Source organism: Anolis carolinensis, chromosome 4 (assembly GCF_035594765.1).
Source record: "Anolis carolinensis isolate JA03-04 chromosome 4, rAnoCar3.1.pri, whole genome shotgun sequence".
Lineage (NCBI taxonomy): Eukaryota > Metazoa > Chordata > Lepidosauria > Squamata > Dactyloidae > Anolis > Anolis carolinensis.
The window spans coordinates 241351543-241423631 of record NC_085844.1 but is presented as its reverse complement, the minus strand read 5'-3'; the positions used below and the strand labels follow the sequence as shown (position 1 = coordinate 241423631).

The window sequence follows — 72089 nt, the reverse complement described above, 5'->3', positions numbered from 1 at the left end:
ATTTATTTATTTATCTATTTATTTACAGTATTTTTACCTCACCTTTCTCAACCCTGGAGTGGACTCAAGGCGGCTTCAATTAGTCTGCAGTGCCGTTCATATTCCTTGATTTGTGATTGGGCACTGCGTTTGGACCACCAAACGTTCAATGCTAATCAAGGTGGCCAGACAAGAGTTCTTTCTCCCACTCTGGACTTTCCACAGATATATAAACCCCACTTGCCTAGTTTCCAACACCTCACAACCACTGAGGATGCCTGACATCAATGTGGGTGAAACGTCAGGAGAGAATGCTTCTGGAACATGGCCATACAGCCCGGAAAACTCACAGCAACTCAGTAGAACAGTTTCCAAAGAATCTGAAAAAGTGGAACAACAAAAGACTTCTAGACTAGGCTGGCTGGAGGGGATTGCGGTCAATAGAATATGACCATTATGTATTATCCAAAAAAATAAAACTCAACATGCATAGCAGAAGATCTACCTGAGTTAATCAGAGCTGTCCCTGCCAAATCAGGACAGTTGGAGGATAAGAAAATGCAATATATTTGCTCAAGTATGCACCTGAGAGAAGCGGATGATTGGATCTCATCTTTTTCAATAACACAGAGAATCATTTTGAAAAGCACTTGATTGTTGATGCAGCAAGGTGTACTTTCTTCCTACTTAAGAGGGGCTCCTTATCAAGTACTTGCTTCTTACAAAAGCCCTTCAATAACGAGTGCCTTATTTAGAAAGCAGGCAAAGCAAACTGACGGGGAGAAGGTACTTCCTTTTTGCAGTCACATTTGCTCTTTGCCCATAGTACAAAGCTTATCCCTGTCACCAGAGCTCTCACGGCAATGCTCAGGACATGGCAAGAATGACAACATGCCAGCTGGAGAATTCCTGGAATTGCACTGTAAATAATTAATTTTTCTAGCTAGAGTAGAGATGGAGTGAATATGCAAAAACATTTGGGAAATGGTTAAAAAGATGTTTTGGGGTGTTGAGAAATCTTGACAAGAAGATTTCTGGATTGACAAGAATCTTTGCAGTTCAGGACCTATTTATTCTATGCAAAATCTACACGTGATTGTTTCATGCAGAAAACAGAATTTTCCACAGGAAAAAAAAAATGTAAATTCATGCTCTGATGGGGAACTTATTCTGTGCCAAATACATGCATGGCTGAGTTCAATTTAAAACAGCATTCATTGTACAGGAAACTATTTTCAGTACAAAAATAGATTTTTCTGAAGAAATATTAATTTTATTGAACAGAAAATGCCATTTCTTGTGCAAAATAACTCTATGCAAGTTTTGTGCAGAATAAGTCCTGAATTGCAAATAGCCTTCAAAAACTGGGTTTTGAAGACTTTTTCACAGTAGGAACATAATTGCAAAAAATTACTCATTGCTTCCATTGAGAATGGCATTCCTTGTCCAAGGCTGACTTCTGTGTCTAGGATGTTGTGATGTCTCATGGGCCATGTAGTCCTGTTCCTAGTACTATTGTGGCAGATGAGGAGGAAAACATGGGATTTCCACCGGTTCAGCTTGAATCGGAGCCTCTCCACCTGGAGGATGTTTGTCCTCAGGAAGTTAACCAAACAAGCCTTGGGCAGAATTCTCCCCCGTTTTCCCGAAAGGACAATTATAATAGAGATAGAGGAGTCAGGGAGGCTAATCGCCGGAGTCTCAGAATCGCTGCCAGACAATTAGCTGATTAGGTCTGCTTCCCTTGGGAAATTCTAAGGAGTTGTACATCTGGACAGAGTTGGGTTTCGCTTCTTGTTCTCCAGGGAAAGTGTTCTGTTGGCGGGAAAACAAGACCCTATATAGGAGTTTTGCCGCAAGGGGAACCTTGTGGAGTCAATTGTTCAGCTTGAGGAGAGAGATCGTGTGTAGACTTCGTACCCCAGTTCCCTGTTTCCCGGATCAAGTTTTCAGCCTTGCCTTGTTTCACGGATCAAGTTTCCAGCCTTGCCTTGTTTCACGGACTTCTCTGGACTCAGTTCATGTTTCATGTTTGCCTCGTTTCAAGTTTTGATCTAGCCAAGATTCAAGTCTATTTTCCAGCCTTGTTGCCAAGCTACTTTGGACTTTAAGGACCCTGTCATTCCCCACACCATTGCTTGGCAAGGTGTGTGTTTCGGTCAAGTGGATTATAACTTTGGACTTTAATATCTTATATTGGGCAATACATTTCTGGACTATATTTGACCTCTTCTGAAAGGTCTACTTCTGAACTATATTCTTCACTTGTTTTTACTGACTTTATATATTTCTTTAATAAAGATATTAGATAGAATCTGGTCTCTGCGCATGGTTATTGGTGCTCTGCAGCCTGGGTCCTGACAGATGTGTGGGAATCTACAATTTCTAAATACAATTGCTAGTTTGTACTAGTGATTGCTAGACTCAGCTACCATAGACTCGTTGATTCAATTGCTGACTAGTTAGAGTAACATTGATCTTGGATGCTAAGATGGGTCAGTCCTAGTAAGTACTTGGATGAGAGACCAACAATGAATCCCAGGTGCTGCCCAGATCCGTGTATTAGTCTCCTGTTTTTAACATTTTATGCTGTATGTGGATTTTTATGACTGTTTTATTGATGCTGATGTTTTATTGTTGGGATATTTGTTTTATTGTCTTGCTGTTGTTATTATACTGTTGTGTCAGGCAAGGCCCCATGTAAGCCGCCCTGAGTCCCTTCGGGGAGTTGGGGTCGGGGTATAAAATAAAGTTATTATTATTATTATTATTATTATTATTATTATTATTATTATTATTACTGTAAGCTATATTTCAGTGGAAAAAACTGGCAAAACCATATCTGAATATTCCTTGCCCAAGAAGGAATCATCATAGGATCAACATATGTTGAAGGCACATACACATACATAAGTCAAGGCTCATATAGAACTGAATAATGGAGTGGGTTTCCTGTAGTTTTGGGGCTTGCAACTGAAATGTATGTCCTGATGTACAAAATGGAGATACTGAGAGGAAGGTGCACTGTTTCCCCTGCCTTCCTAATTTCCTCAGTAAACTACAGTAGATCTGTCATGAGACCAGCATATTGCAATGTACCAATCAGACACATACACCGGTTGACATTGACACAGCTTCCCAAAGCATTCAAATGATTTACATACATATGTGTTGGGTGAGAGGAAAAGAGTATGCACAACAATAGCCTATAGCACAAAGGATTTTTTTTAAAATTCTAAAATGAACATAACTGTAATAATAAATTCACAAAACTCAGATAATTTTGTCTTTCAGGGAGAAAACTTTTGAAAATATTGATTCTTGCAGGCAAGGATGAAATATGTCAAGCTTTACTCCCCTAGTATAACAGTATAGTGTAATTAATGAAAAAGGAAGCAATTGCTTCTGACCTTCCTGTGAGTGTGCTACAAATGAGGAATCTGTCATCACAATAAATGTCACAATAATCCATGCATCAGATGTATTTGGTCAAATGAGTTTCAGCCAATTAAAACATCTCTTTATTTAAAGGATCATGAAATATTTGTTTTTTACAACAAAACATGCTTTGTCATGACATCCAGATGTGTTCCAGAAGGGTTGTCCTCTTTAACCTATTGGATCTTTCCTAGCTAATCTGAATGATGGTGGGATGTTTTTGGATGATAGGCTTGAAAAAGCAAGGAAAAAGGAATGGTGGCAAGGCATTAGATGATAGTCATATGGGAGAGAAAAGTATATTGCTTTTGGTGTATGTAAGAAGTTAGTCAGAATGTGACATCAGGAAAAGCTATGAATGGTTAAGAAGGAAGGGGTCTGACAACTGGGGAAAGAAGCAGAGCAGAAAACATGAAAGGAATCCATAAAGAAATGTAGAAGCTCAAGCTAGATAATGCAGCTCATTTTCTGGTCATGATGCAAGAACATTTTATATATTTATATGCTTTATATTTATCCCACCTATAGGAACTTAAATCATTTTTCTATATATAGTTTTTGCAATAAACCTGTGCCTTCCCCAAATAGTTATCACTATTTGGAGCTGCCCTGTGCAAACCAGCATTGAAACAATGGCATGATCTTGCATATCTTGAAATGCTGCGGGACAGTCTTACAGTTATTGGCCTTGGAATCACAGAGTTGGAAGAGACCACAAGGGATGTAAGTCTAGCCTTATTCTGCCATGCAAGACCAATAACCAAGGCACCCCCAACACATAGCCATCCAGGCCTTGCTTAAAAGCCTCCAGAGAAGGAGCCTTGACCACATTCCACGGCAGTGTAGTCCACAGTTGAACAGCTCTTATCAGTATGTTCTTTCTAATGTTTAAGTGAAATGTCTTCCCCTGTGTTGTGGTTCAGTCTGATGATGAAAGGGGATTTGTGGAACGCAGTTTGTCCCAGGAAATGTTGAAGATTCAGAAATGCAGATGGATTCAGGGAATGTTGATGGCATAGAAAAGCAGGCTGAACAGGGGAATGTGGAAAGCTCTGAGTTTAGCAGAAACACTGAAGTTAGTGATAAGGGTGATCTTTCACAGGACACTGAGGATTGTCAATATCAACAAAGTCCAAATGGCAGCGAGGGAGAAGAATTCTGTTTAGACAGCTGGAAAGTGTCCAGAGGAGGGCAACTAAAATGATCAAGGATCTGGAGAACAAGACCTATGAGGAGTGGCTTAAAGAGCTGGGCATGTTTAGCCTACAGAAGAGAAAGCTGAGAGGAGACATGATAGCCATATATAAATATGTGAGGGGAAGTCATAGGGAGGAGGGAGCAGGCTTGTTTTCTGCTGCCCTGCAGATTAGGACGCAGAACAATGGCTTCAAACTAAAGGAGATTCCACCTGAACATTAGGAAGAACTTCCTCACTGTGCAAGCTGTTTAGCAGTGGAACTCTCTGCCCCGGAGTGTGGTGGAGGCTCCTTCTTTGGAGGCTTTTAAGCAGAGGCTGGATGGCCATCTGTCAGGGGTGCTTTGAATGCGATTTCCTGCTTCTTGGCAGGGGGTTGGACTGGATGGCCCGTGAGGTTTCTTCCAACTCTATTATTCTATTCTATGATTCTATGATTCTATGACCTTCAAGAATGACTACTTTAAAAGCAACCTTGAAATCAAATTTGCAGGAAGCCACACCAGATACAACCTGGGCATCAAATTTGGTCTCTAAAACCATTTTGATTGCTTCCAGCCCATATTCAGTAAAATGCCTCAACAGTATTACACAAATGGTATAGAAACACCCCTCCAAAATTAAAAGTGCAGGATCAAGACTTTGTTGGAAAGGCTGTGATTCTAGGAAACTCACTGGCGTATGTGGTGGGACTGCCCAATTGATAGTTCCTCCCGGGACTGAATTATTCATGAACTTTCCTCTATACTGAAGGTGACGGTTGTAAAAGATCCTATGCTATGCCTACAAGGTCTTTTTGAAGGAGATAATAACAGTCTTTTATATGAAGACCTTGCAATATTTTGCATTGTGGCAGCTCAAGGATGGAAAGATAGTCATAATTATTTAATCTCTGTACAATATAAAAAGATATGGTTCATAGCTATTACGGAAAAATTGACTCATTATATCCCCTTGCATAAAGGAAAAGTTAAACCAGATGCATTTATTTGAACTGACTCGTATTTAATCAATATGTTAATAATGAAAACACATACAAGTGTTCCAAATAAATACAAGATAGAATAGCAATTTGAAATGAGAGGACTTGGATAATTTAGACTGCTCTATCTTGTTACAGACTCTGTTTCTATAATTTTATATTTTACATGACAGTGGGAGGTCTGTTCAGGAATTACATTTACATCATTATTATATTGCACTTTTGGTTGTTGTGGAATTTATTGCTATTGGGGATGGATAAAAAGGAGGTAAGGTTATTATCATAAAGAAAACATATTTTTAAAATCCTAAAATAAACAAATAAATAGGCTGAACATTACAAAAATAACATAGTTTCATTTTTAGCTGGTAAAATGGCATGGAGTCTCATCTTCCACAGGGGCAAAATTAATCCCATAGCCTTCTCAATTGGCTAGACTTTCATTAATGATATATGAGAACCATTATTCAAAAGAAAATGGAAGGAAAATGCTAAACTTTTCAAGCAAGGGTAAGCATTTTCAACATGAAAATCAAAACAATGGATATCCGCCTACCCATCCTGTTTCTTTGCAATAGATGGTAAAACTCTCAAAGTCAGTTTTATTGTGTTTCTCCACCCATATTTCCTTTAGAGTTGTCAGGTAAGAACTGATTCAGACTGAGATTTCAGGGCCAAAATTAAGACCATATGATGATTGTGATCTCATAAAGGATGGGCCCAGATGGTGTTACAAGGATGATATTACAGGGCATCAATCCAATTTGTATAAAGTTTGCCATTCAAATAAAAAAATAAACCAAAAAATCTAATAAAATCATCATCATCATTGTGTTTATTTATACCTCATTTTTCTCTCCACAAGAAGACTCATTACAGTCACATACACACACTTTTTAAGACCGTACCCTCACATTGAGATTCCTCCTCCATTCCTCAGAACTGGAGAAGAGAGGCAAAGTCCTAAGATCTGGGTGTTGGAAATAGCAACCTCCTTCAATCCTCCGCTAGTTATTTGTTATGTATATAATTCAGATTGCTTACTATATTGTATATGTATATATTGGTATGCAGTTGTGGGAGGGGCTGCAGGCCATGTGATCAGATCTGGGCTTGTTCAGGACTCAGACTCCATTTTAGAAACAGTATGCTTAGAGACCAGTAGAAACAGATGTGTGCTTTTAGAAGTCAGTAGGGGCATAATGCTGTGCAGAAGCAATTAGATTTTCCATGTAGAGACTTCAGTAGAAACAGTACAGTTTAGAAGTTAGTTGAAACAGACTACAGAGACTCTATTAGACTCTCAGACCAGAAAGATGTTTTAGACTGTGGACTGTTAATATTATAAGAAAGATGCCCTGTGTTATCTGCCCAGAGAAACTACTTCAAATCCTATCTGTAACTGGATTGATATGCAAAGTACCTGTATGGTGAATACATAAAGTTTGTGAGTAAACCAACTATGTTATTTTAGAGAAGTCTGCTTATTTTTGTCTCTTGAGAGCATGATTTAAACCAAGATGTTTTAAGGGAGAGTAGATGTTTTTTGGCCAACTGAAACAACATTTCTGAAACTCTGCTGTGTGTGTGTTTGTGCTTTGGGATATCTTTGTCCCTAACAGTTCAAAGAGATATCTAGGTACATCATTTTAACAGCTGAGAAACCTAACTGCCTTACATGAATGCCATTTTCCCAAAAGGTTATGGATTCATTTTCAAAGAGATTATGACTTCTAACAAGATCATCCCTTTCCAAAGATCATAAAATCTCCAAAAGATTTTGGAGATTTCCATTTTCCAAAACTGGGAAACCTATTTTTTTTATAATTCTTTGTACACATTTGTAAGACTTGGGTGTATTTTCTTCCCACAATGAAATTCTTATACGTTTTCCACAGGCATTTCCCCCTGTATTTTCCCTATTGACTGAACTGTGCCTGTGCACATTTTCCCAACTGAATGCATCTTTAGCTGTTCACATTTTTAAAATGATGCTCCACAAATGTGTACACTATCAAGGGAATGAAAGTTTGGTCTTGCACCAAGGGGAATGGAAAATAAACACTTTTGTCAAGAAGCTGGATGCCAATGCATTTTCTGTCATTCTTGCCTCTAGGCTTGCAGATCATCTGCAAATGAGATGATTGTACAATCACTGTGAATATGAAGAACAGCTAAAAAGAAAAAGAAATACTGAGTGGCAGATGAAAACATAAAGGAACTTCACAGTGTATGAGGGAACAGTGCAATATTTAACAGCCAAAGAATATGTGAGTTTGCAGCTTCATGCAAAAGAGCAGTTTCTATAATCCTCCCTCTCTCACTTTAATTTATATTAAATAAATGTATATTCCCCCAGCCTCCTGCTGTGAGACCAAAGGTGGCTCACAATACACACTAAAAAGGACATTGCTAAAAGACCATCTTTATTTTAAAAGCAATTAAATAAACTTATTTAAAACAGTACCTATCTTATTCATGAAGGCCATTCACCCCTAATATGAAAGTGGATGGTACATACAGTATTTATAAATTATTTTTACTTCATTTTTCGACCACATAGATTTTCAAGATAGCTGAGAAATTACTTTAAAAAAACAAGACAGACTAGCTGTTAAACTAACAATCCAAAAAACATGACACTCGTGGTAAAGGGCATGAGAAGAAGGGGATAAATACAAACCCGGGATGCCTTTTAAAGCTATATTTCTAATAGCAATCAGTTACAATGAAATAATTCCAGCACCCTCTTCCAATCGCTACTGTTCTGTAACAATTGATGGAGACAAAGGCAATTGATATCTATTCCTATCAGTAACTGATACATTTTCTGCTGCTCTGGAGAAAGTTATATTTGTCTAACTCTCCAAAAAGAAGATTAATTGATGACATTGTGGCTAGGCAGCACAAAGTAGAATAATGTTATCCTTTTCAACTCCTCTTCTCTGAGGAATTTGCAGTGCCGATGGTGATTGGAATATTGCCTCTGTGTCGGCTGAACTGTAGATACAATCCCATACAGTTATAAGATTATTTGTCTTCCTATCAGTGTTTCAAAAAGCTTTGGATGAAAAGAGAAAGAAAACAAAAGAAAAAAAAGATGTGTATAAATATCAGTGTCACCCCTCCACTTTCACAGGGGCTAGTGGTGGAGGACCCCTGTGAAAATAGGAAACCCGTGAATTTAAAAAATGCTATTTATTTTACCTGAGATAACATTTCTCTAGGAATCTTTAGGTCCTCCAGCACAAATTTGAGGTCACCATCTACCAGCTGGAGGACCTAGAAACTACTAGATGAAATATATTAATCAGATTTGTGAATAATCAAATCTCCAAAAGTTAAACCCTCAAATTTGGAGATTTAAATATAACTTAGATGGATGCCTTTCTACTGTGTCAACAAAATCAAGCCATAGTCTACTATCCAGTTTTCTAGCCCGTATTGTGGAGGCGATCAATAGTCTGTCCTAGGTGATATCTGGTCCTGCCAATGATGCTAGGCATACTCTGGATTTTGTTGTTTTCTATGCTGGGTAGGACACACAACTTTGATCACCTTGTATGATGACCAGGATATCTGTCCCTTTGTGTTTTGCTGAAGTCATCTCAGTAGTTTTTGATACCTTGTGGTCCGTCTTTCATGGATGAGACTTGGGGCCCTTCCACACAGCCATATAACCCAGAATATCATGGCAGAAAATCCCACAGTATCTGTTTTTAAGTGGGTTATGCACTCATGCTGGCCACATGACCTTGGAGGTGTCTACGGACACCCCCGGTTCTTTGGCTTAGAAATGGAGATGAGCACCAACCCCCAGAGTCAGACACGACTGGACTTAACGTCAGGGGAAACCTTTACCTTTACCTTTACTATCTGAGTCCACACTGCCATATATTTATTTATTTATTTTATTACAGCATTTGTATCCCACCCTTCTCACCCAAGAGGGGACTCAGGGCGGCTTACAATAAAACCACATATATAAAAATAATACAATACATTGCAATTCAATTATTAGACATTCATAAAAATACACTTATTAATATGCAGATTTGCACGTTCAGAGTCTAAAAAACTGGGTCTGTCATTGAGTTCCAACATACACAGTAATAACTAATGCTGTTGTTATTGTTCGAATGCCTTGTCCCACAACCAGGTCTTAACTTTTCTATAGAAAGATAAGAGGGAGGGAGCCTGCCTGATTTCACTTGGGAGAGCATTCCATAGGCGGGGAGCCACTACTGAAAAGGCCCTGTCTCTCGTCCCCACCAGCTGCACCTGTGAGGCTGGCGGGACAGCCAGCAGGGTCTCACCTGAAGATCTTAGATTTTGAGGTGGGTTGTAGTGGAAGACATGTTCGGACGAGTAAGCTGGGCCGGAACCATTTAGAGCATTATAGGCCAAAGCCAGCACCTTGAATATATTCCAGTTCAAAGTAGAAAATATGGGATTTTATTCAGCTGTGTGGAAGGGACCTTGGAAACAATGTTTCACAGTGACATTGTTCCTTCCTGGAGGGTCAAACCCAAAAGGTGGTGCTGGGAGACACCTGTTCCACCCCTTGGCAACACTGGAGGAGGCAAAGCCTGTGCTCCCATCAGAACCAGTTGTGAGTTGCCTTAGGATCTCATCACATGGAGGTGCTTGATCCGGGCAACAGCAGGGAAATCTGTAGAACAGTGGGACAAATCATAAGGCAGCAGCGTGAGTCTGTCACCCACACCACCCGCTTGCCCATCACACACTGGAAAGTGTACCTTTCTGGCATGCTCCAACACTGTCCCCATGAACACGCGTAGTCTTCCATGTTTAGATTTCCACCTCTTAGAAGTAAATGTGCATCATGTGATGAGATCTGCTGACTCCATGCTGTCTGTGAGGGCAAAATGCTCTACAGTGGGGAATTTTCCCCATTCAATGAGGTCCTTAGTGGGCAAACAGTCACAGTTAGCTCAGGGGCACATGGCTCCACCCCACTGGCAGGTGGACAGTGAACTACACAGCGGTTTCTGTCTATGTGAAACCCCATGTCTGTCATTTCACTTATGAGTATAAATAAGCAAGGGAGCTGTGGTTAGTGAAGGTGAAATTTATGTTTATTCTTATTCCATGTCCTTTGTTTTAATGAAGATTCATCCATTTCCCTCCAGGGAAAGGTTCATGCTCAATGGACTTTCACTTCTGTCTATGTGCCTTCAAGTAGCCTGTTTGTTGGGAATCACCCTGGACTACTCAAGTCTAAATGTAGTCAGATAGATCATAGAGTTAGATTGAGGGAATCCTTTCCCTGTTTCCAAAGCATGCCTAGATAGGCTTTACTGTGTTTCACTCTATCCTGTTTACATCACAACCCTTACTTTGAAGTTAGTAGAAATGTGAATCTTTAGGGACACTAACTTCTCATTGGTCAGAATGTCTTTTATGGCCCCAATAAACTGGACCATGAGGTTGGAATCATTTTGGTTCACTCGTCTCTCTTTGTTCTTCTAACTAACAAGCAGCATCTTGCTGTTTCTCCTGGCAAGATGTAAATATTTACATGTCTGTTATTTTTCCTTTCTTATTTTTCCTTAGAAACCAGTCTAGAGTAGACTAGACAGCTCCCAATCCTTTCTATCTACAATGGAGTTCTTTTTACCTGAATAAATACTTTCTGAACTTTTACTGAGACACTGCAGTCCATTGTAATCCTAAATTGACAAAGGCTTCTCTTTGCCCCATGTAAGTAACTGTTGCATTTGAAAGCTTTTGCTTTTGCTACTCTGCTGCATTTTGGTGGAATCTCCCCCAGAGAGGGTTAAACTGAGTCTAACCGCTCAGAGACTACCACAATACTGTTGATGTAAGGTGACTCCATTTCATACAGTTTGCTTAGGCAAAAAAGACTCAGGGGTGGCTTATCTCTGCATTCCTCTAAAATATAGTCTACAGCACCTAAAGTTCATTGTAATCTCCCATCCAGGAAAAAGCCAGGGCTTATCCTGCTTAGCATTCAAAATCAGATAGGACCTGGAACCTTACCTTCACATCTATTGTTACTCAATTGTATGGATTGTGTATTTTATATATTGATTATTGATTGTTTGGTATTTTTGTTGTGACCTTTTAGTATTTCTTATTACATATACATTTATTAATATATTTATGTATCTATTTCGTGATTATGTTTGTTCATTTTTGATAGCATCAACAGAATCTGGGATACAGGCCCACACTGGGCCCAAACCTCTTATCTATGAATAATAAAGTTGAGGCCTCTTCATGCCAAGAAATACTGCCTGTGTTCATTATTGCTAAATGGAGTCCTATAATTGTAACTAATTATTTTTTCAAAAAAGTAATTTTCTAAGCTCTGCGAAGAACCAAGTTTCAGCAGCATAATGCAGACTCTAAAGAAACACAGACCTGTTCCATTTGCCATTCTGCTGCACTAGCAAAAAGAAATATGCCATTCCCCGAGCATCAAATTTTGGCAGGATTTATGTCAACTTAATGTTTTTCCCCTATGGTTTGTCACAAAGCCAAAATCAAAAGCCATTTGCATCTTCCCAATTTACTCTATGCTTGCCTTGCTTACATCCATCCAAAACAACCTAGGTAGGAAGTCGACAGCAGGTAGCGGAGATGGTGTGATATGAAAAGTCCATATCTCAACCAGTCCCATATAGATAATATTTTTTGAATGCAGAAGGGAGCAATTAAAATAACACATGGATAGGTTACATATCAGTTAATCAGAAGCTACAGGCAATTGTGTCAAATAGAAGGTGCATCAATTTGGAGTTGGTGGGTTGGAAATCATCATCCATTTTAAAATATAGTGAGGAGGAACCATTCCGCATCATCTCTAATCTATGCACAAGAGTCGTCTCGATTAATAAACTGGGGGTGAATGGCTGTATATGGGGCTCTAAAGGAGAATGACACCATCTGGACTGAATGCATTTCCCTTTGTTTCTGTCTTCTTTCGTAACTTAACCATAATGTATTATTTTGCATCATATAGACCAGAAGTGCTTAATCTTTTATGTCAAAGCAGGGAGAGCTGTGAAAGCAGAAAAGCCTAATTGCAATGAACCTTTATTGGAGCTGAAAGAAATAGCACAGGGCCCACAATGGAATTTCAATTAATACAAACAGAGCAGCCTAGAAGTGATGTGTGTTTGTGTGTGTGTGTGTGTGTGTGTGTGTTCTGTAACCCTGCAAGCATCTAACTTTCTAAGAAGGTTGTTTGTATTTATTTTTATTTTAGAAAATTTGTGGTTGTCTTGATAGGTTCATTATTTTCTTGGTTTGTATACCATTTTCCCTTTACCAGGCCAATGTGGTCAATTTCAGATGAGGGTATACCCAGGGTATGTGAACACAGCATATGGAAGAGTGCAGGATTTTCAGAGTCTGACTTTTTCAAAGCTTGGAATCTGAAAAATAAAGGAAAATGATGGTGTCAGAATTCTTACTGCAAGGGAATATCCATTTTCCTAAACCAGAGACAAGGGTTTAAATCCTTATTCTGCCATGAAACCCACCTAAGTGACCTCAGCCAAGTTATACTTTCTGTCTTAGAGGAAGGCAATGATAACGCTTTGACTGAATCTTGCCAAGAAAACCCTAGGATAGGATTGCCCTGGGGTGAAACAGACTTGAAGGCACCTATCGACAACAACAGCAATCCTTCTCTGACCTCTATGCATGCCCTCATTCCCTATCAAATGAGAACATTGCAATGCTGTTAATAATGTGGGAATTGTTATACTGAATTAGATGTAACTAATCCAGCATTCTGTTCACAAAGTGTTCAGTTTTCTGCCTTGGAGAAGCCTACCATCGGGGCATCAGTACAGAAGTGCATTTGCTGCTCAGGCTTTCCAGAAATCCAGGGAACACTATTTCTGGTAAAACAGGAGAGTACATTATGTCAGTTCATCATTGATAACCTCATATACTATGGATACTTTACATAAAACAAATAGAAATACAACATTTATGCAACTTACCATAAAAGTGGTCAGATTTGTGCACTACAGCCACATCTTCAGACTGCAAATTCCACAAATGTTTGCATAGTTTCAAGAAGTTGTTGTTATCATTGTAGCAGTACTTGCTGTTATTTGGCATCAACTCAGCTTTGACTTATGGTATAGAATTAAAGAATTGGAAGGAGCCTCATGAGCTATCAGATCCAATCTGTAACTCAGTTCAAAACCACTAACCAGAGCATCCTCAGCAGGTAATTGTTCAACCTCTTTTTGAAGATATCCCCAAATAAGAGTCCTCGCCATCTCTAGGTAATTAATTATATTGCCAAACCACATTCAATTGAAACCTACCTTCTTATAACTATGACTTGTCCAAGGTCACTCATTGGATTTCCTAAAATGCCCTTTTGTGGGCCTGAAACAATACTATTATAGTAGGGTGGCCAGTGGGAAAATTGGAGAGGGGTCTTAAACCCTTAATGGTTTTATAGGAAAGGAAATTTTGTGAAGAATTGCTAGTCATTTGATTGTGTGATAAGTACTTCTTACATGTTCAGTACAGCTACAAGAACCCTCTCCAGTTTACAATCTGACAACTTTAATTTTTAGTTGTGAAGCAGAGGATTTATTTTCAAGTTTCCAAACAATAAGGAGATGGAAGGAGCAGCAGTTTAGCAGTGGAATATCCCTCAGAGCATGGTGGAGTCCCCTTCTTTGGCGGTTTCTAAGGAGATGTTGGATGGCCATGCGTTGATTGTGTTTTCCTGCTTAGCAGAGGGTTGAACTGAATGACTCTTGTGGGCTCTTCCAATTCTATGAGTAGGCACATTTGAGCCTCCAAAATCCCTGGAAGACCCAATTCAGGCCTGTCTCAGAAATTAACAAGGTTCTTGACATAAGCTTTCATGGTGGACTTAAGCCCACTTCATAAGATAAAGGATTTATCACTTGAATTACCCTTTTCTGCATCAGCTTCAGCCTACAAATAGATTTGTGGGCTAAAGTTTAGTTAGGAGACCCTGTCCCACAAATGTCAGTGGGTCATGGTTAAGCTGAGGAAAAAGAATCTCCCTTCAAAGTCCCCTTCTCAGTTTTGGCATCCAAACATGTCACAAGAGCTCTGTCTCCTGCCATCTCTTGCAAAAGGAAGACCCCAAACACAGCACTAACCTGATTTTTTCCTTTCACAGCATTACCTCGATGGGATTCCTTTGCCCCCTTTTCTGCAGAGAAAAGCAGTTTGTGAAGGTAGACAGAAGCACCACTCAGCAGTCAGCACAACCATTCCTCTGTTTCCCCCTCCCCAGTCCAAACAAGTTTATTTCCCCCCTGTGCACTTTCAGCAGAATATACTTTCCTGAGCTTTCATCAGAATATGCTGTAACCTTAGTGGGTGCACAGTTTTGCAGCATGATAGTCATGCTAGTTCAACTGCAGCACCGAGGAATGTCTCAGTGTAGGGATGGGCAACTGAGGAGGGACCAGGGACCAATTCCTCCCAAAGCCCCTTTCCTATAGCCCACATATACTCTCTTGCACACACCAAACTTTAACCCCCTTTTTCTCTGCAGTTCATCTCAAATAGAAATATGAAGAAACATGGTTCTCCCTCCTATCTCCATTTTGACAGGAACTACAGAAACAAATAGAAATACTAGGCTAGAGCATGGGGTTTTGGGCTACTTGTTGAGATGGAAGGTATTTTTGTGTTTTATATGTGTTGGCTATAGGTTACCATATAGTCATCCTGATGGACCTAGGCTGGGTCTGCACTTACTCAAATGTTCCAGAGTTGCCCCAATGCAGCACAATAGCATTTGCAGAGCCATTTAGGTGTTCAGACGGGCCAAATAAGCATTAGGACATTGGCTCCACTGTATTATATCTGCAAGGAGCAGGTCCCTTGTAAATAACTTGCCAGTGACATTACTTTTCCAGGTCTCTGCGTTGGATGCCCTGCTGCAAATTCAGCAGAAGCAATGTCACCAGCAACCAGTGGTAGTTCTGTTGGATGTGTGGACACTGAACTGGGCCAAACCCAGCCCAATCCAGTTGTCCACACCTGCAAAACCCTGGTCACTTCAGAGCTTTCTAGGAGCTTTGGAGCAAATCTTGTTTCCCCTTCTCCCAGATTCCCTTTCCACCAGCAGTGGTTCTGCTGCAAATCTAGCTGTACACCATGCAACTTCCCACATCAGCTGAAAGTTCAGTACACTTTAACCCATGGAGATTCCCAGAGATAATGTATTAATCAAATCTGTGAATAAGCAAAAGTTAGGTCCAACTGTAAATGTTGTAAGTTCCACAGATAGTAAATGCACACATTTATTTTGAAATGAATTGAATGAGAATAAAAATGGAACCAAATGGAGTTGCAATTGGTTTGTCTATGCCTTATGAAGCAAATGCACACTATCCCCTGTCATAATCTGAACTGAGTACCCAAACCAATTACAGACATGTCCAGTTGCAATGCAAAACCACCACTACCCACACAAAGAGGGGGGAAAGGCAATGTGGAGACCCACTTTCAGCCGATTTCAAAAATAATGAAGAGCGGCAAAACGATTTTGGTCTGAAGCATCGAGTTGTCCATCAATATTAGTGTAAATATTTACACTCCAGTCAGAGTCAATGTAATTGCACATCTGTCAGCTGCTTATTGCTCCTGAATGCTTCTTAGTGCTACTCTTGAGATTTAACACAGTTTGAATTGCTTTGCATTCACCTGAGCCACAGCAAGCCAAATTCTACGGAGAGATCAGCCTCTAGAACAGAGCTGGTTTCTTGGCTGCTCCTGGGCATCATTTTTATGCCACCCAAGTGATGCTTTATCGTAACACAGCATTATTATAGAAGCAATCTGTATTGCAGGAGTATTGCAGGCAAGGAAATAGTAGCCCTTAGGGGGAGCTGCCATTTTCTCTCAGAATACACTTTGAATGATACTACATTGCAGTAGTATCATTCAACTGCCAACCTAGCAGTTCAAAAACATGCAAATGTGAGTAGATCAATAGGTACCGCTCCGGCGGGAAGGTAATGGCACTCCATGCAGTCATGCCGGCCACATGACCTTGGAGGTGTCTACGGACAACGCCGGCTCTTCGGCTTAGAAATGGAGATGAGCATCAACCCCCAGAGTTGGTCACGACTGAACTTAACGTCAGGGGAAAACCTTTACCTTTACCTACTACATTGGAGTGTAGTGCCATTCCAATGGAAATCTAGTATGCTGTACTTGTTTGTTTGTTTTATTTATTTATTTGCTCTATTTCTACCCCGCCCTTCTCTACCCCGAAGGGGAATCAAGGCGGCTTACATGGAGGCAATAATTCAATGCCTTAAAAACATATAATACAGACATTAAAATTAGATTAGATTAAAACAGCCATATTAAACATTTTAAAAACATTACATTAAAATCATGCCATCCATAATCATAATCCAGACCTTTCCATAGTCAATTCCAATCAAAGCATTCCTGACAGGTGACCATCCTGCCTCTGTTTAAAGACTTCCAAAGAAGGAGACTCCACCACTTTCCGATGTGGCAGAGTATTCCACTAGCAAACAGCTCGATTGTCAGGAAGCATTTCTTAATGTTAAGGAAACAAGTTTGCTCTCTCCTCAATATGATATCCTTTCAAATATTTATACATGATTATCATGTCCTCTCTTCACCTTCTCTCCCCCAAGCTAAACATGCACAGCTCTCTAAGCTCAGCTGTCCCTCATAGGGCTTGGCTTCCAAAGCTTTGATTTTAGTCACCCTTCTCTGGACATGTTCTAGGTAAAGGTAAAGGTTTCCCCTGATGTTAAGTCCAGTCGTGACCGACTCTGGGGGGTTGGTGCTCATCTCCATTTCTAAGCCGAAGAGCCGGCATTGTCCATAGACACCTCCAAGGTCATGTGGCCGGCATGACTGCATGGAGCGCCGTTACCTTCCCACCGGAGTATTGATCTACTCACATTTGTATGTTTTCGATCTGCTAGGTTGGCAGGACATGTTCTAGCTTGACAATATATATCTTGCATTGTGGTGCTCAGAGTGGCACACAGTATTCCAAGGGCCAAATCAGGACAGAGTGGGACTATTACTTCCCTTGATCTGGACATGATACCTTTATTGGTGTAGCCAGGAATCCCATTGAGTCATGTTCAGCTTGTGATCTACTTTCACGTATATTGTTGTCGAGCCAGGTGTCAACCATCCTTTACCTGTGCATTTCATTTCTTTGGCCTAAGTGTACTACTGTACATTTCTCCCTGTTGAAATTCATTTTGTCAACTTTGATCCAGCTCTAAAATTTGTTAAGGTCATTTTGGATTCTGTTCCTATCTTCTAGGGTATTAATGGAAATGGCAAGCCTTCTCTTTATCTTGGCAAGAAAACCTTTTAATAGGGTCACAATATGTTGGAGCTGATTTGAGACCATGTAACAACATCACAACAATCATTCCAGTGTATTCTGGGAGCAGCAAAATAGCAGCAATAAGAACGTGGGAGTGTTGAATCCCTGCCGAACTGGGGAACTCCACTGGGTGACCTTGAGTAAGTCAGGCTCTTGGCTTTAAAGAAAGGCAGTGGCAAGGCTTTTCAGAATAAATCTTGCCAAGAAAACCCTATCGTCACATTGCCATAAATCAGAGTCAACTTGAAAGCACATAAGAACAATAATAATTCCAAAACATTATGTGAGCAGCAAAATGGGAATTGAGAGAGGTGCTGGTGAATTTCACATCCCTTACCTGGGAAAGATGTTCTTACCACCCTATCAGAATACAATTGTGTGCTTATTTCAAAGTGCATCCAAGTTGTTAATGAGGAACAACACACAAGCTACAGCAGTTTGCTTTTGACTGAACCTAGAAAGAAGGCTCTTCTTTCCCTACCTCCATGTTAACTGAATGCAAATTTCTTTTGCACTTTGGATGCAGTTTACAGAAACTGAAGTAAAATGAGAACTAATCAAGGAAGTGGGAGGAGGAAAGAGAAACTGGGACCTTTTAAAAGCATAATAAAGGATTAACCTTAACTATACTTGCTAAAATGGGACAACTGGAGGGTATGCTATGCAGTAATTTCTATTCAGGGGAGCTCTTTTTTAACAGAATTTTTTTAACATCCTGCCAACCTAGCAGTTCGAAAGCATGCAAATATGAGTAGATCAATAGGTACCGCTCCGGCGGGAAGGTAACTGCGCTCCATGCAGTCATGCCGGCCACATGACCTTGAAGGTGTCTATGGACAATGCTGGCTCTTCGGCTTAGTAATGGAGATGAGCACCAACCTCCAGAGTCAGACATGATTGGACTTAACATCAGGAGAAACCTTACCTTTTACTTTTTTAACATAGAAATAAATTGTAACTCGATTTCTGCTTAACTCCCTCTTGAATTAAGTGTTTTCTGAGGCTAATTCAGGAGGGTTGTCGATGGCTTTCTTGGCTGAAATCACTAGTTACTGTGAGATTTCTGGGCTGTATGGTCATGTTCCAGAAGCATTCTCTCCTGGGGTTTGGCCCACATCCTCAGAAATGGTGAGGTCTGTTGGAAACTAGGCAAGTGGGGTTTATATATCTGTGGAATAATGTCCAGGGTGGGAGAAAGAACTCTGGTCTCTTTGAGGCAAGTGTGAATGTTGCAGTTGGCCACCTCGATTAGCATTGAATAGCCTTGCAGCTTCTAAGCCTGGCTGCTTCCTGCCCGGGTGAATCCTTTTTTGGGAGAGGTGTTTGCTGGCCCTGATTGTTTCTTGTCTGGAATTCCCCTGTCTTCTGAGTGTTGTTCTTTATTTACTGTCCTGATTGTAGAGTTTTTAAATTCTGGTAGCCAGATATTGTTTCATTTTCATGATTTCCTCCTTTCTGTTGAAATTGTCCACATGCTTGCGAATTTCTATGTAGTCTGACCTTCTCCCACCCTGAACATTCCTTCTTACATATAAACCCCTCTTGCCTAGTTTCTAATATATCTCACAACCTCTCAGGATGTCTGCCATAGATGTGGGTGAAACGTCAGGAGGGAATGCTTTTGGAACATGTCCATACAGCCCAGAAAACTCACAGCAACCCAATTCAGGAGAGATTCAAAATATGAAACACATCCCTCCAAAAAAAACCTGGGGAAACCAATTGTATCCTGAGGGCCTTGAGAACTGCAAATATTTATTTATTTATTTATTTATTTATTTACATCACTTTCACCCCACCTTTCTCCCTGAGGGACTCAAAGCGGCTTACAATAAATAGGCAAAAATTCAATGCCTAAAAACAATGTAAAAACAACAATTCATATAAAACAATCTACAAAAGAACAATTCATATAAAACAGGTACCATTGCAAAATAAAATCACCTTCTATAAAATGTTAAGCATGTTCAAGATTAAAATCCATTCATCCAGAATCCTCAATAAATCTTCGTACAGGTCATGAATGTGGCTAGTGCCCTTCACATCCTGCACTTTCCAAAGTTCTGCAATAAAGGTTCTCTTATTATAAAACCGCATACAAAAATTTGTAAATTACAAGAAAGTGGATAAAAAAATGTGCTAACATGAAATAACATTAAAATGCACCATACATCAAAACTGTGATTAGAAGAAAAATCAACGCTTTCAGGGAAATATGGGCAAACATATGAATAAATCACCTACAAACTTTTTTTAAGTGTTTAAAATTTGGAAGTTGAAGTTTAGACTGGGAAAATGTTTAGCATTTGTGACAAAGTGACTGTAAAGATGAAAGACAGCAAAAAGCCAGAACTGGCAAATCATTCATCCCCACATGCAGCTCAAGCAGCCAACCAAACCATCCTTTTTATTTTATTCGCTGGCTTCCCAGGAATCTTTTGCGCTGGTCTTCCGTGCCTTGAATGGAGATGTGCACTTATCCATCGGCTCATCAGAGACCTTCCCAGCGATCTGCAACAAGACTCTGAGCTTTAATCTGGCTCATAAGTACCTCCAGACAATTAGCATACAAGATGTTCCCAGCTCCCGTTGAGCCCAGTTGGCCTAAGGCATCTCTTCTCCTCTGCCTTTCCCCCCCTTTTATGGGAGAAGCTGACAGCAAAACAATAGGCCGCCCTGTGGTACCTCCCATACGTCACGCACCAGGCATTAAGAATTCATGAAATGGTGGCCACATGAAGCAGTAATGGTGGCCTTTGGTATTAAGCTGCAGTCAAAGATTCATTTTTCTAATGAATTTCGTACCCATCCTTTCCATCTGAAATGCTGACACCACTCAGAGTGGTAGTTTAATGAAACAATACAACTCCCCTTGGAATTAAATGCCTATACAATTGGCTTTGTTCTAAGGCTCTGTGGAGAAGCCGGGAAGCAGAGAACGGTTGTTTCTCAAGACTGCTCTCTGCCGGTAGTTTTCTCAAGCTGCATTCAGCACGTGGTGGTGGTGGTGTGGCTGAAGAAGATCACGCAATCTGTCATAATGGGCCATTGCTCTCTCTACTCTTTTTGGAAAGCATAGATACTTAAAGAATGGCATTTGTGCTATAGGTTTGCAAGCTTTCAAGCTTGTTTCTGTGCTCTTCCTAACAGTAAGACATGCAGAAAATCTACCAAGTGAAGCTTTCCTTGGCAGAGAGACAAGGTTGTGGGGAAAACCAAATAGGGGGGCTTCAGGATGGGGTTCAGAGGAAGAGGAGAACAAAATCCTTAAAACAATGTTACAGTTGGAAGGACATCATTCCCTGCTCTTTGCTATCAAGGTAAACTACCCAAAGCTGCTGAATTTTAAATTGTTGCCTTTATTGTTTGGAGGGGGAAAAAACAGCTCGTAAGAACTGCATTGATTTTAGCAACACAAGTCAGACAGACTGCCTCATAAAATTATGGTTGGCATCCCATCGGTGTCTTATGCATACATAAATTCACCCACAGAAGCAGTTGGGCATTTCTGTCTAATGCAAAATGGATGTATTCTGTTCAAGGTTGTGAAAGCAGAATTGATGTAACGTAGTGACATTGTGCATAGATGAGCATTGCATTTTGTGCATGGAGGTGTGCCTGCACATTTAGTACTGACATTCACTAGTAAGATAATGTTGCATCAATGTGTGAGCATAAAGTTAGACTCCATCTTCTTGACTCAGCAGTCAGACACCTTCCCATTCATCTTGTTGACTTCAATCTTGTGGGTTTTCAGTTTCAAGGGTGATTCTGTGTGAACAAGTGCCTCCCTATAGGTTCTGCCCTTGAGACCTTCAGTTCCTTTCTGGAATGAGCTTCATGTGATTTGGTCACTGCCACAGCTAGCTTATGTATGGAAGGAATGGCTCATAGCATCATAGCAATATAAGGGATCTCAAGGGATGATATTGTCTAACCAATTGCCAATTCAATAATTGATTGCCATAGTACAGTCAAGTCTCCAGATTAAGAAGTTTAATGTGTTGTCGAAGGCTTTCATGGCCGGGATCACAGGATTGTTATATGTCTTTTGGGCTGTGTGGCCATGTTCCAGAAGTATTCTCTCCTGACGTTTCTCCCACATCTATGGCAGGCATCCATCCATCTATGGATGCCTGCCATAGATGTGGGTGAAACGTCAGGAGAGAATACTTCTGGAACATGGTCACACAGCCCAAAAGACATACAACAACCCTAAGAAGTTTAACTTTAATGGATTTCATTATCCTTGGATTTTTTTAAAAAAATATCTTCTTTGTAGAAACTTCAGTGTGATGCCATTGTCAACTTCCCAAAGACATTTCTAGAGAGTACACTGCTCTAGAAATCTGAAATTCCTTCAGTGGGATTATATGGTCAATCCCTGGAAAAGATTGACCATAGAGCTGTGCTAGAGAACATCATGAAACAGGCAAAGGGAACGTGTGGGACAGCAGGGAAAGCGTGGGAACCATCCTCTCTCTTCCCATGTCATTTTCCCTTTTAGATCCATCTTTCCTCACTACCTCCTCACATTCTTCAATGAGGAGTTGAGTAAACACCCGATTCCTCCAGGGGCACTCTGGGCTCTGCTTCTCTCTGCTGTCAGAACAGATTCCCACATGGTCCTGCCAGAAGTTGCCCTTCATCATGTAATGAACTCCATGGGACTCTGTTCTGGCAGAGGAAAAAACCAGAGAGAACATACTCCTCTCTCTGCATCTAATGAGGTTCCTAGAAAAGTGTGCTCTCTGATTAAAGCATAGCATTTTTTAAAAATATATATATATTTTCTATTTTTGCAGTAGACCTGGGCCACTAGAATTATAGAACAGAATAATCGAATTGGAAGAAACCACATGGGCCATCTAGTCCAACCCCCCTGCCATGCAGGAGAAGCACAATCAAAGTACTCCTGACAGATGGCCATCCAGTGTCTGTATAAAAGAAAGGAGCTTTCACCACAACCCAAGGCACAGCTCTTACAGAAAGTTCTTCCTAATGTTCAATTGGAATTGCCTTTCCTCCTTTTCATTGCTCTGAGTCCTAGTCTCCAGGGCAGCAGGATACAAGTCTATTCCCTCTTCCTTATGGCATCCTTTCACGTATTTATACATGGCCATCATGTCTCCTCTCAACCTTCTGAGTAAACATACTCAGTTCTTTAAGATGCTTCTCATAGGAATTCATGGCCTCCAGACCTTTGATCATTGTAGTCACTCTCATCTGGACACCTTCTAGCTTATCAATATCTTTTTTGAACAGTGGTGGCCAGAATTAGAATCAGTATTCCAGGTGAGGTCTAACCAAAGCAGAATACAAAGGCACCACGACTTCCCTTGCTCTAGACACTACACTCCTTTTGATACAGCCCAAAATCCCATTGGCTTTTTTAGCTGCTGCATCACACTGTTGGCTCATGTTCAACTTGTTCAAAATGAAGACTCAAAGATCTTTCTCATATGGACTGTTGTCAAGCCAGGAGTCACCCATCCTGTATCTTTGCATTTCATTTTATCTGCCTAAGTGTAGTATCTTACATTTGCCCTTGTTAAAAGTCATTTTGTTAGTTTTGGCCAATCAGCACTCTAATCTGTTAAGGTCATTTTGAATTCTTATAATGTCTTCTGGAGTATTAGCTGTCCCTCCTAATATGGTGTCATCTGCAAACTTGATAAGCATGCTCTCTAAACCAGGGGTCCCCAAACTAAGGCCCGGGGGCCGGATGCGGCCCTCCAATGTCATTTACCTGGCCCCCACCCTCAGTTTTATAATATAATATATTGTATATACATATAATATTGATAATAATATTATAATGTAATACAATATAACACTAAAAATAATCTATATATATAAAAGAGTGATGGCATCACGGCAATTCACAAAACAACAAAAGTACAGGCCCCCCAACCTCAAAATTTGACAACACAACCCATCATCCACGCCTCAAGGTTGATACAACAAAAAGAAAAGAAAAATAAAGTCCTAATTAGAGGGAGAGCAATAATTTTTTTATCCAATTGCTGCCAGTTTAGAGGGCTAATCTCTGCCCACTTGGTTGCCTAGCAACCAAGGGACAGCCAGATTTCAGTTAGGGGACAGGCAGATTTAGGCCTCATTTAGACTTCTTCCACAGATTATCAGATTTGCACTGGATTATATGGCAGTGTAGACTCAAGGCCCTTCCACACAGCTATATAACCCATTTATAATCTTATATTATCTGCTTTGCACTGGATTATCTTGACTCCGCACTACCATATAATCCACTTCAGTGTGCATTTTATACAGCTGGGAAGAAGGAGCCTCATATAATCCAGTTCTGAGCAGATAATATAAGATTAGAAATATACAGTAGTCTCACTTATCCAACGTAAACAGGCCGGCAGGATAAGTGAATATGTTAGATAATAAGAAGGGATTCAGGAAAAGCCAATTAAACATCAAATTAGGTAATCATTATCCAAATTAAGCACCAAAACATCATATTATACAACAAATTTGACAGAAAAAGTAGTTCCATGCGCAGTAATGCTATGTAGTATTTACAGTAGAGTCTCACTTATCCAACACTCGCTTATCCAATGTTCTGGATTATCCAACGCATTTTTGTAGTCAATGCTTTCAATATATCGTGATATTTTGGTACTAAATTCATAAATACAGTAATTACTATATAGCATTACTGTGTACTGAACTACTTTTTCTGACAAATTTGTTGTCTAACATGATGTTTTGGTGCTTAATTTGTAAAATCATAATTTGATGTTTAATAGGGTTATCCTTAATTCCTCATTATCCAACATATTCGCTTATCCAACGTTCTGCCGGCCCGTTTATGTTGGATAAAAGTGAGACTCTACTGTACTGTATTTACAAATTTACCACTAAAATATCACAATGAATTTAAAACACTGACTACAAAAACATTGATTATGAAAAGGCAGACTGCGTTGGATAATCCAGAACATTGTATAAGCAAATGTTGGATAAGTGAGATTCTTCTTTAATATGAAATAATTACTGGGATAGAATAATGCAGAACAATATAATCTCTAAAACCAGGACAGTAAATAAACAGGGGAATTCCACACAGGAAACAATCAGGGCCAGCTAACACCTCCCAACAAAGTATTCCCATCATCAAAGTCTGGCAAATCCTGTTTTCTCAGGGCCACAGACAGTAGAAGCACATAAAATATCGCAAACAACACCACTCTGAAAACAAGGGAATTCCAGACAGGAAACAATCAGGGCCAGCTAACACCTCCCAACAAAAAATTCACTCAGGGAGGAAACAGCCAGGCTTTAAAGCTGCAAGGCCATTACATCCTAATCATTTTTCCTAATTGCAGCATTCATACTTGCCTCCAACAAACAAAAAAACCCAATCAGAAATATTGTATATTCACAACCTTTAGGAAATAATATCCCCTGATGGCGCAGCGTGTTAAAGCGCTGAGCTGCTGAACTTCTGGACCGAAAGGCCACAGGTTTGAATTGGGGGAGCGGAGAGAGCCCCCACTGTTAGCCCCAGCTTCTGCCAACCCAGAAGTTCGAAAACCTGCAAATGTGAGTGCATCAATAGGTACTGCTCCGGCGGGAAGGTAACGCCGCTCCATGTAGTCATCCCACATGACCTTGGAGGAGTCTACGGACAACGCTGGCTCTTCGACTTAGAAATGGAGATGAGCACCAACCTCCAGAGTAAGACACAACTGGACTTAGTGTCAGGGGAAAACCTTTACCCTTGACCTTAACTACCACCAATTCCTCAATACTTTATTTCCCATACCACCAGACTTCGCCACAGCAACGCGTGGCCGGGCACAGCTAGTACCATATAATAATATTAATTATATATTCTATATTACATATAATATTACAGTATAGTGGTATAGTTCAATATAGTAATATATAATGCTAATATTGTGCTATGCTAATAATATAATATATTGTACAGTAGAGTCTCATTTATCCAACATTTGCTTATCCAACGTTCTGGATTATCCAACGCATTTTTGTAGTCAATGTTTTCAATACATCATGATATTTTAGTGCTAAATTCATAAATACAGTAATTACTACATAGCATTACTGTGTATTGAACTACTTTTTCTGTCAAATTTGTTGTATAACGTGATGTTTTGGTGCTTAATTTGTAAAAGCATAACCTAATTTGATGTTTAATAGACTTTTCCTTGATCCCTCCTTATTATCCAACATATTCGCTTATCCAAGATTCTGCCGGCCCGTTTATGTTGGATAAGTGAGACTCTACTGTATGTACATATAATTTGTAAGCCACTCTGAGTCCCCTTTGGGGTGAGAAGGGCGGGAAATAAATGTAGTAAATAAATGCAGTAAATAAATAAATAATAAATAGACTTAGGCTCACCCAAAGTCTGAAATGACTTGAAGGAACACAACAACAACAACAATCCTAATTAACTTGACTATCTCATTGGCCAGAAGCAGGACCATACTTCCCATTGAAATCCTGATAAATGTATGTTGGTTAAAATTGTTTTTATTTTTAAATATTGTATTGTTCTTTCATTGGTCTTGTTGTTGTTGTTGTTATTTGTTGTTTTTGCACTACAAATAAGACATGTGCAGTGTGCATCGGAATTTGTTTGTATTTTTTTTTTCAAATGATAATCCGGCCCCTCAACAGTCTGAAGGATTGTAGACCGGCCCTCGGCTTAAAATGTTTGAGGACCCCTGCTCTAAACCTTCATCCAAGTCATTAATAAAGATGTTGAACAGTACTGGGCCCAGACCAAACCTTGCAGCACTCTACTAGTCACTTCTTCCAGGATGGAGAGGAACCATTGGTAAGCACCCTTTGGGTTTGGTCACTTAACCAATTACAGATCCACCTAATAGTAGCATTGCCTAGTCATGTTTGACTATTTTATTTGCAAGAAGATCATGGGGGATCTTGTCGAAGGTCTTGCTGAAATCAAAAAATGCTATATCCACAGAATTTTCTGCATCTACCAAGCTTGTAACTCTACCAAGCCTGTAACTCTCTAGTCCCTCATGAATGTGGAAGACCTACTATACTCTTGCAGGTGGTCATCCAACTTCTGTTTAGAAAATGCTTCTGAAAGAGAGTTCGCCACCTTCCAAGGAAGTCTGTTTCGCTTTTCAAAGGGTAAGCACTGTCCATTCTCACTAGAATCACATGCTGGCTTCCCTTTTGACTGTACTGTCAAATGAATTATTGGCCCATGGGATATTCCCAAAACCCAGCAACTCTGCATATCCCATTGCTACTGCTTGTCTTTAATGGGGAAGGTAGAATATGGTAAAGATAGCTGATTTTACACAGGAAACTGCTGAGTGAAACCATCTAGGCTAGTACCATCAGCTTTGACTAGAGAAATTGTTCTGCAGGGTTTCAGGCAGCACAAAATCACCTTGAGAACCTACAAAATTCCTGGAAATGACATATTTTTTTCAGATGTAGGTAGGTGAAGCCCAGTGGGAACAGATATCGTACTGCAAAATACAGAAATTAAAAACTTTTAAAACACATTAAAATAGGCTTTAAACACTCATAAAACCAGGAAAAAGCCTAGAATTCATATATGGAAACAGTGAAACAGTTATTTGTGTAACTTCCTTAACTTAGGAAGGCCTCTGACAAAGAAGTTTCTTTTTGCAATGTCTTTTCCTATTCATCCAGCCTCTTTTTTCCTCCTCATCTGCTGTCTACCCGTTTAGCATCATCAGCCCCTAGAGAAACACAGACTTTCAGTATGAGTTTGCAGCAGTATGTCTACAACAAACAATATAATGAAATTTGAGTTGGGAAACAGGATGATTCTGCAACAGGCAAGATAAACAACAGCTTCCTTCAGAATTACTTATATAGCATGGGTGAACAGCAAAATGAAGAGATAAGGAAAAGTAAATAAGACTACCTCATCAGATGCTTCCAGTACATTACAAAAAGTAGAGCTCTATATGTTTGATCACCAAAATGGAAATAATAGAAATGGAGACTGATAAAAAAAAACTTGGAAATATATAGGATGAAACTTTGAAATGATCTAAATGCCCTCATTATGCAAAACTTACTGACATGGTTGTTTACTTTCACATGGATGTGTTGTCAGTTCTGAATTCTAAAAATTGCTGAAACACTTTGAACTTTTCTTCTTTGTTGTGTTATCAGAACCTATTCCTGTTTCCATTTTATTTCTGTCTCTGGTATCAATTTTTCTGTTAATGAAGGAATGCCTGGAAATATATCTACTATATTAACTGAGCTATCAGTACAGCATGACTTCTATACCCTCAGGACTGATATCCATGGTATCACTTTTCTGCATCCAACAAATTACTGTATGTTCTATCTAGGAATTTTCTAAGTTCTCCAGGAAATTCTCTGGCATTCTTCTCTTGTAAGTTATCATAGAGCCACCTGGAGGACCTAGCAAATTCCTGGAAAGGAAACATCCCTAGGATTTTTCTAGGTCTTCCTCCATAGCAACTCCAGAGTAATGTCTAGTGGAAGTTGTTCATGCAATAGGACTCACTATTATCCATGATTTCCTGTTGATACAAGGGTCATGCTGCATTTATATTATAGTTTAATTATGGCAGATTGTTTGGATATTCTATGCAAAACAGGCAGTGTTGAAATATTTTCAAATAAATGAATACTAATACCAACAATGCCCGATACAGTTATGTCATAAAACATTTGTCTGAATCTTCTCTCCTTTCCAGATAAATCCGAAGCGACGTGCCTCTGGCATTGATGCAATGCAGCAGTATCTGGGCCATTGATCCCATTTTAAAAGCGTTAGTAATTATTTGATTCTAGTGGAAATTAAGGCATAAGCTGATTTACCAAAAAAAACCCTGTTGCTATTCGTACAACTAATTAAATACCCAATGAAGTGCACATTGCTTGGAATCCAAAGGTCACAGCTGTTCAGGACATCAGCTACTATAAACCAGTTAAGAATCGGTCAGTCCAATTTGCACCTTGATAGATAATGATTGGGGTGTCCACAAGAGATCTCTAATTTCCTGCTGATGAAAACCTGCCTGTCCTAATATTCAGAGTTATCTGTCTTTCAGAGCATTTGGGGCTCTTGCCAAATTTTCAGAGGGACTTGTAAAAGCAGATTGTTCCCTTACAAGAATTGCAATATAAAAGATAGCCACTTTCTCCATTACTTAAGCTAAAGCTGTTTCCATATGGAAAAGAAATATAATCAGTTATTGTGCACTTGAGAGCAGGTTAAACAGAAATAAAATAAAGGATGTGTGTTTCTGCTTGTTGTTCTGATGGTGAAAATCATATCTGCAATTGCCTTGGCTTAGCAGGGACAGTCCTGATTAGTCTGTGTTGTTCCACTTTCACATTGTGTCCATTTCTTTTTCCTTTATCTGCTGTCTCCATTTCTCTTCAGCTCACTTAAGTTGCTACAGAGTTGTTTAAAAGTAAAAAAAAAAAAAAAGTAATTTGCAATCAATTGACTCACCAGAATGGAGACAACAGGATCTTGCCTTTTCCAGTAGACTCGGGCCAAAGCAATCTGTTGCAGCCTTTTCCAGTTTCTCTCTTTTTCTTTTTGCCACCTCGATGACACATTGATATTACTTGGTCACACATGCCCTGGTTTTCATCTGTGAAATATTGAAGGGTGTGCAGGATGCCTACAAGAGAAGTTAAGCAGACTGATCCTATTCCTATTGTTGGGAGGTAAGATCTATTCCTAGGTTAACACTGTTGCTGCTAAGTAATAAGACTCTGAACCTAAAGTTTGATGAGAAGATAATTGTGGTCAAGATCCTACCTCAAGGTAGTGTAGAATAATTCTCTATGTCTAGTGTTACGTAGTGATTACATTGATCATGCTCTGCTACCCACACAATTTCACACAATTAAGTCCATACCTGACTGTGCCAGTTCACGAGCACCTCAGATGTATGCCTATTCTATGCATATTTCCTATCCATGTGTATTTGATGTGTGTGGCTGGCTATCTCATACACATGCATATCCATGATGGCATCCTATATACAAAATTGTCTCCTCAACCTTGAACTTAGTTCAGCTGTTCTGCATCAAACAAAAATGTTCAGTTGCTTCCATAGGAGAACTTACACATGACCCAGACATTGACAGGATTCCAGCTGTTTGTATATTACTTGATTTTTCTCAGCAAGCACTGCCCACTCAGGGGCATCCCGTGGACCTTTCTGGGTGTATATTTCCCAAGTCTATTTCTGATGGTGTTGTGTTGATGTCTACACAGTCCAGCAGAGCGGAGATTGTCACCTTGCCCTCTGTGCTGCCATCACCAATCCCAATTGAACACAGAGCTCTATAAAAGCTCTTGACTGCCAGAAACTCTTCATTCTGACATTAACAGTGGTGTCCACACAACCAGGAAGAAGAAAAGTGATTTCTCCACCTTCTTGGTCATATGGTTGACTCGTGATGTCCGAATAAGGCATCTCTGGATGCCAGGAACAAAACTCTGTATCTGGCTGAGATCTGCAGGAATGGTCACATGACCATAATCCTTTTCCTTTTCCATGCACTGATGAGTACAAGGAAATTGTGATGGTGCCAGTGTCCGATCCGAACAGTGGAGTGGTCCAAATCCAGCTGTCCAGACTACCCCAAAGCCACAGGATATTCTAGAGTATCCCTGACCTTGGTTTAGCTATGGAAAACCTATCATATTAATTGGAAGTAGTCAAACATTATGGGGACAGTCAGAAATTAATTTTGAGTAAATGCAAGTTTTCTTGTCCATACCAACCCACCCTAAGACAGTTGTAATGTGCGAATGATCTAAGATATCTTGTGTTGATGAGGATGTCTGTGACTGAAGTTAATTTTGACATTTACAGTATTAGATAGTTACTCACAGAGCATGCAAAACTGCATTTTTGGATGGCAAACCACAGAATTCCTCAGCTGGTGGTGGCCAGTGGTGTCCATTCAGAGGTGAAACAAATCCACTTTGGATTTTACTGTAGATATTAAAGGAGCTGTCCAATACAGTGGATTCTATTTACAAGACAGGTTTAGCACCCTGGGTAATATCAAAGTCTGGGCATGCAGGTAAACTGCAGAATTAATGTAGTTTGAATCCATTTTAAATGCAGTGGTTCAATATTATAGAGTCGTGGGAGTTGTATTTTGAAATGTCAGCGAGGGCTGTTTCCGCCCCAACCTAAAAATCCAGGATTCCAAAAGCTCAAGCCATGCCAGTTAGTGGTGTCAAACTGCATTAATTCTACAGTGTAGATACATCTTGTAATAAAACTCAGAGTTGGCTTCCTCCACCCATGATGTGGAAGCCAGAAGCCACCAGTCATCACTTTTAAGACATACAAAAAAATAGTAAGTATAACATGCCCAGCTCTAGCTATTTTGTTGCCATTCTGTTCTCACTGGGAAGCAAGGTATTCTTAGAAACTGTATAAGTTTTCTTTGAGTCCCTCTTCTTCTCTCTTACCATCTGATCCTGATTTCCATCCAATGGTGATGAGGCATTTATGATAGAGATGACTTTTCTGCCAATGACACATCTTCATCTCCATTACAAATCAGACTGAACCAAGAACTGCTTCAACTTGCCGTTCGATACACCGCAATGAATAGCTTGGCATTATTGCAAGCTGCATTCTCCCACCAGGGTCTGTACCTAGGAAAATGAAAAAATGTCACCAATGTCTCATTTAATTGCAAGACAAATGCATGCATTCTCCTCATATAGCTTCTTAAATTTTGTCAGGATTTGCTGGCTTTCGTGAAATCTAAGCATAGTCTTTGCTGCAACTGTTTACAATGGTTTCTTGGATTTGCACTCAGGTTTTTCCATGATTAAAAACCTAGGGCATCCAGCTAGAGAAAAATAGTTTGACAAGTCTCTACTATTCTATTTTCCTTCCACCAACATGGAAATGTCCATCTTGGGGGAAGTGCTGGACTGTAAAGGTGGGCTTTGAGGAGAAGGTTGATCTATGATATATCGTAACTACATGCTGGAGACTCTTCCAATGCAGGATCTCAGTCAACATTTTTAGCTTTCTTGCTTCAGTTACTGTCCTTTCTCTGGAAGGGTACTGCAGCACTGAAATAAAACAACCTGTTGGAGGAAATGATCCACCCACACTGTAAAAATGTATGGTTTTACAAAGATACTTGTTATATGTCCACTCTAACAGCAGGCCCCCCGGATCAGGCATAAGAAGGAGATGTTGTGCATAGTGGCTGCCATTTCAGAAGTACTAGAATACACACTAAAAATGGATGTCTAGGAAAGGTCAAATAGCAACTGATTCCATTACAAAACAACTTAATCTTATCTTACTCCCAAATACTGGAGAAATAAAGCGGCTGATTTAAAAGTGGGTGGAAGAGCTGATAAATTATCTTTCTTTGTTCAGTATGTAGGTGTTTTGCTAACACGTACAGCTGAGGAAAACAAATGTAATTTAGTGTTTGTAAACCAGTGGTATATTTCTAACATTTGTAATTATCGTGAGTTCTGGAGCCAACTGTTCAACAATGTAATATGCTGCCTCAGAGGCTGGTGGAGTCTATTTCTTTGTTAAAATCTTCCAACAAGGAGAATCTACCACTCTTCATAGCAGCATGAAGAACTGTTGAACAGCATGAAGAACTGGGTTGCTGTGAGCTTTTTGGACTGTATGGCCATGTTCCAGTAGCATTCTCTCCTGATGTTTTGCCTCTATCTGTGGGCAGCATCTTCAGAGGTCTGCTGGAGGTGAGGCAAGTGGAGTGTGTGTGTGTGTGTGTGTGTGTATGTCTGTGGAATGTCCAGCATGGGATAAAGAACCCTTGCCTGTTTGAAGCAAGCGTGAATGTTGCAATTAGCAAGCTTGATTAGCATAGTGTAGCCTTGCAGCTGCAAGTTAATATGTGAAGGAATTTGTATAGAGATAGCCTGGCTGTTGGGCCTGGAGGCATCCTTTGTTTGGGAGGTGTTAACTTGCTTCAGACAGACAAGGGTTCTTTATCCCACCCTGGACATACCACAGATAGATAGATAGATAGATAGATAGATAGATAGATAGATAGATAGATAGATAGATAGATATGTATGTGTGTATGTATATATATATATATATATATATATATATATATATATATATATATGTATGTGTGTATACAAGTGGAGTATGTATGTGTGTGTGTGTATATATATATATATATATATATACACACACACACACACACATACATACTCCACTTGTATACACACATACATACATACATATATACATATATATATATATATATATATATATATATATACACACACACACACACACACACACACACACACACACATACATACTCCACTTGCCTCACCTCTAACAGACCTCTGAAGATGCCAGCCACAGATGCAGGAGAACCGTCAAGAAAGAATGCTACTGAAAGATGGCCATACAGCCCAAAAAACTCACAGCAACTCAATGATTCCAGTCATGAAAGCCTTCAAAAACAGCATGAACCACTGAATAGTGCTTACTGTCAGGAAATTCTTTTAAGCAGAATCCCTTTTCCTCCAGTTTTGTATAGAGATGGTGCTGATGAGTACATGCAAAAATCAGATTAATTTGTAGTCTCAAAACAGATTACAGAATTACAAGGAACACAGAGAAGTATGGTGGCTCGGTGTACAGCAACAATTGGTTTCCCCATAAAAAGTGAGTGAACCATGCCTGGGATGAAATGTCTCATCCTGAAATACGCTTATTGGCAAAACTGAATATAAAGTTGGTCAATGTAATCCCAACCAGGTCTGGCAAAATCATGAAGACAGAAATCCTTGAAGCTCAGGAAATCATTGAAACATAGAGTTGGATGAGACCACAAGGGCCATCCAGTCGAGTATGGACCTCATCAGACAGGCAGGGAGAAAGCAAGGAGAAGAGGGGGAAAGCAGAGGGAACTGTCCTCCTTCATTCCCTATCCTTTCTCGCTTCTTCATTTTCTTCTGTTAGAGTCCAAAGTTATTCTGGGCTGAGTTTCTGTATGTTGCCGAAACAGAGTCCTGCCAGAAGTTGCCTTGTGTCATGTGGTGGGCTCCTTGGGATTCTGTTTCAAAAGTGTGCAGAAACTAGGAGAAGACACAGAGAAGAGTGTATCTGATAAGGGCCGTGTCTGTACTGATGTTCCAGCAAGATTTAGTAAGCTTTTGATGGAATGCTGAATTTTCTGCTTTGGGTCAACTCTTTCTCAACATCTCACTGGCCTCTTTTCATAGACCAAGAGTACCCAAACTCTTTCTTAGAAGTCTCTCCTCCGTCTTTTCCCAACATGGCACTGTTTTTAAATAATATGAACATTTCCTTCTCCATCTGCAGTGGTGGGTGGTAGCCAAGAGTGGACAAGGAAAAACGCTTGAAACCTTGTGTGAAGATCTTGCAATTGCAGGATTTCTGATAATTTTTTGCAGACTCAGGTTTGAATAATGCTGAGGGATTACAAAGGTGTGTCCCATCCAAAACTGAACTTGCAGATTTGCTTCCGAGCCGCTTTACTTATAAGCTGCAATGGGCTACTGCCGCAAGAAATTTTTCATAGACCATGCATAATTTACTGAGATGGGGGAGGAAAGGCTTCAGTGCTGAAATCCCTGCATTGGCAAAGGGTTGGAGGGATCGATGACATGTCCATTTTGCACTAATCTTGTGGTATGACAGCCAAGGAGGCCATTCTCACCAACCAGCTGCCCACCTAACTCAAGGTGTGGAATGAGTGGGCATTTGTAGAAGGGATGCTCTTCCATCAGCCCCAAAAGAGAGAGGAAGCAGATGCACTATAGGTTTTCCTTGTGTTACTGTCTAACTGCCTAGAGCAATATGGTGATACCATAGCCATGTACATAAGAGGACCAAATGTTGAGCCTTTGTTTGTGTGTATATGCACTATTTCTGTAGCTCTTTTGCAAAATGAATGGGCCCTAATTGCTTATTCAAGTTCAAACCACTCCAAAAGTCTTTGCATTACATCAAAGGCTGTTGTTGTTGTTGTTGTTGTTGTTGTTGTTGTTCGTAACTGCTATCAAGTCAACTTCCACTTATGATAACTCCATGATTGAGAGACCTCCGACCCACTCTATTCTCAACCTCTATTGTTCCAGCATCACATTTTCTTCTGGTCAGTTTTCTTCACAGTCCAGATTTCAGAACCATACTTAGAAATGGGAAATGCGATGACAGGGACCATCCTAACACCAGCATTCATGTATACAGTATATCTTTACATTGCGGGATCTTGTCTAGTTCCTTCATAGCTGCTCTTCCAAATCGCACTCTTTTTCTGATTAATGATGCAGCCAAAGTATGGGAAATCTTGAACTATTTCAATGTCTTCATCATCTACTTTAAAGTTATGTAAATCATCTGCCTTGCAGGCAGTAAAACCAGAAGGTTTATGGAACTCATCATTTGCCACCATACACATATATTCATTTTGTTCAGCTGCACGAAAGATCTTGTGCTCCATTGCTGTTGCTGACTAGGTTCCAAGGAAGTAATACAAAGTCTATTAGAGATTTTTTTAAAACTTAGGACCAAGTATGAATATGCATATTTGAAAACAAATAGCCCAATGCACAGCACTTAAAAACTACAGCAAAATTAATTGGAACATGCCATGTATTCAAAAATGAACACATTCATTTTTTTATAGACAGGATAACAACCTCTGGCTACTGGCCAGACTCTCTTTAGAATTAGTTTGACAAAATGGTGGTGGAGAGCCAAAATGCTATTATATATTTTTCTAATTCTTATAGTTTTGCTCACCTAGCTATTGCAATTTTTAATAGCCTGTTGAACAAATGAGGAAGTTAGATGTAACTCTATTTCATCTTCAGCATGCAATTGGCTTGGACATGAGGACACAGAGATGTTGCTTCAAGCAGGGAACTGGCCTACAGTGACAAAATTCCCAAATCTCTCCTTTTTAAAAAATGGCCATTTCTGGATCTCAGAAAAGGAATCATGGTTGGAGATGTCAACAAAACAAAATGTATTCATTTTTGTGATCGAACTAGGGAAATATAAAAAAGATTATTTTGCAAAGACTGAGTGCATAATTTCTACGATATTTATGTGACATTACATCAAATAATAATAATAATAATAATAATAGTAAATTTATTCTTATATCCCGCCCCATCTCCCCGAAGGGACTCGGGACGGCTCACAGCAATAATAAAAACAGTGACAAATTACACATTGTAAAATCAACATGAAAAGCAGTCATACAATCAATACATACATCACATGTTAAAAACAAGGAGCTAAACAATTCTAGGCTGAAATAGAGGGCTACATGGAGAAGGTAGCTTTGTGGCAGAAGTCCTCAGCAAGGTATCAATAATCATGGGAAAACACTCTCTAATTAAATGGGCAGACAAATCAACCCCAAAAATTAATCGTCGAAGGCCCTCCGGAAAAGCCAGGCTTTAAGGCCTTTCCGGAAGGCAAGGAGGGTGGGGGCCTGTCTAATCTCCCTAGGGAGTGAGTTCCAGAGGCGGGGGGCCACAGCGGAGAAGGCCCTCTCTCTCGTCCCCACCAGCCGCAACTGCGAAGGTGGTGGGAGCGAGAGGAGGGCCTCCCCCGAAGAGCGAAGACATCGTGCAGGTTCATAGGGGGAGATGCGGTCTCTAAGGTAGGTGGGTCTAAGGTAGGTGGGTCAAAGTAATGCTTTTCGTACTCTTTTGCTACAGGTGCACTTCTAACTCCTTTGTAATTTCTTGTGGCCATCATGAGACAGTGTTTTAGGAGAGGAATAGGTGGAAATTAGAGACCACACCCAGGTTATTTGTTCATGTGATTACTGCATTTCTGATAAAGATGGTGTACCATTCTTGGTGTGGCTGAGAATTTGAAAATACTGTAGGACAGGTCAGTTGATCTTTAAGAAATTGGAGTTAATGAAATTATTGGTAAGGGGGGGAAATCCACAAGACAGGCCTGCAGAAACAAGTATGGAGCTGCATACTCACTTTGCATAATTCTTGTCTTTTAAGGAAATGCGGTGAGCATCCCTATGGTAACATTCTAGTTGAAGAACTAGACCATCATACTAGCCTGAAGACACCCTGAATTCATAAGCTTTGTTTGTTGGATGCCTTCAAGTCATTTTTGATTTATGATGTTCCTAGGGAAAAATTATCAGAGTTTTCTTGGCAACATTTGTTCAAGGGGGATTTTCTTCTAAGACTGAGAGAATGAGTCAGTCAAGGTCACCTCAACAGCAAACCTTGATTTTGCCATCTATATAAGGGACACAATTTTACTATGCCATTATGTACAATGGGACTTGAGCATCCACAGATTTGGGGCTCCTGTCTGAAACCTGGGGCAATTGCTACTGATCTGAGTTGACCATAAGGAACCAATGATCTGACTAAGTAAAAAGCAGGTTCCAATGTTCTCATCTGCAGGTGCAGAAAGATGGTGCTTCATCACTCCCTCCTAGAACGGAATCATTTTTCATTTACCAGTGTGAATACCGATGGGTATAATTCTCACGCTGATTGCCTGCTGTTTCAAAGGGCTGCTTACTATCAATCTATCTGTCTTTCAACTGCAAGTGCAATAGTAGCATGAATATGAGGATCTTTGCATTGGCTAGCCCAAGTATGTTTTTTTTTTCAGAGCACCATGGTTGTTATATTTTCTTATCTGGATTCCACCACATCCCCACTGATCTGTTCAGAGAGGGTTCACCATTGTCTTCCTCTGAGGCTGAGAAAGTATGACTTGTCAGGGATCATCCAGTGGGTTTCCCTGACTGAGCAAGGATTCCAACCCTTGTCACCTGGACCCCTAGTCCAGTACTCAAACTACTACACTATCTTGGCTCTGGATATATAACCTGTCTCCTAAACATCATAATTCAACAAACTCAGCATTAAGCATTTATTGCGTGAAACTTTGCCTTTTGCAAAAATGTACCTAAAATGCATAATGTATCACGAGTCTCTAGGGAAGGGCAAGTTACAAAATATGGACTTTTAAGCAGGGATAAAAGTAATTGAAGTGCGGCAGGAAAGTTATTAAGGTATTAGTGATGAAAAGGACAATGGCGAGGGCAAGGAAACAAAAATGACAGTAAGCTACCATTATCCTAAAATCTTCACTGAAGTGGCGCAGCTTGTGCACACTGACCCAAGCACAGCAGGGCCACATTCCAGCACCATATCAAAGCATGAGCAGTGTTGTTCTTTCCTACCGAATCAGCACAGAACCTGTTTTAAAAACGCTGCAAATGAAACACACTTTGACATTGGCCAAGGTCCAGTTGGCCCTCCAATGGGATATATAACTCTGCCAACAAATTTATACTGGCACCCAGGAGGAAATAACTGTTCCTTTTTACCTGGGTGCAAAAGGGCAGCCAAAAACCCCTGGGTACAACTCCATCCACCCAGTCATTTCTTGGCTACTGGGATGCACCTGCTCCCTATCCCATTTCAAATACTGTTTCCTCCTTCCAGAGTGTGCAAGGTTCCTAGATGAACTGTCCTGGTGACCATAAGGGCAGTTAAGGGACCAAAATAAACCTTGATTGTGCTATTATATATACAGTACACCATTTCATTATGCCATTCTATCTAATGACACTTGAGCATCCATGGATTTGGTTTCTATGGTTGTTCCTGGAAGCAGGGCTCAGCAGATACCAATGGCCATTGTACTTACATTGACACAGAGGAATATATCATCATATGCCTCCAGCAGGATTTTAGCTAATGTTTCTTAATTTTACCTAACCACTTGAGAGAAAGTCTATATTATTTGGTATCTCAGGAAGGCTTTGTCTTGATCCATGTATACATAAATCCAGCCACATCTCTCTTTGCGTTGAAAGTGTGAGGCAACTCAAAATCTAACCAGTAGACTATACATTTGCCATATATGTGTACATTTCCAGTTAAATCTGCAGCAGCATCCCCTGCCAAAAAAACTGTAGGGTTACATTTAGTTCAGGTCAGAGCTTAGAAAGTGGTTTTTGGAAATGTGCATGATGTTAGGAAATTTTTTAGGAAATATGTATGTAGGAGAAAGGTCCCTGAAGTATCAAGTTTCCAATTCATGATTGTTTTGATTGTATAATATGACCAAATATCTGGTAAAAGCAAACCCTGTTGAAATGAAGTATGTGACTAGCCCAAGAATAACTCACTGGAAGACCTTAAAAATACCCAGAGAGGACTATTTTGTCAGGCATGGCTAAATGAAACTGCAGGTACTTAGTCCACGGATATTGGGGTCATATTGTACTTGCTTAATGACAAATTGTATCTAGGCTAATTTTTTAAATATCTCTCCCCCCCTTCCACTGACCATGTGTCATATCCAGTCCTATGCAACACTTCTGAAATTGATTTTTAACCAATTTCCATTGAGCCTTTAAAATTATTATTCAGGTTTTATAATCAAAGCACCTAATTCTATAAGTGTTTAAACATTATTAAACTAGTTAAGCATTAGCATCATTTTTATTTTAGTGTTGGCATTCCTCATTCCTTTGCTTGATCTCTTTTGCGTCTGTAGAATTAACATTGTTTGACATCATCTTAATTTCCTTGGTTTAGTACTATGGAATCATGGGAGTTGTAGTTTTATAAAGCCTTTAGCCATCTTTATCAAGAAGTGCTGTTTCCTCACCAAGCTACAAGTCTTAGGATTCCATAGCAATGCAGACATTATTTCTATAACAAATTAAAATGCAGTTTTATTTCAACATTTTGTGAGTCTATGGACATTCTCTTTTCAAGTTAAAAAAAACCTGCTCTCCCAAAGGTTCATGATGTTTATCTGCTGTGATTTAAATAAATGTTATACATTTATCATACTTATATATAGCTTGTGTCTATCTCTAGTTATACTTGGAGCAAAGGAAGTAGACTCAGGCTGCAGCCTTTCCCTATTTGTGTGTTCTTCCCATTCATGACTTTCCCCATCTTGACCACACTTGGATTTTGTTTGGCCACACATTTTTCTCTTTTTTAATGTATAAAATGTTATAAGGTCTGATTTTTATACCTCCAGAGATCTTTGGATCAGACTAAGAGCAATGGACTGTCTATTCTAAGGCTATAGTCTGATATGTTAAAGTATCTTGGGATGGGGAATTCACTGCAGATTAGCTGGATGTTTAAATTCCCATCTCTTGATAGCTTTAAAGTTATTTTATTGCATGGCTTCTTTCACTTGACAGGAGTTAATAGCACTTGGTCCTGGAATTTCCATAGCACCACACTGCAACATTTGCAAATTGTAGCTTGTGAGATAGAATCAGCCCTCAACATTTGTGGGTGTAACTTCATGAGTTTAATTATTTGAAGATTTGATTAATACTATCACTCTACTCCCCCAGGAATCTCTAGATCTTTCAGCACAACTCTATGTTCAACTTCTACTGGAAGATCCATCATGGATTCATAGTGGACCAAGAAATTACCAGATTCTCATGTGGAAAAAAAAATAGTTTGTTTTGCATGGGTTTCCCATTTTTGTGGCAGTCCTGTTCCCCAAAATCCAGCACATGTGAATTCATAGAGTTGTTCTTTTTGACTGGCACAAATCTTCTAAAAGTGTAAGAATGCTGGTTTTTACCCCAAGCAACTAGAGAAAGATACATCTGAAGATATGTTTCTATATGGCTTGCCTGGACCCAAACCCTGCAAAGACCTGCCGTTTGTCTTTATTTAGAATCTTTCTGCTCAGAGAGCAAGCCATGTCAGACATCTAGCATTCGAAGGGGCCTGTTATGCCTTGCCTATAGTATTCCCTCCCCTTTTTTACCCTTGGAGTGCCCTAATTATACAGTGCATTGATTTTACAGTGCATTCCTGGATTGATTGCTCTGCCAAGCTCCTCCCACAGGAAACAGCCTCCACAACAGCACTTTTTTGATCTCTCCAAAGTATTCCCCGAGGTGAACGAATGCCTTTTGCCTCATCTCCTCTCTAGCTTTAGTATCAGGCGAGTTACGGAGAAAGATGGGAAGCAAAAGACAACTTACTGCTAAAATGAGCTGCAAGTGGGGATGGAGTGTTTGGATTTGTAAGTGGGGGAATCATCCAAGGGAAAAATTCTCATTCTGATGCCCGGCAATGACAACGCACCAACAAAACCATCACCATAATAATGTTTTGTTTGAAAAGAAAATCTCCAGCCTCATCCCCCTCTGACAACTTCACATTATGCTCATTGGAGCGCAGGCACCGGGGTGGCAGCAATTATCTTTAATAAACCATCCAAGATTGCGACAGTGATATCTTAGGAAGCGCATAATGAAATGAAGCCAAATCATGAAACGGTTTACTAAGCAGACAGTGAAGGTGATTTAGACCTTTATTTTTTAAAAAAAGAAAGAAAAAGAAAAAGAAAGCTTTGGCATTGAATACTTAAGGCGGGGGGAGGAAAAGAAACCTAGAGGTTGGAGTCCTGTTGGTGTCATACACATGCTTACGTTGCATATGCACATGGCTGTAAATTCTTTGGGTTGTTGACCTCAAGGGCAGATTTGGGGGTCAAAATTATGATTTTAGACATGATCCATGGAAAATTCTAGAGCCATTGAAGGAGAGAAGAAAGAGCCAATGATCCCAGTTGCCACCACTGCCATTTCCCCACCCAGGCATTCAAAAAGGCATTTGGCCACTCTACTCAGAGGAAGGCATCATCCAGATTCTGTGATTTTTTTTAAAAAAGGTTAATGGTGGCACAGTGGTTTAAACTGCTGAGCTGCTGAACTTCCTGACCAAAAGGTCAGTGGTTCAAATCTGGGGATCGTGGTGAGCTCCTGCTGTTAGTCCTAGCTTCCGACAACCTAGCACTTCGAAAACATGCAAATGTGAATAAATCAATAGGTACCGCTTCAGCGGGAAGGTAACAGCACTCCATACAGTTATGCTGGTCACATAGCCTTGGAGATGTTTACGGACAATGCTGGCTCTTCGGCTTAGAAATGGAGATGAGCACCATCTCTCAGAGTTGGACACAACTGGACTGAAGATCAAGATTTAAGATCTCACCTCTACTTTGTTAGTGCTTTTTAAAGGGGGAGCACCAAAGAGCCCCTGCCACCCTTTTCCTGCCCTGGCTCCCCAAAAGGCTGGAAGAAGCACGAATAGATAGGGCTATTACGATTTTAGGTTCTCCTGTAACAAAATAATTTTTCACCATTTGACACTGTACTCAGAAAAGATAATGGTTCCTTTTTTTAGTGGGTGGCAAGGTAAAGTACTCACATTGATGTGTATGTTTTGTGATTTCAGCTCTGCTAAATCATGGGTTCGGACCCTGGAGTTTCTGTCTTCCAAAGGATCAAATGAGACACAGATGTGTTGTCGAAGGCTTTCATGGCTGGAATCACACGCTTGTTGTACCTCACAACTTCTGAGGATGCCTGCCATAGATGTGGGTGAAACGTCAGGAGAGAATACTTCTGGAATATGGCCATACAGCTCGGAAAACACACAACAACCCTGAGGTTGGATAAGTGGGACTCTGCTGTAGTATGCAATTGGTGGCTACAGAAATGGAATTCCATAAATGCAACCATTTCACAAGGTCCTGAATCCTATTGTTAGTCCCAACCAAAACATAGCCATTGAATCAATGGGATTTGCCTATGTGCTGATTCACCATTCATCGTTCGATTCCATGGTCTGTGTTAATGGAGACTAACAGAGAGGATTCCAAGTCTGCAGTTGGGCATTTTTGGATGATCATTTGGGTGATCATTTGTCTGTAGCCTTCCTCCTGACACAAGTCCACTCACACCTTGCCCAAGATATTTTGCTGCCTGAAATGAAGGTGCCCCATTCTACATCTGCTGTTCAGATGAATATCAACTATGGAACAGCATAAATACACATACAGACATTGGAGGGCAGAAGGGCAGCTGAAAAAGAATAGGACAAGGTAGTAAGACATGGAAAAACATGCTTCAACAGAGCAAATCCTCCTGAGCTAGAAGCCAAGGTAATGCTTTTGCCACCCGCCCCCTAAATCTGCTGCCCGAGGCAGTGCCCTCTTCTTGCTTCTTGGCAAGGCCAGCCCATCCTACAATTGCAGGATTATATTTAGATGCTAATCTCTTTTATGATTATATGGGTCCTATAGGAAAATATCTTATGCATGGTATTGTGAAGCATCAATGTGTATTTTCTCTACTGCATGCTGTCATGGAACCCAGTTACAGAGCTTTGGCAATTCAGCTCTGCAACTGGGAGTCATAACATAAACAAGCACCTGGCAGAAGAAGATAGAATACGCCTGGGAACTGGGAACCGAAAGTGTAAACAACTATAATTGGTTTAGTGTGTGAAAATGGTAGTAATGTGATATTGGAGGTGGGGCTTGATGATGATATTTACGTGTGGTATTACGTAGCATCAAAAGTTATAAAAATAGTTGTATGTAAACATTAAGTCATTCTTGACTTTTCCAAAGTCATGTATTCTTCAATAAAGATTGTGTTTGAGAGCAGCTATCTTTGATCTGCGTTCAGACTGATCCTTTGGAGTGAGCAGGACAATTAAGTCAAGAATCCAGTTCTCACCCTCCTGCGATTTTGCAGTGAAGTGAAAATGAGCAGGGAAGGAGATCAAAGCCATGACGGAGCAAAGGGGCCTCCGCTGGAAGCTCGGCCGTTGGCAGGAGAGACATTGCAAGCCATAGCTTCCTCTACGGGGTACCCCAAGCCGAACGGCGTGACTCAGAGGATTCCCAGAGGGGGAAGAGGCGCTCCGGCGGCGGCAGAAACCAGTTGGGGATCTGGAGGAAGCATGCCGGAGACCGTGGCCCTGCGGCTATCCATCCTGGAAACTCATTTATCCAGGCTGTCGGATACCGTGGGGAGAATAGTGCCAATATTGGAAGAGAATCTCCAAAAAGAGCACATCCGATGTGGCACCGAGAGAGAGCCAAGCAAAGGAGATGATTGGAGCCAGAGGGGACAGCGAGCTTCAACGCAGAGTCCCGCGGTGGCAAGGGACGAGGAATATTGGCAAGAGCTTGAGTTCCGGGACAGAATGGCGCGCGAAGTGGAGCGCCAGCAAACTCTGGGAAGTCTGAGGCCGCCAACCCCAACAGAACTCCCAACCCTCCGAATGGGAATCGGAGTAGAAAAACCACTGGGGCCAGGGATCGGGTCCAGTGGATTAGCAGATGAATGCGGAGAGCAGCAGGAGATCCAGGAAGAGGAGGAGGATGTGCCGTACGACGAGGAAAGGCGAGATGCGGGGGCTACAATGAGGCCAATATGCGGATGGGGCGAAGGGCCGACAGCGGCGGCAGGATTTCGGGAGCCGCGCAGAATGACCACCGGAGTGTTCCAAGGGGCCATCCAAGGAAACCCGATGCAACCCTTCCCCATGCCTCCCAGACAGCACCAACGGGCCGCTGAATGGATGCCAAGAAGGGAAGATCTCAAGCTAGAATACGGAGGGGAATCAGATGAACTGAACTTTTTTCTAATTAGCATCAGAGGATACATGGAAGACAACGCACACACATTTCCCTCCGAAGCAAGCAGGGTTCGAGCCATCGGCAACACACTAAAGCGAGGAGCGGCCAGCTGGTATGTGCAATTACATGCCAGACGCGACCCATGCCTGAGGTCGGTGCCCCGCTTCCTCGCCGCACTGGAAAACCGGTTCAGAGACCGGCTAGAGCAATTGAGGGCTCGAGACCAGCTGAAAGGAATAAAACAGAGGGACAAAACGGTGCCCGAGTACGCAGAGGAATTCCTCCACCTCGCGGAAAGGGTACCGGAGTGGTCTGAAGTGACCAAAGTGGAATTATTTAAAGGGGGACTACGCCCCGAGATTTTCAGCTGGGCAGCGCACAGAGACGACCCCGAAACGATCCAGGGATGGATTCAACTAGCGGGGCGCGTTGAATCCACCCTGGCCCAAGTAAAGCGCTTCAGGAGCAGCGGCGGCCAGCAAAGACCGGTGGCGAGAGGTCGAGGAGAGACGAGGAAGCAGGAAAGGCCCGGAGGGAGGCCGGGGATTCCCTCCAGAGGAGATGACAACAAACCTAAACCGGGATGCTTTGTGTGTGGGAAGACGGGCCATCGAGCGGCAGAATGCTGGGCCCGGAAGGGGGAGCCGCCAAAACCCTCAAAGCCCAAACCTGCAACCGGGAGGCGTGCGGAGGAGGAGGTGCAAGCCCCAGAACCCTCAGAAAAATTGGTGAGTCGGGACAAACGCATGATAGTAGTGCCAATTTGCCTCTCGGGGCTGGAGAATCGGGCCACCTGCAAGGCATTTGTGGATTGTGGTTGTTCCAGGAATATTATAACTCCGGAATTAGCAGGAGCGTTGAAATGCCAGCAGATGGCGCTTGACTCCCCAATTGCGTTTTCTCAGCTAGACGGCTCAGTTGCGACTGGGGAAGTATCTACCAAGGAAATACGGGAGGTCCCATGTAAGATAGGCAAATGGGAAGGAAGAATATCCTTTGTGATAGCCCCTATTGCCACATACCATGTAATATTAGGGATACCATGGCTTGAGCAAGCAAATCCTGAAGTAGATTGGAGAGGAAAGAGTCTAGCATTTAAAGAACAGCAGACACAATGGGAGATAAGCAAGATTGCAGAAGAGGAGGACGAGGGAGATGAAGAAGGTGAAATAGACCCACAGCTGTTGCCACCTGAATACAGAGACTTTGTGGATGTGTTCAATCAGAAAGAGGCAAGTAAATTACCCCCCAAAAGGAATGTAGAAGTAGAAATTGAAATAACCCCAGGAGCAAACTTACCAAAACCAAAAGTGTATCCCATGTCTGTGCAGGAAAAGGAGGAATTGAGGAAATACATTGATAAAAACCTGGCGCGAGGCTTCATTAAGCCATCCAATTCCCCTCTCGGGGCCCCAGTGTTATTCAGGAGAAAGAAAGACAACTCCCTAAGATTGTGCATTGATTATCGAAATTTAAATGCAATTACTAAGGACAATAAATACCCTATGCCCTTAGTAAAGGATTTAATTACCGTATTGAAGAAAGGGAGCATATTTACTAAACTTGATTTAATTGAAGCATATCATAAATTACGGATCAAACCGGAGGATACTTGGAAAACTGCATTTTCCTGCGCATTCGGCCATTTTGAATATAAAATTTTGCCCTTCGGTTTAAAAAATGGAGGCGGCTGCTTTATGCAGCTTATAAATGAAATACTACACCCGTTATTGTACAGAGGGGTATTCATATTCCTTGATGATATCTTGATTGTATCTGAAGATAAGGAAAAGCACGTAAAATTGGTCCGGGAAGTGTTGCAGAAACTAAGAGAAGCAAAGCTGTACGCAAAACTGTCCAAATGTGAATTTAATAAAACTCAAATTGACTTTCTGGGGTATCGGATATCTCCAGAAGGGTTAGCTATGGATCCAGCTAAAGTATCAGATGTAAAAGAATGGGGAGTGCCACAAACAAGGAGGCAATTGCAATCGTTTCTGGGTTTTGCAAATTTTTACAGATCCTTCATAAAAGGCTTCGCGCAAATAACTGCACCCCTTACTGAACTTTTAAAAACAAAAGGGAAAGGAGAAACAGCAAAAGTAAAAGCTCCGGGCGCCAAACTAAGTTGGACGCCAGAATGCCAAAAGGCATTTGAAACCCTAAAAGAATGCTTCACAGAGGGACCCATTCTAAAACACCCCGATATCAGGAGCCCGTTCATAATCCATTGCGATGCATCAGACTGTGCGTATGGGGCAGTACTATTGCAAAAGGATCAAAATGGGAACTTAAAACCCTGTGGATATTTGTCCCGGAAGTTCAGCGAAGCTGAAAAATGTTGGCCGATATGGGAAAAAGAGGCACTAGCCATACTAAAAGCCTTAGAATGCTGGCGGCACTTTCTCGAAGGAAGCGGAATCCCATTTGAAATTTGGTCTGACCATAAGAACCTCCAGTATCTAAAGTCTCCTCGAAAATTGTCCCCCAAACAGATTAGATGGGCACAATACTTCAGCAGGTTCGATTTCCAATTAAAGTTTTTTCAAGGGAAGCAGAATGTCTTGGCAGATGCCCTTTCACGCATGCCTCAACACGAAGGAATAACCGCAGCAACAGAGGGAACAATATTCTCTGATAAACAATGGGGCTTAGCTGTCAGGACCAGAGCACAAACCCAAAAAGAGAACACTGCTATGGTTGAACTCGGCGGGGAAGATAATTGGGGAAACGAACTGAAACAGTCTTATGAAGGAGACCAGTGGATCGCATCCAATACAGAACAGGGGGAGCAAAAGGGAGGATTTTGGTTTGTGAACAAGAAACTGTATATCCCAGCAACATTAAGGATCAAGATTTTGCATCGTTTTCACAACAACCAGAGCGCTGGTCATACAGGAATTACAAAAACAACAAAAGCAATAGCAAAACATTGCTGGTGGCCAGGGATGAGGAAGGACATAAAGAACCATGTGGTTCAATGTGATGATTGTGCCAGAAATAAGTCGAGAGGAGGGAAACCAATGGGATTATTACAAACAGTAGCAGAGCCTACCAGACCTTGGGAATGTGTAGCTATGGACTTTGTGGGGGAACTACCAGTTAGCAAAGGACATCGTTATATTTGGACGGTATTAGACCTGTTTTCTAAACAGGCCCACTTTATAGCACTGCCGAAACTACCATCAGCCGAGAAACTAGCTGAATTGTACATAAACCACATTTACAAACTGCATGGATGTCCTAGTAGAGTAGTCAGTGACAGAGGAGTACAATTCACAGCGAAATTTTGGGAAAAATTCTTGGAAATGCTAGGAACAGAAAGGAGTTTAAGTTCTGCTTTTCACCCCATGACAAATGGGGCGGTAGAACGTACTCAGCAGACACTTGGACAGTTTCTTCGAATGTACTCTAACATGAGACAAAATGACTGGTCTCGGTGGTTGGCTTTTGCAGAACTAGCTTTTAATTCGACTATACATTCAGCAACAAACAAAACCCCCTTTGAAGTAGTTTACGGGCATGAAATACAGCCTCTGCCCCAGCTGCCAAGATGGGCAGAGAATGAGGGAACAGAAGGGGGGAAATGGAAATCACAAATGATGGAATGCTGGAGTCAAGTGACTGCATCCTTAAAGGAAGCACATAAAAAGTATAAAGTGTTCGCAGATAGGAAGAGGGTGGAAGGTGATAAATTGGAGAAAGGAGATCTAGTGTGGTTAAGTACCCAAAACATCAAACTGGGGCTACCTTCGAAAAAATTGGGCCCTAAATATATTGGACCATTTAGAATACAGGGTGTTATCAACGAAGTGACTTTCCAGTTGGCATTGCCAAAAAGTTTAGGGAAAATACACCCTGTTTTCCATCGTAGCTTACTGAAAAAATATATGGGTACTTTGGACAAAATGGACACATAGAATTATTGTTTGATTTCAGATTTGTGACGAAGAAAGAACCGAAGAGGAGGGCGAAGAAAAGGAGGGCACCATGTCATGGAACCCAGTTACAGAGCTTTGGCAATTCAGCTCTGCAACTGGGAGTCATAACATAAACAAGCACCTGGCAGAAGAAGATAGAATACGCCTGGGAACTGGGAACCGAAAGTGTAAACAACTATAATTGGTTTAGTGTGTGAAAATGGTAGTAATGTGATATTGGAGGTGGGGCTTGATGATGATATTTACGTGTGGTATTACGTAGCATCAAAAGTTATAAAAATAGTTGTATGTAAACATTAAGTCATTCTTGACTTTTCCAAAGTCATGTATTCTTCAATAAAGATTGTGTTTGAGAGCAGCTATCTTTGATCTGCGTTCAGACTGATCCTTTGGAGTGAGCAGGACAGCATGCTATGCATTAGAGAAAGGATATGTTCAGCAGAAGAATTTGAAATCTGACAGTGAACTGGTTAACCTTGTGAAATATCTGGGCTGTGCATTAGGTATAATTCAGAGCCAAAACGCATGCCGAGAAGGCAGTTTTTATGTTTCACAAGTGTAAATTTTCACACCTTACTTATCAATTTTGCAATTATAATGTGATTTCTCATTAAAATAATTTAGCCCTCGCTACTGTGAAATAAACCAAAGCACTATTTAATCCACCCTAAATGCAATTAAAGACGGCCCGTATCAAAAGGAGGAGGGGATCTTTATTACACACAAATGGTTTTCAAATCTTTTAGGACAGGGAGGAGAAAAGTATAGACATTCCGTCGTTCTTTTCAAGAACAGAATGAGAGCGTGATACATTCAAAAAAATCGAAACAGCTCTGGTTCATCAATTCTTTTTTGCAGTGGGAGCTTGCACGAGTGATAAAAATAAAAAAATTAAAAAGAATTGTGATGTACCACTTGAAAGGAATGCTGAATCTCAAATCAGGTGATAGCAGTACCTTCCAGCTGTGATTAAAGCAGACAGCTTGTACTTTATTATGCCTGCATTCCTTAAAAGCTCCTGTAGACCGAATCACCAATATGAATGGTGAGTAGCAAGGCTGTAACTCTTCTTCCAGTCTATGCATGCAGTCCGTCTCCACAAAATTTGTTGCCTGGCAGGCTGAAGTGAATTTCTGGTCAGCAACTCCTTCTTGCCCTGTGGGACACTCTGAAGTGCAGGGTAGGTGGATAATCCAACCTGTGAACACCATTAGGGTTGGCATCACCCATTATGGTAACTTTTGGTGTCAAATTTCCTCCCTTTGAACAAGTAGGGTGAAGGATGGAAGATGATGTTCTGAAAGAGACTTGAGCAAGTTATGAAGAGTTTAAGGCACAGTCCATTCAGCAATATGGGACAGAGGAGTGTACATCATTTTCAGGGCCACCAAAATCTACTTGATGGAGAGAAACAAGAAGGAAGGATCACCTGACTGGGCACAGCATCAACACAACATTGTATAGACAGTCATTTTGGTGTCATCCCCCTCTGATAGTGTCGCTCAATTTGGTCCTCACCCCTTGAACCCCTCAGCAATGCCACTGAATCCCCTCCTTCCCATGTCAAGGTGACTGGCTGGCAAATCGAGGCACTGTTCTTGTTGGTTACAATGCTATGTCATGGACTATGCTGTGTAACTTTACACATACTCTACTATGTAGTATGGTACTACGGAACCCTTCCAATGAATGGCAAACAAGTGAACCAGAAAAAGTGGTTTGATGTGCACTGTGCTCTGCCAAGGTACATCAGCAGGATGCCAGCTCTAATAATCACCCAACAGGTCATTAGCTAATACTGTTATGACTAACTAGAAAAATAATTTGTTGAGTTACTCATCATTACTAAAAAGTTCCTATTTTGTTATAGTTAAAAAAATATGGGGAAATGTTCTCTGGTTCTGGTTCCACCAAGTGGCTATATCAGATATTGCACCTTGGAAATTCTGGAAAAATTGGAAAAATTACAAGGAAATTCCTCCTAGCTGCTGCTGTATAAGACAGCTGCCCAAGTTACCATTCCTCCCTCATCCTCATACTGAGTCACTGCATACAATCAATACTCAGGAGCAGTAACAAAATCCTTTCTTATTCATCTAAAAAGAAGTGAATCACAGCCATGGCCATTACAAGCAAAAAATAACTATTTTTAGTATAATTGGAATAAACAGTAACTTCCAAGTAATTTGTTAAACACATTAACTTATTAACACATTAAACTCATATACACTGCCCTGGAATTGCATCTTCTAAAACCACCACTCCTCAGCATCACCCACACATATAATAAGGAATTATATACCTTAGACCAGCAGTGCAGTGGAATTCAAAGAGGCGCAAATGGAGGGTGAAAGAGAGAAATGTGCCAAGAGGAAGGTGTGTCAAGCCAACCCTGACCAGGACCGCCTTCCACCTGGAAACAGATATTCTCACTGCGGAAAAGCATATGGGTCAAAAATAGGACTCCATGGTCACCTACATACCCACCGTCAAGACACTACACTGGACAACCATCATACTTGGACAACGAGGGATCGCCTAAGTAAGTAAATACCTTAGAACTGCCCATGTACTTTAGGTTTGCTCATTCATTCATTCTTTTCTTATAGTTACATTTGTATAGTGTCTTTCCTCCAAAGAACTGAAACTGACTTCAGTTGTGTCATGTCTGAACAGGCCAAATAAAGCAGACTATCCTTGCAACTGACATACAGCTGGATTCACAGCAGTAGCAATGTTTCCAACTGTTAATCTGGAACAAAATGAAGTGGAGTTTACTCTGGAGTTCCCAGGAGCTCTGAAGTGATCATGTATTTTTTCAGGTCTGGATACTCTTTTCAGGTTCTCTATAATCCTATGAGAAAGGTCAGACACAGAGAGAGCAACATGCCCAAGGTCACTCAAGGAGTTTCATGGCTCAGCAAGGATTTCAACCTGGATTTCACAAGTCTCTTTTGACATTCCTTTTACACAGAACTACCTCCCAGTGGCAAGCATTTTCCCCATCATATGGAATGTGGCAAAGTCCAGAAGTCCCCAGCAGCAGAGATGGGGCAGTAAACCAGACCACCTTGCCTTATTGTGCTAATGTAATGACATAAGGAGCTAAAAGCTGAACAGAACTCCTCCATACAGTTCTATTATAGTGTTGAAATGAAAGGCATGATCACATCCAGTTTGTTTCTGTATGTAGGATTGATGGGAAATATACCATTTTGTCCCCTACCTGAAGTGGAAAAATATCTTGACCCTACTCCAAGTAAGAGACGGGACCAATGGATAGATACCCGTCTGGAGCACTTGCAAGTGAGTACAGCCATCCTCCTTGTGTTTTTCATCTGTGCCATGGAGGGAAGGAGTAAAGATTCCACTAGGTAAAGAGTTATTGTCTCAGGATAGCACTCTGTTTAAAAAACAGCTTGGAAAGATTTTTTCCCCCAAAGTAAAACGTGAAGGATTACAGTGTGAATGAACCTAATTGTTCGTCTAACCTTTAAAATATCTTAAAAGAGGTTCTAATCAGAATCTTTACCTCGGGTTATAGATTGGAAGTAATGGGGCCATTAAAACCACATGAAACTATATCTTTAACATTTAAATGGAGTTTAACTGAGTAATGGCATCCTAATTTGAACACAGGCCCCCTTCTTCATGGCCTTTCTTGGGGAAGGGGGAAAACTAGCTGAGTCAGGTATGCCTTGTCCTTTCTAGCTTTACTGTTCTTACTGCATGCCAGCAGCAAACTTGGTTGTAAATGAGAATATATCTTATAATGACTCATGCCACTGGCTAGCAGTAATTTGAGAAGCAAACATTTCTTTCACTCACAGAAAAGAAGGTACATGAGAAAAATGTTTTGTCAGTATGGAAAGTCTGTGAAATTCCTATAGCATAAAATTCCATCATGAGTAGGGTTGCTGGTTCAGGATCGCTCCAGATCATGAAGTTCTGGAGGAAACCACATATTAAAAAACACTATTCTTTTTATATAGGTAAAAGGTAAAGGTTTCCCCTGACGTTAAGTCCAGTCATGACCGACTCTGAGGGTTGGTGCTCATCTCCATTTCTAAGCTGAAGAGCCGGCGTTGTCCATAGACATCTCCAGGTCATGTGGCCCTGACCGACTCTGGAGGTTGGTGCTCATCTCCATTTCTAAGCTGAAGAGCCGGCATTGTCCATAGACATCTCCAGGTCATGTGGCCCTGACCGACTCTGGGGGTTGGTGCTCATCTCCATTTCTAAGCCGAAGAGCCGGCGTTGTCCATAGACATCTCCAGGTCATGTGGCCCTGACCGACTCTGGGGGTTGGTGCTCATCTCCATTTCTAAGCCGAAGAGCCAGCGTTGTCCATAGATATCTCCAGGTCAAGGGTCTTTTTATATAGGAGAACACTTTTCTAAGAATCTCTAGGTTCTCCAACACAATTCTACAGTAAACTTCTGCCAGATATTAACTAGCATGTTGAAAGACCTACAAATGCCTTGAGAAGTGTCCTCTAGAAATCTTTAAGTATTTCAACATAACCCTATAGCCAACCTTTGGTGGAGACTCACCACAGAATCATGCTGAAGAGTCCAGAGATTCCAAGAAAGAACATATTAATTGAATCTGCAAAGGTAAAAGCCACAAATGTGGAGGACCCACTGCATATACCAAGCACAGTTGCTGACAACTTGTCATTCAAACATACACACAGCAAGAACATTTTTTCCAGTTTGAAAAGACAGAAATCTTAGAAGTGATTCTTCCTTCCAATTTATTTATCCAGAAGGTAGGTGTAAGGGTACTCCAGAACATTCCCAACTTTGCCCAAAGCAGGGCAACAACCAAAAATATAAAAACCTATGTTTGTCACCCAGCAGGATGCCAAGTACAGACTCTAAAGGTGCTTCAAGACTGGTTTAAAGAAGTGTGAATCTTTACCATATACAGTGTTCCCTCACTTATCGCTGAGGTTATGTTCCAGGACCACCCGCAATAAGTGAAAATCCGCGAAGTAGGGACGCTATATTTATTTTAATATTTATCAATTATTTTAGTAGTTATACAGTATTTGAAGTCTTTATCAACTAATCGTGTGTTGATAAATTGCCTCCTTCTTCTCCTATTGTCGCTTGGACTCCTTTTCTCTCCCTTCGGCTTCCCCTTCCTCCCTTCCTTAGGCTGTAAATTGTAATTTTTTTATGATTTATAACATTTTTTTAGAGTTTATTGAAAAACCACGAAACAGCGAATCTGCAAAAAGCAAACCGCGAAGTAGTGAGGGAACACTGTAGTTCCTAGATTTTGTTGCTTGCTGTCAATCACATACCTAGTCTAATATTCCTAAACCACTTTAACACTTTGACTGTAACTCTTAAATAATGCCTGACTGGGTTTTTTTTGGTATTTCCTTCTTTGGCCAATCTATTCCTTACTGAAATTCATCCAGTTTTAGTCTCAAACCCTAACATATGTTCTCCTTGAGCAGCTAGGATGTTCATCATCATTCTTTGACATCGCAAATAATATAGATGCACACAGAGAAGGAGGCACGGCTGTACAATAACTCATGTGGACTTTATCACAGAGTTGATATATTCTTTTATTCAGGACAATACAAGCACTGAAGTCTTGTTTCTTCTTTTATACAACCCTATCAAGTTTGACTTTCCTATTCAGTTACTAAGACACTGTGGCTTGATTGATATCCTATCATTTATCCACTGTTATGTATTGTGTATCACTGCAATTGAGGGTATCACCTTTGAAGTCTGATAACTAAGTGATAATTTTGGAATATGACTGTTGCTCATGTAATAGCAAACCTGGGAGTCATTTTCCCACCCTTTATCAGAGTTGAGTTTTCTCCTTATAGCTTTATGTATCGAATTTATTCATTTATTTGATTTATATCGTATTTTATTCCTAAATAGGACACAAATTCAATTATAAGATTAACAAATCCTTATGGCCATGACTATATCAAATGATGCACAATGAAGCTTCTGACACGGAACTGTGAATCCCAAAAAATACAGTCATTCACTGGAGTTGGGGGCATAGGTCCCCTGCAAAAGGGGGGAAATCTATTTTTTTTACCTGAGAGAACACCTCTTTAGGAATTGGTTCTCCAACATCATTAACTTCCAACAGACATTGAACTGAGTTGCACTGAAAGACCTAGAGTTTCTTAGAACATTTTAATCAAATCCACGAATGATCAGATCCACAAAAGGAGAGGGTCCACTGTATTCATTTCCAGTGAGAGTGGAAGATAAGTTCTAGCCCACAGGAAAATTCGTATATGAAAATGTGTTATCAGCAAACCTCATTTAAAGATTCAACAAGGCCAGAGACATATACCATATGACCTCCCCAATACTCATGGAGTAAGTATCCATGGTTTCATGTTTCCATGTCTGACTGAATCTGTAGGCATTTTCTAGGTCCTTCAGCATGGCTCTATGGTATTGTTGGGCAAGCAATCCATCATTTGAGTAGGATTCACTGTTATCAGCATTTTCACATAGCCACACAAAGTCCAGGAGCATATTCCCTGTGGGTGAAGAGAACCGCAGTGCATCACATTTTCCTAACTGCCATTTTTATCTTCCATTCCTGTCTCCATACTCTCTTCTATATTTGTCTTTTCTTCCTTCTTATTTTTCTGTGATTTACAAATATTCATGGAAATGAAATCTACATGAACATATTCCCCAAGCCACTTATTCTTTTAGAGGATAAAACGATAATAGGAAGACTTCCATCTATAAACATTAGAGAAAACGGAGTCACTTGGGTTTCTTGAGCTGAGTGTAATCGATCACCTATAATCGTTAATATATTGATGTCTTTTATATGAGAAAAAATACATTTTATAGCCAATTTAGCTTTGGCAACAAATGCTTAAAGCTGAGTTTCTCTACTTGGGTGGAAATGTCTGTGCCATTTGTCATACATAGACATACCCTGCCCCTATCATTGTATCAATGCTCAGAGCTTGAGCTTTGCATACTGAATTATGGTTTATATTAAAGATTAGAAATGGAGGGCACTTAAATCATACTTTCCTCTGTATGTGAGAGATATGTTCAGCTCACATCTGCATATTTGAATGCTATATTTCTTTCTTTTTCTCCTCTGGCTGCAAGATAAATTCACTTTTACACCCATATACACATACGATGAAGGAATTTTTTTTCTGGAAAAGATTAATCTCTCTGTCTGTGTCCATCACTAATACCGCACACCCAAAATGACATAATGGTGAAATTATTCAGCAGCCAATTACCTTTCCCTCCACATCCACACATGAACACTTCAAATATACAGATAGAACAGTAACAAGGTGCATTATACCCAAAATGTGATTCTCCCTTTTCTGAAATGCTTGTGACCAGAAGTTTTGGGGCGATTTCAGATTTGTTCAAGTTTTGGAATACCTGTCTTTGGATATAGGCAGTGAATGAGAGATGGGGAAAGGGGGTTAGTCACACATTAGTAGCCCTCCACTCTTACCCTCAAGGAGTTCCACCATTGCAGGAAACCCAATGAGGGAAAGAGAAGAGAGAGAAAGGGGGAAGGCTTTATAAAAACACACACATTCCAGATGCTTTACAGCACTATCAGGATGCTTTCTGCCCTTTTAGCAAAATAGCTGGGAAGGACCTTTTTATTCTTTCCAGGTTGGGAACAGATCACTCTGTGCTCACCCTTGTGGCCATTACTAGCACATCCACCCTGACCATTGGGCAGGCAGAAGATGAGCACAGAAGCATCTACTTTTCACAAGGGCCTTTTGCAAGTGGAGTCTTCCTCACTTTCCCCCATTCCCTTTTCCCCCATCTGGGCTCTGTGAGGAAAAACTCACTAGCCCCCTTTCCCCAAAAGCAGACTTCGGTGGCGGGCGGCATGGAAATCCAAGCCAACCCAGTACTTAGAAATCCAAGCCAGCCTAGCACTGCTTTGGATTTCCAGATGTTATGGTGCTACACACTGGATTCTGGTGCACCCCTTGCTAATCTCCACTTATTACTTAGCAGCTGTTGTGATCAACAGGAATCTGTTTGCTTGCAATTAAGAAAGAAACTGACCATTGTTTCCACTCTTGAGTAGATGAAAGTTGGCACTCACAACCAACCTCCAGTTACTAAGGTGAGGGTTATGACTGCAGTTGTGGAGGCATCTCTGGCAGCTTCTTCCCTTTTAGTAACCAAAATATGAGGAAGGCGATGTCCAGGCCCCAGTTTCCCAGCATCTCCAGCCATTGAGGAGGAAGATGTTGAGGGAGATGAAAGAGCTTCATTGCCACCAAGGCTACTAGGGTTGTGCTGCCTGACTCCCTGACACCACCATGAGATCCTCCTGCATTGTTGGGCCTGCTTTCTTCACCCACCCACCCCTGCCCAGCTCTGTGGAGAAGGGAACAAAGCACTCTACTTTATCTCCTGCCCTTTGACATCTGATCTGAGCTTGTGGTATATGCTCTGTACAAGCTTAATAATATTTGCTGGTGCATTAAATTTGTCACAAAATACTTTTTTGGTGGAGGGGGGAGGTTCAGGGTTTTAAAAATTAGGGTACATATTACATTCAATGATGAATTAGACAAGTCTACATGGGGACCACCAAATGCAGCATTGTCCAAACACGAGTCAAAGAACATGAAAGGCGCTGCAGATTAGCTCAACCAGAGGAATCAGCCATATCAGAGCACTTGAGGAACCAACCTGTACACAGTATATTATTTGAGAACACAGAAATGCTTGAGTTCTTCTCTCACCCTGGTCTTTCCACAGGTATATAAACCTTCCTTGCTTAGTTTCTCCATACCTCACAATCTCTGAGGATACCTGCCATAGATGTGGGCAAAACGTCAGGAGAGAATACTTCTGGAACATGGCCATACAGCCCAGAAAACATACAACAACTCTCAAATGAGAGCAGTTGGAGGATATGCTCCAGAACAGATGTTGTTTATCCATTCAGTCACTTCCGACTCTTTGTGACCTCGTGGACCAGCCCACGCCTGAGCTCCCTGTCTGCTGTCACCACCCCCAGTTACTTCAAAGTCAAGCCAGCCACTTCAAGGATACCATCCATCCATCTTGCCCTTGGTCAACCCCTCTTCCTTTTTCTTTCCTTTATCCCCAGCATCATTCTCGTCTCTTAGCTTTCCTGTCTTCTCATTATGTGGCCAAAGTACTTCATGAGTGAGCAGGTAATCCCAAAATCTAGCCATTTTCTGAAAACAATGAGTACTTATACCCCTCGGGCCCAGGAGGGGGGAAGCCAGAACAAATCACCAAGGATGGCAATCCTAGAGGGACACAAGATCCAACCATGTCGATTGTGTAGTGTGAAAAAAAGATTTGACCCAGGCTTCTGTGGGACAAAACGGGGTTTAATAGAAGTGCCTCAGCATTTCAGGGCTGCTGTGCAGCATAGGCTGGGAAGGTCCTCTAAGTGCTGGGCTGGCATTTGCTTTGGAAAAGGCTGACAAAGCAACCGGCCGTTTCCATATTTTTGATGCCTGACCTTTTGCCGTGACCTCATCTAGCCGACACAAAGAATTGTGGACCGAGTTTTGCATCTCTAGCTATTTCCAGGCACGATAATGGTCATTTTATCATTCAGGTAACTGACTGAATCCCAGAATTATGGGCAGAGGTGTCTAAAATCATTTCAACAGTTATTTTAAGTCACGGGGGTGGGAAGCAAAAGAGGAGAAGATGAATGATGAATTGAAGATAAGGGAGAAGAGGATATAAGTTTTATCAGAGCATGCTCATTCATCACCATCTATAGTCGTGCAATCTTTTCCATTCTGGTGTCCTCGAGGTGCTACTGAACTCCCATGACATGGCTTGGCATGGCTGGGGATAATAGATGTGTCAGTCCAACATTTCTAGAGGATGGTAGATTGGGAACAGCAGAATTAGCAGCAAATACAATACAAGTTGTGAAGGCAAGTTGTTCAGATAACAGTGGGAATGCCAGAGGTAGGCAAATGAAAAACAGTCCAGTATATATTACAGAGCTCACTCAGTGGGCACAGGGTGATTTTTGTCTACTGTGGGAAGAAATAACCAATTATTAAGGAAATGAGAAGAAATTGAATGCTCTGAACAATAGCACTGCAATATTTTGTTGCAACTTACATGCAGTCAGCCCTCTGTGTCCTTGGATTCTGCATCCACAAATTCAACCATCCAGGTCTTGAAAATGATTCTAATTAAATTTCCATAAAATAAATCTTGATTTTGTTGTTTTATATAAAAGATCCCATTTATTGTGGCATTGTGTATAATGGGATGTGAGCAGCCTGGGACCAAATTTTCATGGATACTGATAACAAGAGTCCACTGTACTAAAATCAAAGCCATTTTTTGAATTTTGAGCTTTACGTAACCAAATCATCACCAACTATGGTGTACATAGGAATGAGATGCCACTTTCTGAGGGACCATAATTGAGCCAAAAAAAATAACAAATATTGGAAATGCATGTGTGAAACATCTATTGGGAACCTTGCATTCTTAAAAATGGTTTGGCCGTAAAAATACTGAAGTAAAGCAATCTTCATTATAACAATTTTCATGACTAACCTATCTTATCAAAGCCTTTCGGTATCCACTCTTTATATAGCACATAAAGGAGCTTTTGCAAAGAATTTTAATTTTATCAACTCACCTCATTATTTTTTCTGAAGAAAATTGAAATACAACGACAAATTTTGGTGAAGAACAACAAACAGGGAAGCATTTTCTTGCTTTTTTGTGTGTCAGGAGCAACTTGAGAAACAGCAAGTCGCTTCTGGTGTGAGAATTAGCAGTCTGCAAGGACGTAGCCCAGGGGATGCCTGGATGTTTGATGTTTTACCATCCATGTGGGAGGCTTCTCTCATATCCCTGAATGGGGAGCTGGTGCTCACAGAGGGAGCTCACCCACTCTCCCTGGATTCGAAGTGCCAACCTTTCAGCAGTCCACAAGAGTTTTAATTTCAAGGAACTGTGAGATGGTATCAGTTAGGAATGCAATACGTATAGAGCACTCTCTATTATAATACAAATCTGGAATATGTTGCCCTCAGGGTCAATTGCAACATTAATATTTGGGGGATAGAGGAAGGGTGAATCTGCTCTGCTTCGTCTGTCTCTCCGTTCGCTGTTGCTTAGACCCACTAACCTTCTTCTCGGCTTGCCCTCTACTGGGACGGCTCTGGCAAGAATATCTCCAAACCTAGAACAGTGCCAAGAAAGCGTAGGGATGAATGATGTGGCATCGGCAATCCTCTGCCAAACTGCAAGTAAGCATCCCGCTCTGCTTTTTCAAGGGACTCTCTTGCCAGGAGGAGGGAGGAGGCAAGAAAGCAATGTTCCTTGGACAATGTCTGGGACATTGGGAGGAAGGGACCGAGCTCTGCTTGGACAAGATACTCACCTGAGAAGCACAAAGGTGTCCCTGTGCTTTTTAAAAAAAACAGCTTCACAGGTGGAAATTAAACAGATGTTTTTCCTATCACTTTTCCTGCAAGCATCATTCACTATTTTCATTCATTTGAAAGCTTCCCTTGCTAAATTTCTGGATGTCATGTGCAGAAACAGGGCTATGAAATAAGCAGGGTGATTGATAAGGTGGGACCAGCAAAATACAAAGGAAGAGACCACAATATTCGGTGGTGACCAGTTTGCAATACAATCCCATACATGTTGATTCAGAAGTAAGTCCCTTTGAGTTCAACGGGTTTCAGCCTAAGGGTGCATCTATTCTGTATAATTAATGCCATTTGACAGCACTTTCTCTGGATGGCCATCTGTCAGGAGTGCTTTGGTTGTACTTTCCTGAATGGCAGGATGGAATTGGACTGGATGGGCCTTGTGGTCTTTTCCAGCTCTATGATTCTACTTTAGCTGCCTTGGCTCAGTGCTATGAAATCCTGGGAATTGTAGTTTTACATGGTCTATGGTCTTGCTTCATCTAACTACAAATCCTGGGATTCCATAGCATCGACCCATGGCAGATAAAATGCTGCAAATCTACATTGTAGATGCTCCCTTTGGATTCCAAATACTGTCATAAAATTGTGTGTGTTCAAAACACTTTTTTCTGCTCTAGGCAAATATTGGCTGATGGCTGTCATTCTGTTGATGATGACATAGGCATTGTAAACTCCTCATTGAAGCTGCTGGACAATTTTCACTGATGCTGAATTCTCTATTCAGTTGAAGGTAGCAAAAGCAGAGTTTTACATGTGTCACCAAGGCTCATTGCTTATCCATATCTGCATTTTTTTTCTGCACATTTGCAATTAGACATTCTGCATTTGTCTGCACATTCAGATGTGAAATGCTGCAGTTCACTCATGCAAAATGGTCAGGGCAATCCCTGGATATAGAGTCACATTCTGTCTTCTTAAAGGACAATCTCACCTGCTCATTCTGCTGTTCTCCCGCATAGTATCATAGAGTTGAAAGAGACCCTAAGAGCCATCCAGTCCTACCTAATTCTGCCATGCTAGAATACATAATCAAAGCACTTCTGACAGATTACCATCCAGCCTCACTTGAAAATCCAATGAAGGAGATTCTACCCTACTCTAAGGCACATCTTATCTCTTATACATGTACAGAAGGAGTTATATTTCCTTCATGAAGTTTTTTAAAAATTATAGACCCTTTTGCCTGTGCTATACAAATGAACAGAAGAGAAACCAGAGAACATGTAACTGGAAAAAGCATGGAAGGGACCAGGGAATTGCATGTTATTTGTTATATATGAGTAGTTGCTTATAATTAATTATTTCCCACATTACAATTAAGGTATAATGTATAATAACACAGCATAATTAAGTAGGGTATAATTATACTTGATTAAACTGTAACTACAATAAATGAAAGATAATGTGATTTTGCTTTTGCTATGTGCCTTTAATTTTAACTCTGCTATTATAGATACAGGGGTCTGTCCTCACTGCATAAGGAATATTGTGTGGTTTAATAATAATAATAATAATAATAATAATAATAATAATAATAAGCATATCGAGAAAGCCTGCATTATGGGAACAGTTTTTGTGGACCTTACGGCATCCTATGACACAGTGCAACACATAAAAATTCTGCAAAAAGTTTACCATATTACCAGGGACATTGATTTTACAAAACAGTCCAGACCCTCCTGGAAAACAGCAGCTTCCATGTGGAGTTTCAGGGCAAGAAAAGTAGATAGAGGAGGAAAAAAAATGGTTTACCCCAAGGTAGCGTTCTTGCACCAACCTTGTTTAACATCTTTACCAACGATCAGCCACAACCATCACTCACAAAGAGCTTTATATATGCTCATGACCTTGGCCTAACAAAACAAGCAAAAGGTTTTGAAACAGTTGAAAACCAACCCACTAATGCCTTGAAGATCTCTCCAGCTACTACAAAGATAATCACCTGATGCCTAACCCTGCCAAGACACAAGTATGTGCTTTCCACCTTCGTAACCGTAAAGCCAACAGGAAACTGAAAGTTACTTGGGAAGGCCAAGAGCTCGAACACTATTTCCATCCTAAATATCTTGGTGTCACCTTAGATCGAACACTAACATATAGGAAACACTGGATGAACACCAAGCACAAAGTTGCTGCACGCAATAACATCTTGCAGAACCTTACTGGCAGTGCATGGGGTGCAGACCCACAAGTAATAAGAACATCAGCCCTGGCCTTGTCTTTCTCAACTGCTGAGTACGCCTATCCTGTCTGGCACAAGTCTGCCCATGTGAAGCAGGTGAATATAGCACTGAACGAAACATGCAGAATAATCACAAGATGACTTAAACCTACACCTGTTAATAAACTCTACTAGTTAGCTGGTATTGCCGCCCCAATGTGCTACAAAGAGACATACAATTCTAATGCAGGAGTTGAGAAGTGAGATGGGATTTGAGGCAATGTTCACCTTTGTTCTAAAAGGACAGTCTCCTAGGTTGGTGTCCCCATGTTGTCTATGCTTTTCATATGATTTCCTTATGTTGTCTAAGAAAAAAAAAGCTCCAAGAGTGACATTTTGCCTTTTGAACAGGTTGCATATTCCCCCTGCAGTGTGGACTATTAACCTTTTTTGAAATCTAGAAATTGGCATCTGGTAGCTTCCAGGAGGGTGCCATGTTTGACAGTCTGTTGTAGTCCTTGAAGAGCCTTAGGGCCTTGTTAGTATAGAGCAGGAAGTCAATCATTAATTCATAATGAGATTCTTTGTGGTATATGTGCATTTTGATAATCAGTTGAAAACATTTTATTTGAACATCTCAGAAAAGTGAAGAGGCAAAATAGCCTTGATTTGTAACTCATTCCCACTAAAGTTGTGTGTGTGTGTCTGTGTGTGTAAGTTGTGCACCACCTAACCAAAATTTTGAAAACTGAAATATTTCAAATATTATCCACAAGGGTAGCTGAGATAGTGACCTCTTTGCTTTCTGATGACTCAGTATTTACAAACTTTGTTTCATGTGCACAATGATTTAAAATATTGTCTAAAATTCAGGCTATATGACTCTATAGTTTAGATTTGGGTTCCATCTCCAAGATATTTAATTATGTACACTTATTATGAAAAATGTGGGAAAAGGGTGAAATCAAAAAAAATCCTGGTCCCAAAGATTTCAAATATGAGATGCTCAACCTCTGTGTGTGTGTGTGTGTGTGTGTGTGTGTGTGCATATTCAGGATTGGGCTGTAAATTGTTGAAGGAATCGAGCAGAGTTTACATCAAGTCAAAATGAACGTGAATTTCACCCAACCCAATGTAATTGATTTTTTTCTCCCTCCACTGAGATCAAGAGCCAAGTTGTTGCTAGCTTTCACTGCACAGGATCAGGCCGCCCCCAAATGGGAAAAGATATATACACACAAGACACAGGGCATATGCTGCATAGAATTGCTTTCTGTGGCTATGACAAACGGATTCCTTTCAAGTGACCTTATTATACAAAGACAGGCAGCTCCTAACAATGCATCGCCCTCCCTCTCCTCTGCATAGACCCTGCATTGCAGTGCCCGCAACGGGACATATCACCATTGCAATTGTTTCTGGATTCTGCCCTCACCTTCTGACCCTAGAGGTGGGTGCATTGCTGGCTTTATTGTATGTGCCAATGCTGACAATTTTGCAAAAAGTGCGCCATGAAAAAAGAAAAGAGGAACAGTACCAACACAAGTTGCTTGGTTAACCGACTGACTCAGTTTTAAGGCTCTTGCTCCAGCCTGCATCAATAGGTCAATGTGCAAGGATTTGTGTAGGTTATGATTCAATATAGACACATGCCAAGAAAGTGAAATATGGCTGTGGTTATTAGACAAGATCCTGCATCACCAAACATAGCTACAAAAACAAAGCTCTGTTGTTTGTATTTCTGTTGATAGAATCCCCCTAAAACCTACCTTGTAAACCAAACAAATTCCTAACCAAAGGGAATTCAGTATCACTGAAGATCACGGTGCTGAGATATGATACCTGCAGAGTATGTTGAGACAAAGCATCCGGAGGGTCTCTTTGGGTTTTCTGCAATTGCTTCTTTCAGTGCAGCTATGATCAGAAGAGTCATCATTTCCCAATGTGCTAATCTGTAGCACCTTGGAAACTCTTTAGTTGGGATCTTGCCTGGTTTTAAAGATAGGTTTGTGGCGTCATATTCCATAATTAACAACCATAGGTCATGGGACCTGAAGTCCAACTTACAGGCTTATGAATACTGGGTAGAATGCCAGCCTTCACTATTATTAGCTTTGGTCAAGATCTGATGTGTGCTGTTTGGACTACTGTAATGCAATCACAACCTTTTTGGTTCATACTACATCCTCTGCACACAGTCTTCTTTCAGAGTGATGAGCTCCCATTTATAAGTCCCTGCAGAATTTCCTACCATTCTGAGATCATGAAGCTTGAGTAATTCATCTTATGCCATTTCATCTCTGAAAGAGTCTTCTTTATCCTCCCTGGTAAAAGGAGAGGTTGGTCGTATTAAAAAATATTGTTCCTTCTAAACCTTTACGGCTGAAAGTGGACTCAAATCATTAGGAGTTACTTTATCTGCAGTTCCATCCAGAGCAAAGGATGATTCCCACCATTCCCCTCCCCACTAAAGGCCAGTCCCATTCTCCCACTGGCAAGAGGATGATATTTAATCACTACTTGGCTTATTAGAGGGTTTAACAAGCTGTATTAAACTTCATAAGTCCATGCTTGCTTGCAGATTCAGACTGATGACTCTCGTCTCCCTCTGATTATGGGATCCCATTTGTTTTCCTTTCTTCTGCAAGGTACTCACACATGCCAGCATGATTTTCTATGATAATATACAGCCAATTCACCGAGAGGTAATTAGGTTTTAAAAGCCTTGATTGCGGAAGACATGGCTGCCATTCCAGCTTTATGACGGCACTGCGCCACCATCACTTTTCTTATGGCTGTTGGTTTTGCAAGTATATCATAAGGTCTGTCAATAGGAAAAACACAGCTGACATTGGTTCAGACTGTTAATCCTCAGTCTATACTTCTCATTGCATGGATGGAACATCAGCTACCACTGAAATAAATTGAAATGGAAGGAAAATGTCTTCCTTATGTTTCCAAAATTTGAATCCAAATGTATCTGTGTTGAGGGGGGTATTTTTAATGTGTGTGTGTGTGTGTGTGTAATATCAGTCCATTCATTTGGACTTCTCAGCCTGGACATTTAAAAAGCCAGATAGCAATTGACTGAATGCTATTGTTACGGCCCACTTTTCTTCTTTTGCTCTTACTTTGACTTGAAATTGGTTGTACATTTCCAGGTCTTTCAAAATGACTTGTTGAATGGATTGCTTAATGTGGAAATCCAGCTAACGTTATTGGGGCGATATATTGTTAATTGACCTATTGGTGTGTTTTATGCTCATTTAAATTTTTGATATGCTTTGAATGAACTGCTAATTGTTGAACTGTCAATGTTAGATGGAGTACATCATAAGCTTTATTATGTATTATGCATAATGGGCTACAGTTACCTTTAAATTGTCATGCCATTTTCTGTTAAATGCTTTGAGCAATATTAAATGGATTTGAGGGAAAAATTGGGATATACCTAATAGTCTTATGTTGGACATGCTAAAAGGTAGGAGGAAAATTCTGAACCGGCCCTGGCATGCAGGTACAACATGGTGGAAGTCTCTAGTATATTGCCTTCAGTTTTCCTCCAAAGAATTAATACATTTAAATCTTTAGGGTCTGAAGGTCACCTCATGGCACATATGAATGCTAATTTGAAATATGGTGTTTCTTGGGACAATGAATCCACTCCAGGATTTGGCCCAGACTTTAAAGGAATATCCAGGCATCTGAACCTATTAGAGAAATACAGTTTGGCCCCTTGGATTGCAGCTTTAAAGTTCTGTTCCACCACCCAACTAATGTGAAAGTCACCAGCTGCCACTGTCTTTATAAATAATGACAATTGTACTTTTAAGCAAATTTAAACAAAGCAACAATTGTGCATTAAAGGAAATAAATTATCCAATTACACCGTCTTGCCAAGAAAAACCCAGGGGCATTTTTAAAAACTGCTCCAATGTAAGCCATGATGTTTCAGTTGATAGCCAATCGAAGCTGAGCAGAATTAGTTATTGCCATAAGGCAGGAGAATTTGTTTTTCCTAAACCCCAGGCATGAACAGGTTTGATCCATTGGAAAAAAGTATGGATAAGTGTGCTTTTGGAACACTGAAACTTTTCTCCATATGTATGATTGGCTGTACCTCCTTCCATCTTATTTTTCTTTTCACCTATTTTGCTTGCCCACAGAATCTGCAGGTTTAGGAAATTGTTTTAAGGAGGGTTCAATAGCACACTCATCCTTAAACATAGTGATCAAAGCATTGATGAGCAGTTGCTTGGGCCTCCATTGCTCTGAAAGGGGCCAGGATGGATACGTCCTTTTCCTATGTTTCTCTTACTCAGTGGTTCTCAATCTGTGGGTTCTCACATGTTTTGTCCTTCAACTCCCAGAAATCCTAACAGCTGGTAAACTGGCTGGGATTTCTGGGAGTTGTAGCCCAAAACACCTGGGGACCCACAGTTGAGAACCACTGCCTTACATGATCAAAGAAACACCTGTCAAGTCCCTGGAGCCAGACTCAGAACAATGGTATCACCGACTGAGGCCTCAGAGGATGGTGTAATAGTTCTGCATCTGACTATGAGGCATAACCAGATATTTCTCACATCCACCCCCTCCAACCCCCATAGAATGGAATGGAATATCAATTTCCATTACAACCAAATCAAGACATCCACACATATACACCTCTATATGATATCAGAATATGAGGGGTACAAAATTAGAACATCTGCCCTTCTGTAAAAAATAAAAAAAAACAGAGAAGAACAAAATCAACTCATTTGAAATGTGTTGCTGGGGGATAGTTATACAAATACCCATGGTCTTCCAAAAAGACAAATCCATGGATCCTAGAACAAATCAAGTCTGAATTCTCTCTGAATAACTGAGAGTGTTATACTTTGGGCACACCATGAGCAGACGTGCGTTTTAGAAAAAAAACCATAATTCTTAGTAAGAAATTTGATAGAAAAAAAAGCTGCATTACAGGTGGGAAGCGAACATGGCAAATTGGTTTGAGTGTTGGACCACAACTCTGGAAATCCACTCAGCCATGAAAACCTGCTGGGTGACCCTGGGCAAGTCATACACTTTTGGCCCTTTAAAGCCCTGTGATAGGTTCAAAGTAAGGTTGCTATAAGGCGGAAATGATTTGAAAGCATACAACAAGAAAGACTCAGCCAAGGAAGCCTACAAGACTTGAACAAACCTGTTGAGAACAGGGTGACTTGGAGGTCTTTCACTCATAGGGTTGCCATACTTTGAAGTTGACTTGAGTAAACAACAAACAAAAACAGAACAAAACTGGCATTTATGGCAGACCTGTATAGTAAAAGTGCAACACTTCAAATGAACTGAACACCAAGTTTCAGGGTGACTCATTATTTATGGAAATCCCAGTTTTCCTGCACCCGTTGTTTTAATGAAGGGGGTTTCTGACTTCTTTGTAATTTGTAGTGATTCAAGGGACTCCCTTGGGCTCTATTATTCTAAGAAGACATGTACTGGCATTTTTGCCCTAAGTGCTGCATCTGTCTTTTATCTGCTGATGGGCTCCAGAGAATCCCTGCCAGGGCTCCTAATTAAACACCACTAAAGAACGAAGACAGAAGAGGCTGGGTAGGTTCAGCCTTCATGCCAAGCAATTGGGACATGGTCTTTTCACCTGTTTCACTGAATTTGCAGAAGCACACCTCTCCCTCCCATGACACATCAGACATGGGATTATTGATTTATTTGATATGACATTGTCCGATTATGCTTTAGCCCAAAAGCAAACTACAAACTAGCAAAAATTGTTTTAGAAAGTATTATTATTGATATTCATTTGTATATTAGAAAAAATAATATAAAAACAATAACATGCGAAATTGAAATAATAAATAGCATTTGAGTGTTCTTACATAGCCTTCAGGTCAACTCCATCATGTCACAATCCTATGATAGGGTTTCCTTGGCAAGATCCATTCAGAGCATGCACAGTGCTTTGTCCTAATCATGTGCAATCTGATAGAGCAACATTATCTTCCTCAGTTTGGAGCACTCAATATTCTTGTAAGTCCCTCCATGCAAATTTATGAAAGCAATGCTTCTCAGGCTATCTGATATGGGGAAAATTATGAATATTTTTCCCCAATATATTGGAAATCATCCTGGACTACTCAAGTCTAAATGTAGTTAGATAGATGATAGAATTAGATTGAGGGAATCCTTTCCCTGTTTCCAAAGCATGCCTAGATAGGCTCTACTGTGTTTCACTCTATCCTGTTTATGTCATATCCCTTACTTTGAAGTTAGTAGAAATGTGAATCTCCAGGGACACTAACTTCTCATTGGTCAGAATGTCTTTTATGGCCCCAATAAACTGGACCATGAGGTTGGAACCATTTTGGTTCTCTCGTCTCCCTTTGTTCTTCTAGCTAATAAGCAGCATCTTGCTGTCTCTCCTGGCAAGATGTAACTATTTAGATGTTTGTTATTTTTCCTTTCTTATTTTTCCTTAGAAACCAATCTAGAGTAGACTAGACAGCTCCCAAGCCTTTCTATCTACAATGGAATTCTTTTTACCTGAATATATGTTTTTTGAACTTTTACTGAGACTCTGCACCCCATTGCCATCCTAAGTTGAAAGGCTTCTCTTGCTCGCCCGCGTGTAAGTAACTGTTGCATTTGAAAGCTTTTGCTTTTGCTACTCTGCTGCATTTTGGTGGAATCTTCCCCAGAGAGGGTTAAATTGAGCCTAACCACTCAGAGATTACCACAACACAATATACCAGGTACTGGCACCATATTGTTTCGTTCTTTCCCAGAAACATGCCAGCCACTAGTAATTAATGGGTCAAAGTCTACCATTGTGTTACTATCGCAATAAAAATATCTGTCCAATTCTTAAATTATTCCTGTGATTCCCCAATATTTGTTGGATTATCTTCATATATGATAAATAATGTGTGTCAGACCAATAAGCCTGGGATGGTAATCTATATTGCCGCACAGTGTCTAGGCCCAGCTGCTGAGGAAGGGCTCTCTTTCCATTCAACCGCTATTGCTATAGCCTCAAAGACACAGAAGAAGAGGCAGACACCGCTCCATCATGCCTAGGTCCAGAAGCTTGCCCAGACTGTCTCTACTTTGGCTTTGGAGAAAGAGAAGAAGCAGTTACAATGTCAACATGCTTGCATCCAGAAACAGATTAAAGGCTGTGGACTTAGAGGAAGATCCAGAAGCAGATGAAAGTTCATCCATTCCATCTGTCAGTGCTCTGGCATCATAGGGAAAGGAGAGGCAGACACATTTCCAATATACCTAGGCCCAGCAGCTAAGGCCCTTCTCCATCCTAACTGACATTGCTGTGGCTTCAGAATGAAAAAGAGGCAGGCACAGTTTCGTCATGCCTTGACCCAGAAGCAGATGAAAGGCTCTCCCCCTTTTCCAACTGGCAACGCCCCTGTTTTGCAAGGAGAGAAGGGCAACCAGCACCTATTAAACTTAATTTCCTCTGTCACTGCCCTTTCCTTTGCTTTCCTTTTGATAAGACACTAGAAATAATACCAGATTTGGTGCCAGTCTAACCTCTGAGCAGTAAGACTTTCTTATGTCATCCCATAATATATTATTCCCCACAAATGGGACAGAATAAAGTCCCTTCAACATATAACGATACTTGGTAGATATATAGGGAGAGACACTTCCTTAAGTTTTGAGATAGCAACATTTAAGATTTCAAGCACCTTGAATTCAAAGTGGAAATGCACTGACAGCCAGTATAACTCCTTTAAAGCTGCAAATACCTGGAACCACATTGCCTATCTTAGGTCTCCCTGCAAACCTGAGATTCAAATATCAGATCCTATTTTCCCCTTTCGACTCTGGTTACATTTTAAAAGAACGTTGCGTTGATGCTGAATTACAAAGCAATTCCCTTGGAAGTACACACAGCTTAAGCATTATTAACACTGAGCAGGCATACTATGATTTATGGTATCACTGTCATTTTGCATCTCATTTGCTGCCTTTCCAAGATCACTTTGCTCTGATTCTTAAGGTACTGTGGAAATTACCATCTGAATTGTGTTCCCTAAATCAATGCAGTTTTTTTCCCTCTCCCATGCCTGGCAATAAAGCTTTCTAACACTTTTCTGTGGGTTGATCTGCATTAATACTTCATTGCAACACTCTTTTACTTTGAGAACCCAAAACACAGACATGAGGATAAGCAATGGGGCAGAGTTTGGGAGTCATTGGCCAATATAGACCATGTTATTACTTGCAACAAGTTTCTTTCCTTGCTAAAATGATGTAGTAATGTTAGGCTTTGAAAGTAAAAGAATGAATAGATATGATATCGCATTATTGGTGCAATGCGGGTGTAAGCAAAATGTGAAATACAAGGCAGTCATTTTGGAGGAGCGGACGTCTTCCCCTCTAGAAATTTCTAGTTGCCTGTCAGAAGTTACAACTGGCCTTTCCAAGCCATGTATAAGATGTAGGGCTGATTTGTTTTAGGACCACATGCCATTTTCAAAATTAGATGTAACCAGCCAGTTCCAGTTTTGAAAGGCCTAAAATAGGTCTGGCAGCCCTCAAAACATCCCAAAATCACAATTTATGCCTCTCCAATACATCAGAAATGTCTGCCTTCAATACAATTCTGATGCATTAAGGAACAAATGGTGAAACAATGGTGAAACTATCACAGTGTTTCCTTGCCAGATTTCTTCAGAGGAAGTTTGTTGTTACCGTCTTTTGAGGCTGAGAAAGTGTGACTTGTTCAATGATTCCTAGTGGGTTTCCATTTTTGAGAGGGGATTCAAACCCTGGTCTCCAGAGTTGTAGTTGTTGTAGTTGTTGTTATTCTAAGTTGTTAGTTGTGAGTTTTGAGCCATATATGTTTGAGAACATGGCCATACAGCCCAAAAAATCACAACTACCCAGTGATTCTGCCCATGAAAGCTTTCAACAACATTCTAAGGCCAAATTTACACTGTCATATTATGTCTTTGAAAAATACTGTAACAGGTCCCAACAATACATTGTTTTGTATGTTGTCAATCACTTTTCTTCCTCTGTATGGTTTTTTAAAAAACATCTTTATCTGATGAAGAAACCAGTGAAGCTTCAAAAGCTTACATGTTGTACTTTCTACATTTTGGTTCTGCATTTTGGCTGGATTTTGTTGGATTTTGCTTCATGGCCAACACAACAAGCAAGTTCAGGCAATAATTGGGTGGAATCCCTAAAAGAAAAACACACCCAGCAAAGGTTCTTGAAAAATGAGTTGCAAAAAGCACAGTCACAAACCATCCCATGATAGAAAGAATATGAGAAACATATGAAAAAGACAATGTGACTACACAGAAAAATCAAAGGGGAAGTGAAAAGAAAAGGGAATAGAATAAAGTATGAATCACCAAGAAAGAGTACAGATTCAAGTTTGCAGAAATAGTATGCAGAAAGCTAAAGCTCAAAATAAGTAGAAATTGCCTATGCAAGCAAAGAACAGTAAAGGGGGTGTGGATACATTGATGGTGAAAGAATGACCAAGAAGACTGTGGAGCCGCTGATCAGTAAACAAACATGGTAAAATGCTGAATGTTCACAATGAAAATGTGGGCCTACTCATTGCTTATGTTACTCCAGTTTTTTTCCCAAAAGAGACACCTATGTGCTTCTATGCATCAGCAGAAACTTTGGATTGTAAATCAATACTGATAAGGAATCTGTCAGGAATCACATAGCTAATTTAAATAAGTTCAGTTCTGCAGGACTAGATTAACTGCATCCCAGAGTACTGGGAACTTGCTGAAGGAACTTGGTAGTATACTTTCTGAACCACTTGCCATCATTTTTGAGAAATCTTGGAGATCAGTTGAGGTGCCAAAGGACTGGAAAAAAGCAAACATTTTCCTTCACTTTCAAAAAGAAGATCTAGAAAATTATAGGCTGGTTACGCTGACCTCCAAACTGGAAAAAAAATACTAGAGCAGATCTTAACAGGAACCTGCCTGCA

The 72089-nt window shown here is 40.6% G+C and overlaps 1 protein-coding gene across 1 annotated transcript; it reads left to right on the top strand.

The window, feature by feature from the left end:
- Positions 1-44378: 44378 nt before the first annotated feature.
- On the top strand, positions 44379-48813 carry LOC134298532 (uncharacterized). The gene is made up of 2 exons (XM_062979025.1): positions 44379-45242; positions 48454-48813. The coding sequence occupies exons 1-2, from the start codon at positions 44406-44408 to the stop codon at positions 48634-48636; spliced, it is 1020 nt and encodes a 339-aa protein (XP_062835095.1). The 5' UTR covers positions 44379-44405; the 3' UTR covers positions 48637-48813.
- Positions 48814-72089: the final 23276 nt, after the last annotated feature.

What these genes read in the sequence shown, in the direction of transcription:
- LOC134298532 (XM_062979025.1), top strand. Translation starts at nt 44,406, where the DNA reads ATGCAACCCTTCCCCATGCCTCCCAGACAGCACCAACGGGCCGCTGAA. An exon ending in CAGAACCCTCAGAAAAATTG is followed by an intron (nt 45,243 to 48,453) that starts GTGAGTCGGGAC and finishes GTTTGATTTCAG; the next exon opens with ATTTGTGACGAAGAAAGAAC.